We start from the raw sequence: 72089 nt of genomic DNA on the forward strand, positions 1-72089 counted from the left end.
TCAATGTTCTATGAATTGACTCAGATACATAGTGAAAGTGACAAGACTAGCCTAGAGAGATACTGGGCAATCAATGTATTGACCCTCATCAGACTTAACATTAGCCCTGTAGAAACCATTTTTATATCACCTGTAGACATCAGTTTTAAGAACTGATTTCTTGGTTTCTCCCCAGGTGCCTGAAGACTACCTTGGACAACCTCTCAATAACGAACTGCCAGCTTACAGAATCAGACTTGACCCATCTGTCCCGTTGTCCGAACATCTGTCAGCTAAAAAGCCTGGAACTGAATGGTGTCACCCTAATGGACTTTAATCCTGAGCTGCTCCAAGTTCTGCTAGAGAAAGTTGCAGCCACCCTCCAGGAACTGTATTTAGACCAGTGTGGGATCCAGGACTCTCAGTTTGAGGCCATCCTGCCATCCCTGAGCCGCTGCTCCCAGCTCAGGTCCTTCAGCCTGTGTGGGAATATCCTCTCCATGGCCGTCATGGAGAAGCTGCTGTGACAAACCGCTGGGTTTTCCTGTTTAAGTCAGGAGTGGTATCCTGCCCCTCGGGAGAATTACAGCCCTCAAGGTATTCTTCTAGATGGCAGACTTCCCCAGCTTCAGACTGAGCTGTTGGAGATTCTGAGAGACTTAGGGCAGCCCAGGACCATTTGGCTAACATTCAGCCCCTGTCCTCACTGTGGTGATGACATATGCACTCACATGGAGCCCATTATATACAGCTATACTAACCCTGCCTAGGTGGTTGCCTCTATTGGAAGTTTTCTTCTGGGCTCTTGGAAACTGAAATCTAGGACATGGCCACATCATGAAGTGAAAACAGAGCTATGGTTTCAGACATCAGCTCAATGTGAATGGGAAAAGGAAGGGTGATCCAGCAAGGCTGCAGGATTGTAGTGGGAAACGTAGGCTCTGGGAGGTGATGGAACTTTCAGAGTTATGGGTTTATAGCATCAGAAAAATGAATCTCATTTTCTGGAGGGAAATTTGGGGTGTACATATTGTCATTGTCTCTGAGGGGATGATTGTAAAATAATGGTCAGAAATAAAGAAACTTTCAGTGTACATGGACTGGTGCCCTTCATGATATATTATTCTGTTCTCTGTTTCCACCTCAGAAATCTCCAGTGACTGATGGAAGGAAACACACCAAATAGTCTATGATCTGAAACCCTACTATTCCCACTAGTTCTCTATTCCATTGTGGACATCTTTTATCTCTTTACTTACTTCCGTGGCTCTTCAGTGGATTGAAGCACACAATAAGGGAAAACTACTCAGAGGCCAATGAGCCACTGGAGCGAAGAGCTCTTGGCAGGATCATCACTGCTGGCTCACGCTGTGGCCCTGGACATGAGCAGTTCTCATGGTTCTCCTAGTGGGTCCATAGGTCTCAGTTCCTGGCCTTTCCGTGCTGGGAAAGGGCTTCACTATGCAAGTCAAGGCTCTCAGTTCTGGAAAGCATCATCCACACTGCAAATGAGCCAGAATCCCTTGTCCTCATCAACCCATGCCTGCCATGAGTGTGAGTTGTCCTTCTTGAATTAAACTAGTGTGACCAGTAAAGACATACAATGTCCTTTGATCAAATACTAAAATCACACAGGCATATATCATGGTTTTACTATTTCTGAACCACATTAAGGAATTATATCCTGGACTTCCCTGGTGGTCCAGTGGTATGAATCTGCTTGCCAGTGCAGGGGACAGGGATTGAACCTTGGCCCACATGCTCTGGAGCAACTAAGCGCATGGGCCACAGTTACTGAGCCTGTGCGCCAGAGCCTGTGAGCTGCAACGACTGAGCTCACATACCTCAACTACTGAAGCCTGAGAGCTCTAGGGCCCTCAGGCCCCAACTACTGAGAGGGCATGCTGCAAATACTGAGTCTCCACCACTCAGAGCATGTGCTGCTCAACAAGAGAAGCCGCGGGCCCACGCACCCAAATGAACAGTACCCCTTACTCACCACAACCAGAGAAAACCAGGGCACAGCAACAAAAACCCAACTCAACAAGAAGTAAAAAATTAATTAATTAATTAAAGAAAAATAAATTTTATCCTTTTGTGGGGTAGGTCATGTTATTGAGAGATGGACACTGTTCCTATAATACCTACTATCTCTTCCAAATAGGGAAGACTAGTACAGCATGTTTTATTATCAATTTATCAGCCTATATAAAAGAAACACTTCCTAAATACATCTTATCCCTCGTAGGCAACTCTCCCTACCCTCAGTTCCACATCCTCAGATTCAAGAGACTGCAGATGATGTAGTGTTACATTTATGATAGTAAAATTTCCATGAGTAAGTGGATCTGAGCAGTTCAAAGGCATGATGGTCAAGATTCTTCTGTACATTAGGGAAATGGGTTCACACCATTAAGAGATGGAGTCCCACAGTCTGCTCTCTGTAAGCGAGAAAACAAGCAAAGTCAGGTATATTACTCAGGCCAAGGCTTAGGGCTGAAAACTGGGGGAGCTGATGATGTAACTCAAGGCTAAAGGCCTGAGACCCAGGGGACCTGGGTAAGTCCTGGCATCTCAAGTCTCAAGAGCCAGAAGCTGTTATGTTCATGGGCAAAAAGAGAAAGAGGGAGAGAAGATGCTGTCTTGTTCCATTCAGGACCCCAGGAATTGGATAAAGTCCACACACATTAGTGAAGGCAGATGTCTTCACTCAGTTGGTGGATTCAAATGCTCATCTCTTTCAGAAACACCATCTCAGAAACAGCTAGAATCAATGCCACATAAAATTAATCAACACAGAAACCATAAAAAAAAGGGCACTCAAATGAAGGCTTATTGCTGAGGATTCTGGGGCTGTTTTGTTTTTGTTTTTGGCTCTGTTGATGGAGTGGACCTTGGGCTGGGGAGATCTTAGGCAAGAGGCACCACTTGTCCATTAAATGGAGGTAATGATGAAAACACAGCAAATGGAGTTTTTATAGGATCAATGAGATGATGTGTGTTGAGACCTTGGCACTGGAACTGGCACACAGGACGAGCTCAGTAAATGAGTCCTTTCCTTATTTCCCTCTACTAGCCCCAGGATTCTTCATTCCTCATGATTACCCTCTATTCCTTCAACAAGAAGGAAAGAAGAAAGGACTCAGCATTTACATGAGGACACCAATAAATCAGAATTCCCCCAAGCTGCTTTAGCAGCCAGCACAGGGACAAGCAGTGGGAGGTCATAGGAAAGATTCCACTCCTCTCTAATGATGGACATGCTGAGCCTCAAGACTCTTAGGCCACTTGCTGGGAGATCAAACCAGATGACTCCCCTGGTGACTCAATCGTAAACAATCCGCCTGCCAATGCAGCAGACACAGTTTCAGTCCTAGCATCAGGGCAATCCCTTGGAGTAGGGAATTGCAACCCACTCCACTATTCTTGCCTAGGAAATCTCATGGACAGAGGAGTCTGGCAGGCTACAGTCCATGGAGTCACAAAGAGTCAGACACAACTTACCAACTAAACAAGTATAATGAGCTGATCTGTAGTGTCAACCATCTCTAACATCAACTGTAACGTAAGTGGTCATCAAATTAAATTCACCTATTCCTGTGGATTTTAGTTCACTTATTCCTAAAGTGTCAATGTTCACTCTTGCCACCTCCTTCCACTACCACATCCAATTTGCCTTGATTCATGGACCTAACGTTCCAGGTTGATCTTTACAGCATTGAACTTAATTTCACCACCAGACACATCGACAACTGAGTGACTTCCCTGCTTTAGCCTACTCTCTTCATTCTTTATGAAACTGTTTCTCTGCTCTTCCCCAGTAACATGTTGGACACTTACCAACCTAGAAGATTCAGATTTCCAGAGAATACCAAGGCAAGATAAGAAAGATTTCTTAAGTGAACAATGCAAAGGAATAGAGGAAAACAATAGAATGGGAAAGACTAGACATCTCTTCAAGAAAATTAGAGATACCAAGGAATATTTCATGCAAAGATGTGCAAAATAAAAGATGAAATGGCAAGCACCTAATAGAAACAGAAGAGATTAAGAAGAGATGGCAAGAATACACAGAAGAACTATACAAAAAAAAAGTCTTAATTATTGGATAACCACAATGGTGTGTTGATTTGCGTAGAGTCAGACATCCTGGAGTGTGAGGTCAAGTGGGCCTCAGGAATCATTACTATGAACAAAGGTAGTGGAGGTGATGGAACTCCAGCTGAGCTATTTCAAATCGTAAAAGATGATGCAGTTAAAGTGCTGACCTTAATATGCCAATGAAAGGGTTAATAGCTAGGTAGGTCTCCCTAGGGAGGCCAGAGGTCCCCAGGCCTCAGGAGGAGACAAAGGGCAAACATCGGATACTTTTTTTCTACACTCCTTTGCTCCAGCTTTAGGCACATAGGAGGGTCCTTTAATTCTGTGTTGCTATGATGTTAATCAGTTCTGCCTGAAAGTAACTTTTTTCCAACCTTGAGTTGTGAATTTCCCAACCAAGTAATACATCCTACTCACAGGAAATATTTTTCTTAAGCTATGTTAATAAAACTATGTATCTTGTTTGGAAGCCTGTTTTCCTTTGAGACTTACACAACATATCTTGCCCATAGACACCTCCTCCAGAGAGGACTCCCCTTGTGCAGATATGTATGTTATGGGAGAGAGCTGCACCTGGTGCAGCTCTCTCAGCCTTGAGTTGTTTCTTTTATCTATGATCAACAGCTTGCTAAGGAGTATAAGATGCCTTGGTGAAAACTGGCAAGGGGGTGCTTTCCCACCTCCTTCTAATGTCTATGTCAGAAGCTTTCTCTATCTCTTTTATACTTTAATAAACTTTGTTACACAAAAGCTCCGAGTGGTCAAGGCTTGTCTCTGGCCCCAGATTGAAATCCTCTCCTCCTGAGGCCGAAAATCCCTGCATGGTTCACAGCTCACAGCCTCAACCTATCATCTTGGGGGCTTGTCCAGGATCCCAAGAGAAGGTGTGAGCTTTCATCTATTACCATCAAATTTGGATAACTCAGCAGGGGCTATAGGACTGGAAAAGGTCAGTTTACATTCCAATCCCAAAGAAAGACAATGCCAAAAATTGTTCAAATTACTGTACAATTGCACTCATTTCATTTGCTAGCAATATAATGCTCAAAATCCTTCAAGCTAGGCTTAAGCAGTACATGAACCAAGAACTTACAGATGTAAAATCTGGATTTAGAAAAGGCAGAGGAATAAGAGATCAAATTGCCAACATTCATTGGATCATAAAAAGAGCAAGGGAATTTCAGGAGAACGTTTGTTTCATTGACTATGCTAAGGCCTTTGACTGTGTGGATCAAAACAAACTGTGGAGAATTCTTAAAGAGATGGGAATACCAAACCCCCTTACCTGCCTCCTGAGAAACGTGTATGCAGGTCAAGAAGCAACAATTAGAATTTGACATGGAACAACGGACTGGCTCAAAATTGAGAAAGGTGTGTGTCAAGGCTGTATACTGTCACCCGCTTATTTAACTTCTATGCAGAGTACATCATGCGAAATGCCTAAGTTACAAGCAGGAATCAAGATTGCAGGAGAAACATCAACAACCTCAGACATGCAGATGATACTACTTTAATGCAGAAAGTGAAGAGGCACTGAAGAGCCTCTTGATGAGGGTAAAAGAGGAGAGTGAAAAGCTAATTTAAAACTTAACATTCAGAAAACGAAGATCATGGCATCTGATCCCAACACTTCATGGCAAATACATGGGGAAAAAATGGAAACAGTGACAGACTATTTGCCTGTGCTTCAAAATCACTGTGGTTGGCGATTGCAGCCATGAAATTAAAAGATGCTGCTCCTTGGAAGAAAACCAGTGACAAATCTAATTAACATATTAAAAAGCAGAGACATCACTTTGCTGACAAAGGTCCATATAGTCAAAACTACGGTTTTTCCAGTAGTCATGTAAGCATGTGAGAGTTGGACCATAAAAAAGGCTAAACACCAAAGAATCGAAGCCTTCGAACTGTGGTGCTGGAGAAGACTCTTAAGAGTCCCTTGGACAGCAAGGAGATCAAACCAGTCAATCCTAAAGGGAATCAACACTGAATGCTCATTGGAAGGACTAATGCTGAAGCTGAAGCTCCAATACTTTGGCCACCTGATGCAGGGAAAGATTTAGAGCAAGAGGAGAAAGGGGCAACAGAGGATGAGATGATTGGATAGCAACACTGACTCAATGGATATGAGTTTGAGCAAACTCATGGAGATAGTGATTGGCAGGGAAGCATGGCATGCTGCAGTTCGTGGGGTGGCAAAGAGTCAGAATTGCTTCAACAACAAACAAATGCTTGTTTAGTATAAATAGTTGTGCTGTGATCTATATAAATATAAAAGGTATAAACTGTATTTACAAATTATAAAGAAAGTTTAGTAGTTTTAAAGAGTTCATGTGGATATTTTTGAAAAATGTTCAACTTGGTTTGGAATTGCAAAAGAAAAGTATCTTTAAAACTGATTTTAAAGATCATTCAAAAAGAAGAGTTTCTTCTTTAAAAAATATTTAGAATAATACTTTCAGAGCTATATTAAAATTGTCTTTTTTTCTTTTTAAATTTAATTTATGTACTCATTTTAATTGAAGGATAATTACTTTGCAATATTGTGATGGTTATTGCCATGTATCAATAGTAATTGATCATAGGTTTTAAAGTAGACTTTATATTGTAGAGCAGTTTTGTGTTCAAAGTAAAACTCAATATAAGGTAAGGGAGTTTCCCTTTAAATCCTGCCTCCAGCACATGGGTCACCTGCCCAGCTATCAGCATTCCCCGCTGGATTGGCATCCTTGTTATAAATGATGAACCTACACTGACATGTCATTATCACCCAAAGTAGACAGCTTATACTGAGGCTCCATCTTGGTGTTGTGAGATCTAAGAATTTTGTCAAGTCTATTCTACAACAGATTGTTCAGTTCACTTCAGTTCAGTTCAGTCACTCAGTCGTGTCCGACTCTTAGCAACCCCATGAATCGCAGCACGCCAGGCCTCCCTGTCCATCACCAACTCCCGGAGTTCACTCCGACTCACGTCCATCAAGTCAGTGATGCCATCCAGCCATCTCATCCTCTGTCATCCCCTTCTCCTCCTACCCCCAATCCCTCCCAGCATCAGAGTCTTTTCCAATGAGTCAACTCTTTGCATGAGGTGGCCAAAGTACTGGAGCTTCAGCTTCAGCATCATTCCCTCCAAAGAAACCCCAGGGCTGATCTCCTTCAGAATGGACTGGTTGGATCTCCTTGCAGTCCAAGGGACTCTCAAGAGTCATCTCCAACACCACAGTTCAAAAGCATCAATTCTTCGGTGCTCAGCCTTCTTCACAGCCCAACTCTCACATCCATACATGACCACAGGAAAAACCATAGCCTTGACTAGACGGACCTTTGTTGGCAAAGTAATGTCTCTGCTTTTCAATATGCTATCTCCTTTCCTTCCAAGGAGTAAGCATCTTTTAATTTCATGGCTGCAGTCACCATCTGCAGTGATTTTGGAGCCCAAAAAAGTAAAGTCTGACACTGTTTCCACTGTTTCCCCATCTATTTCCCATGAAGTGATGGGACCGGATGCCATGATCTTCGTTTTCTGAATGTTGAGCTTTAAGCCAACGTTTTCACTCTCCACTTTCACTTTCATCAAGAGGCTCTTAATGTTCCTCTTCACTTTCTGCCATAAGGGTGGTGTCATCTGCATATCTGAGGTTATTGATATTTCTCCCGGCAATCTTGATTCCAGCTTGTGTTTCTTCCAGTCCAGCGTTTCTCGTGATGTACTCTGCATATAAGTTAAATAAGCAGGGTGACAATATACAGCCTTGACCTACTCCTTTTTCTATTTGGAACCAGTCTGTTGTTCCATGCCCAGTTCTAACTGTTGCTTCCTGACCTGCATACAGATTTCTCAAGAGGCAGGTCAGGTGGTCTGGTATTCCCATCTCTTTCAGAATTTTCCACAGTTTATTGTGATCCACACAGTCAAAGGCTTTGGCACAGTCAATAAAGCAGAAATAGATGTTTTTCTGGAATTATTTTGCTTTTTCCATGATCCAGTGGATGTTGGCAATTTGATATCTGGTTCCTCTGCCTTTTCTAAAACCAGCTTGAACATCAGAAAGTTCATGGTTCACATATTGCTGAAGCCTGGCTTGGAGAATGTAGGATCACACAAAGTATTTGCTCTGCCTATTTGTCTTTCCTCCACCTCTGTAATAAAATAAAATCTGATTGTTTCACTGTTCTGAGTTTGCCTTTTGCAAAATGTCATGCAGTTGGCCTCACTGCATGTGTGTTTCTCAGATTAGTTATTTCACTTAGTAATAGACACTGATGGTTCTTCATGCCTTTTCATGGTTGATATCATTTCATTGTCTGTATATATCACAATTCATTGGTTCTTTCACCTACTGAGGACGTCTTGATTCCTTTCAAGTTTTGACAATGATAAAGAAAGCTGCTATAAGTTTCCATGTGCATGTTTTTGTGTGGACAGAAAGTTTCAAATCATTTGGATGGATTCCAAGGAGCAAAATTGCTGGATTGTAGGATAACAGTATGTGTTAAAAATATATTTTTTTATTGACAATCTCCCCAGTTAAACAGATACTGTTCCATAAAAGAAAGGGTAGGAATAGTGTCTATCACCCTGTGGTCACAAAACTGACCATAAACCTGATAAGGCAAAAATGATTATAAATGCATAGTCCATGGAAAAATTTATCCTTAGTTTATAGTCAAATATTATTTTTCATTAAAATGCCAATTTGGGGAAAGTCAACATTATGTTATTGTCTGATAATAATGTAAATATGTAGGATATAGAAGAAATAACACTTGTGGTCAATATATATGTGAATGTAAATTACCTATGAAAGAAAACTCCATTTGTTTTCTACCATCTCTCGGACCTGCCCAAGTAGTGAAGAACAACATAAAACATTCTAGTGAAGCAGACAGAGGAGGCATCTCCCCTAAAATTCATCCTCATGTGTGTATAAATATATATTGTTGCTCAGTCTCTCAGTCATGTCCCACTCTTTGTGTCCCCATCGACTACAGCACACCAAGCTTCCCTGTCCATCACCATCTCCCAGAGTTTGCTTAAACTCCTGTTCATTGAGTCAGTGATGCTGTCCAACCATCTCATTGTCCTCTCCTCCTCCTGCCTTCAATCTTTCCCAGCATCAAGGCCTTTTCTAATGAGTTGGTTCTTCACATAAGATGGCCAAAGTGTTGAAGCTTCAGCCTCAGCATCAGTCCTTCCAATGAATATTCAGGGTTGATTTTGTTTTGGATTGACTGGTTTGATCTCCTTGCAGTCCAAGGAATTCTCAAGCGTCTTCTCCAGCACCACAGTTCCAAAGCATCAATTCATTGGCACTCAGCCTTCTTTCTGGTCAAACTCTCACATCCATAAATGACTGCTGGAAAAATAATAGTTTTGACTAGATAGACCTTTGTCAGCAAAGTAATGTCTCTGCTTTTTAATAAGTTGTCTAGGTTTATCATAGCTTTTCTTCCAAGGAGCAAGAATCTTTTAATTTCACAGCTGCATCACCATCTACAGTGATTTTGGAGCCCAAGAAAATAAAGTCTGTCACTGTTTTCATTGTTTCCCTGTCTACTTGCCATGAAGTGATGGGACTGCATGCTGTGATCTTTGTTTTTTGAATGTTGAGTTTTAAGCCAGCTTTTTCACTCTCCTCTTTCACCTTTATCAAGAGGCTCTTTGGTTCCTCTCGCTTTCTGCCATAAGGGTGGTATCATCGTCATATCTGAGGTTATTGATATTTCTCCTGGCAATCTTGATTCCAGCTTCTGATTCATTGAGCCTGGCATCTCGCAAGCAGGGTGACAAAATAAAACCTTGACACACTCCTTGCCCAATTTTGAGCCAGTCCATTTTTCCATATCCAGTTCTAACTGTTGCTTCTTGACCTGCACACATGTTTTTCAGGAAGCAGGTAAGGTGGTCTGGTATTCCCACTTCTTTAAGAATTTTCTACAGTTTGTTGTGATCCACACAGTCAAAGGCTTTAATGTAGTCAATGAAGCAGAAGTAGATGTTTTTCTGGCAATCTCTGGCTTTTTCTATGATCCAGCAGATGTTGGCAATTTGACCTCTGGTTCCTCTGCCTTTTATAAATACAGCTTGTACATCTGGAAGTTTTCAGCTCACTTATTTTTGAAGCCTAGCTTGAAAGATTTTGAACATTGACTTCCTAGCATACGAAATGAATGCAATTGTGTGGTAGTTTGAACATTTTTTGGCACTGCCCTTCTTTGGGACTGGGATGAAAACTGATCTTTTCCAGTCCTATGGCCACTGCTGAGTTCCAAATTTGCTGGCATGAGTCCAGCACTTTAACAGGATCATCTTTTAGGATTTTAAATTGCACAGCTGGAATTTCATCATCTTCACTAGCTTTGATCATAGTGCTGCTTCCTAAGGCCCACTTGACTTTGCACTCCAGGATGTCTGGCTGTAGGTGAGTGGTCACACCATCTTGGATATCTGGGTCATTAAAGATCTTTTTTGTGCAGTTATTCTGTGTATTCTTGCCACCTCTCCTTAATATCTTCTGCTTCTTTTAGGTCCATACATTTCTGTCCTTTATTGTGCCCAATTCTGCATGAAATATTCCCTTGGTATCTTTAATTTTCTTGAAGAGATCTCTAGTCTTTCTTATTTATTGTTTTCCTCTATTTCTTTGCCTTGTTCACTTACAAAGGCTTTCTCATCTTTTCTTGCTATTCTTTCGAACTCTGCATTCAGATGGGTATATCTTTCCTTTTCTCCTTTGCCTTTCACTTCTCTTCTTTTCTCAGCTATTTGTAAGGCCTCCTCAGACAATCATTTTGCATTTTCATTTCTTTACTTGGGGATTGTTTTGATCACTGCCTCCTATAAAATAAATATATATAGTGTATACACTATTATATATAATCCTACATATAGTGTATATATATATATATGTATGATTATGCAATGAAAAGAAGGATATCCTACAGTATTCACAAAAGTGATGGATTTTGAGTGCATTATGCTAAGTGAAATATATCAGAGAAAGATAAATACTGTATGTTCTCACTTATACATGAAATCTGAAAAATGAAACTTTAATTCTTTTTTCAATGGAAGCTTCTTATACTCTGTCTCTTTACTTCTCCAATTCACTGTAGGTTGGCTCTTGATTTTCAGAAATGGTGATACTTTTATTTTCATCACTGGTCATGGATAACAATCAGATAATAGAAAATGTTCAATAAAATACAAGGTTAAGTGGAAATATCATAAAAATTCCCTGAACTTTGTAATCACTGGTGCTTTCATCATAATGACCACCCATGTGCATCTCAGCATGCTGATCTAAGATGCTCACAAGTATGAATTACAATATTCTGTTACTGAACCAGTTTCTTCTGCCTGACTATCAGCAAGCCAAACATCAAAATTCAGAGGTTTGCAGGAGGGAGAAGTTTCATTTACAAGGCAGACAAGAGAGGAGACAGGAGAACAATTTTGAGATCTATCATTTCAAAGACAAGGGAGCAGGGATATTTATGGGAGACGAGTATAGGAAGATTGGAGGATCAGAAAAAGGTGAGTGAAGGCAGGAAAAAGGTGAGACAATCGCTGCTCTTTGCAGGCTACTCTGAGTTACACGCTACTTCATGTTCAGATGAGGTGACTAGCATGATCTGCAGATGGAGGTTTTGGCTCTCTCCTATTGAATGGTCATCCACTGTGTACAGGTACAGGCTTAATTGAATGGTGGATGGTCTTGACTAGTTTGAACTGGACAACACTAGATACATGACCTGAAAAAAATAAATTACCATTACTATAATGACCCATTTCTCAGAGCTGATATCTATAGGGAGTGGTTTAAAGGTTGTTTTTAATATATTGCTTGAGGTATGGGAAGTTTTCAGCATATGCAAATTGCAGGTACAATGAAAGGAAGTTTGAAAGCTGAAGGCAAGATACAAAAGATCTTTATTTTATTATTTATATTTTAAGTAAATATATTTATTATTTTATAGTTTATAAATTATGTATTTATTTTTGGTTGTGCTGGGCCTTCAGTGGTCTCTGGATCTTCACTGCTGTGCATGGGTTTTCTGTAGTTGCGATGAGCAGGGGCTGCCCTTAGTTGTGGTGCCTGGGTTCTCATTGTGGTGGCTTCATGCTCTAGACGCACTGTCTTCAGTAGCAGAGGACCCAGTAGTTGCAGGGTGTAGGCTCTAGGAGGCAGGGGCTTCCGTAGTTAGAGCACACAGGCTCAGTGATTGTGGTGCAGAAGCTTAATTGCCCCATGGCTTGAGGGATCTTCCCAGACCAGGGATTAAAGCTGTGTCCCCTGCATTGGCACGTGGATTCTTATCCACTATTCCACCAGAGAAGTTCAAGAGGAAGGTTTTAAATAAGGTTCCATTCTCTGCTGTTCTGAGGCATACTCAAGAACATCTATTAATAGTTCCTATTAACCCCATGAGGAGGGTTTCATTCACACAAGTGTGAAAGTGAAGTCGCTTCAGTTATTTCTGACTCTGTGTGACTCCATGGGCTGTAGCCCACCTGGCTCCTCCGTCCACGGGATTTTCCAAGCAAGAGTACTGGAGTGGGTTGCCATTTCCTTCTCCAGGGTATCTTCCCAACCCAGGGATCACACCTGGGTCTCCCTCATTGTAGGCAGATGCTTTACCATCTGAGCCATCAGGGAAATCCTATACAAGAATTGGATCCATGCAATTTTCACTTCATAAATTTCTTCTAGGCTTAGTGGATATGGGAATATAATACATATTTATAAGACATGACTTGTAATAATGAATGAAAGAATGACTATTATATTCCTAAGGAATTTTATGTAGTGGATTACATTATAAAGTTTATCATATGACTTGTACTTTAACCTACTATGGACAGCACCAACTTCTTAATGTGTTCTCTGTAATTTTTTTCATGAGAAAATGATCATGAGCCTACAAAGACCTTTCCCCTTCCTGTACACTCTTTCTATTCCACTCTTAGTCAATTTAGGCTATTATAACAGAATAACGTAGACTGAGGGGCTTAAACAAAGAAAATGTGTATCTTCTTATTATGAAGCCTGGATAACTGTGATCAAGAGGCAGTGAGGTCCAGGTGGTGGAGGGAACAAGCTTTCTAGTTTCCTCACTTGGTGGAGGGGCAGGGAGCTCAGGTCTCTTTATCCAGTTCTAAGGGCTCTAACCTGTCATGGAGCTCCAACTCTACCTCCTCATCAAAACTTAGTTACCTCCTGAGCGAGTGAGTGAGTGTTAGTCACTCAGTCATGTCCAACTCTTTGTGACCCCATGGACTGTAGCCCATCAGACTCTGCCCATGGAATTCTCCAGGCAAGAATACTGGAGTGGGTTGCCATTTTCTTCTCCAGGGGATCTCCAGGGGAAAATCCCCAACCAAGAGACTGAATCCTGGTCCCCCACATTGCAGGAAGATTCTTTACTGTCTGAGCCACCAGGGAAGCCCAGTTATTTCCAAAGGTAACTTCAAATCCCATCACACTGGAGCCTAAGGCTTCATGATATGGCTCAAGATGTGGGGTGTGTGTGGGTGTGTATGGGAGGTGGAGTAGGAGATGGAGACTGATGAAACATTGATGATGAAACTGATGAGACATTCAGTTCATAGCAACTCATCATCATATATAGAGAATAAGACTCCGTTGGACCCGTCAACATTCGAATGCCCATCCTCCTCTCTTTGTTTCCGCTACAGCCACATCCAAGTGTCCTGCAAACTGCCACTTCCATGGTGACTCTTGTGACTGTCTACCTCTGTGGGTCTCCAACACAGCTGCTCTGTCCAAGCCAAGATACAGGTTGGGCTCTCTACCTGCTCCTCTTTCCTGCTCCTTTGTCCACTACAACGTCATCTCCAAGCAAACATCATAGAGAACAAGAAAGAATTCATCAGATCATGCAAATCTTTCAAAGGACCAACTCTTCATTCCAAGTCCCACGTGACCTCTGTGTGCTCTCCCTGCCCATCATCAGTGACTTGCCTGTTTTCAACTTGGCCACATACTTCACTACATTAGTGTCAGCACAGTCCCCCCAGTGCCTTAACACAATCCTCTCAACAGAGAACACCCCTCTTTTGACCAAAACATATTCAGGCTCCTGAACCATCCTCTAGGATAGTCTGTGGCTGCTTTTCTAAAATCCCAGTTTGAGCAACAATTTTAAGTCAGTTCAGTAAATATTTCTACCATTGATAATTGATCACCCTTGAAAAATCTGATCAAAATTGCTCACTTCCCACCACTGGTATCTGATCACGCTGGGCTGTCTTCACCAAGAAATCTGTTCTGGTTCAGCCAGAATCCATCCCAAATCTAATGTCTCCTCTCAACAATTTGCCAGCCCAGAAACACACTGCTTCTTGGCTGTGAATCCCTACTTGTATCTGGTGAATTATGGGTGAAACCCAGTTACATGATGGGGTATCTTTTCCTCTATTGCCATATTCCTGAATAAAATTTGTCTTCACCACTAAAACCTATATCTGTCTCTGATTTTCTTAGACACAATTCCCTCAACAGATTGCTGCTCATTCAGTAAGGTCCTTCAGAATTCCCCTAGATTCCCCCAAGTCCTATATTATAACCAACTTGGAAACTGGCCACTATTGTAGACTTCAGATTAGCCCATGAGTTTTCTTCAGAGAATTAGCTTTTTTTTTTAATTAAGTAAGTAATATATTTTTATTGCTTCATTGCTACATTGGCTTTCTGTAGTTGGGGTGAATGGGAGCTACTCTTCATTGTGGTGCTCAAGTGTCTCATTGTGGTGGCTTCTCCTGTCTTGGAGCACAGGCTCTAGGGTGCACAGGCTTCAGTAGTTGCTTCCCATGGGCTCAGTAGTTGCAGTTCAAGGGCTCTAGAGCACAAGCTCAGCAGTTGTGGCTCTTGGGCTTAGTTGCCCTGTGAGTTCCATGTGAGATCTTCCTGGACCAGGAATCAAATCGGTGATCCTGTATTGCAAGGTGGATTCTTAACCACTGGACCACCAGTGAAGCCCTAGATTCTTTTTTTTTTTTTAATTTTCTTGAAGTATATTCGAATTACAATGTTGCGTTTAATTCCTACTGTACAGCAAAGTGACTCAGTTGTACAACTGTTTCATATTCTTCTGATTCATATTGTTTCATATCTTCTGTTTCATATTCTTCTCCATTATGTTTATCATAGGACAATACAGTAAGACCCTGATGTTTACACATCCTATATATAATAGTTTGCATCTACCAATCCCAAACTCCCAATCCTTCCCTCCATCACACTCCTTGCCTTCGGCAACTATAAGTCTGCTGGTTCTCTAAATTCGTGACTGTTTCTGTTTTGTGAAAAATTGAAATTGAGTTGCTCAGTCCTGTCCAGTTCTTTGCAAGACCATGGACTATACAGTGCGTGGAATTCTCCAGGCCAGAATACTGGAGTGGGTAGCCTTTACCTTCTCCAAGCCAGGGATCGAACCCAGGTCTCCCACATTGCATGCAGATTCTTTACCAGCTGAGCCACCAGGGAAGCCCAAGAATGCTGGAGTGGGTAACCTATACCTTCTCCAGTGGATCTTCCTGACCCAGGAACCGAACTGGGGTCTCCTGCATTGCAGGCAGATTCTTTACCAACTGAGCTATTATTTGTGTCATATTTTACACTCCACATATAAGTGATATTGTACAGTATTTGTCTTTCTTGTTCTGATTTACTTCACTTGGTATGGTAATCTCTAGGTCCATCCACATTGCTCCAAATAACACTGTTTCATTCTTTTTAGTAGCTGGATAATATTCCATTGTATGTGTGTGTGTGTGTGTATATATATATATATATATATACACACATATTCTTTATCCATTCTTCTGTCGGTGGACATTTAGGTTCTTTCCATGTCTTGGTTATTGTATACAATGATGCTGTGACTATAGGGGTGCACATAACTTTTTTACTGTTAGTTTGTCTGAGTATTTGCCTGGGAGTGGGGATTGCTGGACCAGATAGCATGTTTTCCAAAGTGGCTGCACCAACTTACATTCCCATCAATAGTGTAAGAGGCTTCCCTTTTCTTCACACACTCACTAGCATATATTAAGTAGATTAAAAGTCCCTTTTGTTTATCTCTGGACTGGAGGTGCTTGCTGACTGCAAGGGAATGAAAGGTGAGCCTCTTGCTTCTTTTGGATCTTGCTCCTTTTGGATCCCATGGAAGCTGTAATCCTATAGGAACATCCCAAGCTTAGACTTCTCAAATTCCAAATTTTTGCTAACATCAAGTGAAGTCTCTCAAACAGTCCTTTCCAATGTTTAGGTTTCCTGGCAACTTGGGAAAGTCCTTCTGATCCCATCAGCTAATTATTCTCTGCACAGAAATAGGTAGATTACTCAGCAGTGACCTTCTTTCGCTAGCCTAGAATGGGGAAAATCTGAGTAAGGTTTAGGTTTTCCCTGAAGGTTATCTGAAGTAGTGCATTAAAAAGTGCCCACATGGTGGCTCACTCAATTTGTATTCCATAACAGAGATATTTATGCTTATCATTGTTACTAATAAAAGGGATTGGTGGCCCGGGATTTAAAACATCTATTGAGTAGAATGCAGTTAAACCCTTTCTTACTCAAAGGCTATGTTTGCCATGGCAGAAATGTGGTGAAAGGGATCATCCCCAAAGTGACCAAGAGAGCGAACACCCTTCAAAGAGTCTTCACTTTAGTGGCCAGTAGTATATAAGAATTGTTTGGGCATCAAGTAAATTGAGTGGGAGAGAGGCATGGAAAATTCTTGGAGATAGGAGAAAGGGTCTCCCTTTATGTGTGATCTTAAACTTCAAAGGAGTTTTTGTCCGATGCAGCCCAAGGTGGGAGTCATCCCTGAATGTGGTAGAACATTAAACATCAATCAGAGCTTCTATATTGAGTGTAGGAAAGGTGCTGGTATTTATGACAAGAAAAATAGAATTTTATTTCTGTACCTAATGGCATTAGCTTGATTAGAATTTGTGTTGAACTTAGCAAAGTTTGAAGTTTGAGGAAACAGTAATTATGTAAATTCACTTGGAAAGGGACCAATGAAATTATGTTTGGCTTATAAGAGCCCTGAAAAATAGTTGGGGAAATTTACCCTGTGGAAAATGTCCTCAGTGAGAAAAATTAAGAAACAAACAAGCAAACCTCTCCTGATAGCAGCTGCCTCTGGATGGCAAGGGTATTTGGGAATGACCTGGGTTTATTTCTTCTCTGACTCCAAGTTCCCAAAGATCCCACAGTGCCCACCTTCAGTGCCTCTCAGTCTTGGAAAATAAGCCTTGATCACAGGGTTCACCCTTCAACTTCATCTCACATCTTAGTTTTAATCTTTTTCTGCAGTTTGTGGTGCTGATCCCAGCTTTCTGAGGAAAACAAACAAACAGTAAGGTGACACTGTCTCCTCTGATCCACTCTCTTTTACTATCTTTTTTAAATTTTATGTTTTATTTTTCATTGCGCTAGGTTTGTTGCTGAGTGAGCACTTCTCTAGTTGAGGCGAGTTGGGGCTACTCTCTAGTTGAAGTGCGTGGGCTTCTCACTGCTGTGCCCTTTCGTGTCGTAGAGCGTGGGCTCCAGAGAGCATCACTTTCAGCAGTTTCAGTTCCCAGTTCAATTCAGTTCAGTTCAGTTGCTCAGACTTTTTGCGACCCCATGGACTGCAGCATGCCAGGCTTCCCTGTCCATCATCAACTCCCACAGCTTGCTCAAACTCATGTCCATTGAGTTGGTGATGCCATCCAACCATCTTATCCTCTGTCGTCCCAGGCTTTAGAGCAAAGCCTCAGTAGTTGTGGTGCATGGGCTTAGTTGTTACTTGACTTGTGGTGTCTTCCCCGACCATGGGTCAAACCCATGTCCCTGCATTGCCATGAGATTCTTTACCACTGAGCCACAGAGAAGCCCTCTTTTACTACCTTAATATCACCTAGAATAATGTCTTTGTGAATCAGTGAATGGGTCCTTGATTCATCATCCTCTGTCTCCTGAATGTGTATCCGATTAAATCAACTAACCTACAGAAATATGATGATCCAATCGGCACTCAGTAATCTAATCAGGTGTCCTTTCCTGATTGGGTTAGTAGTGGGACAGAGGAATGATGGGACTAAAAAGGTGTATAAAAGTCTGAAGCACTGGAAAAGAGGTGCAGAATCTTCCTGCTCTAGAGATACCAACTGGGTTCTCCACAGCATCTGAGATCTGAGCGCCCCACCAGCCCCACCAGAGCAGTAAGTTACCATCCTTATAAGGACACCCTTTTTACCCATGATTAAATCTTAAAGGGTGGTATGTATCTCTGGATGCAGTGAGAGCTTTCAAATAATTATTTCTCTCACATGAACACATTTCATGTTTTAGTTTTGCTTAGCAGTGTAGTTTTGCCTCAATCTCAAATATTTTGATTTGTGCTTTAGTTGATATCAATTTAAAATGACTTTACAAAGAAGGTATTTTTAATGAACAACATCCCTTTTGGAATTTTATTTCTTCATGAAATAAGAAATTTATTTTATTTTGGAAATAATATTCCAAATATAATTTTGGAATATATTATATTTGGAATATAATATAATTCATGAAATAAGAAATTTATTTTATTTTGGAAATAAAATTCCAAAAGGGATGTTTTTCCATTAAAAATAAATATTTTCATTTAAAATAAATATTTTGAACACAATGGTATTCATGTTGGAGGTAACTCAGGTTGGAGGCTGTGCTGGTCCACATGACTCTCACTAATGTAGGGCTCAAAGAGATTGTTTGAAACTCTTCCCCAGATAAAGTTTGGAGTGAACTCTCAGGCTTCTTGGTATCCACTTTCTAGTGGGACCTGAATCATGCAAAGCAATGGATGTTACTAAACAGGCTAGTGACTCTTTTTTCCTCACTGGTACTTATGAGAGGTTTGTTCTGAAACCAGCAGGTAAAGAGTTATAGCTTTGTGCCCATTGAGACCAGAGTGTCACATGGGCTGACTGAGGCATTTACATCCCTGCCAGACCAGTGACCTTGGCCCTGCGTAGGTTCTTCCGAAAGGGTGGGAAAATGTCTTAGGTGTGCTTCTGCTTGGCCTGAGATGGATGCCCTGTGCCTTGGCAGTTTCTACAGGATTCCTTTTCTTGTAGAGTCAAGATGAGTGTCCAGAACCCATCCAGACTCCTGGACCTGGCAGGAAAGCATCTGCTGAGGGATGATGCTTTGGCCTTTTCTGCTCTGGAGGATCTGCCCACAGAGCTTTTTCCACACCTCTTCATGGAGGCATTCCACGGGAGACACATCGAGACCCTGAAGGCCATGGTCCAAGCCTGGCCCTTTGTCCGCCTGCCTCTGGGAGGCTTGATTGACATGCCTCATATGGGGCCTTTACAAGCAGTGCTGGAAGCACTTGATGGTTTGCTGGCCCAGAAGGTTCGTTCCAGGTGAGTGTGTTTAAAGCACCTTGATAAAATCTTGGATGTCCCAGAGGAGATAGGTGGGTTGAAAACGGGTGGGTGGAAAGGGTTCTGAAAATGGTAATGCAGAAGCCTTGTTGCTAAAGGAAGTACCTTCTGGAAGTTGAAGAGTGCCTGTAGTGAATGGGAGCCTAGAAGAACATTCCCCACTTCCTCAAAGAGCCTTGAGATACTAAAGTCGAGGACCAGAAAGATTAAGAGGGGAAGGGACATGGAGGATAGTGAGGCAGAGAGGGTAGTGAATAAGGTAGCAGATGATGTCAGAAATGTTAAGTTACAGCACAGGTGGGCAGGATGTTGTCAAATTGTTAGGCTGTTTTTTTTATTCTGTGTGTACTTTGATACATCCTCATCAATTTCCTTGTTCCTCTAGGAGGTGCAAACTGCGGGTGCTAGATTTACGGGATACTGGCCAGAACTTCTGGAGCATGTGGTCTGGAGCCAGCAGTTATGAGCGCTCAAGCTCAAGAATGGCACCAGTGGCTGAGCAGAGCTCAACAGCAAAGCGGCACTTGGCGCCACTGAAGATTTTTATGGACCTTTGCCTGAAGAAAAGGACCCTGGATAACTTTCTCACCTACCTTCTTAGGTGGGTGGAGCAGAGAAAAGCCTCTGTACATCTCTGCTGTAAAAAGCTGAAGATCTCTGCAATGCCAATGGACAACGTTGTGAAGATCCTGAGCATGGTGCAGCTGGACTGTATCCAGGAGGTGCAAGTGAATTGGATTTGGCATCTGTCCACCCTGGCCACATTTGCTTCTTTCCTAGGAAAGATGAGTAATTTGCAGAGACTCTGTCTCTCCCCCATCCACCTGTCTGCCTTCACGAAGCAGGAGCAGGATCACCTTGTCCAAATTACCTCTCAGTTCCTGAGGCTTGGCCACCTCCAGGATCTCCATCTGGACTATCCCTCCTTCCTTGAAGGCTTCCTGGACCAGATGCTCAGGTAGGAGTGGACCACTAGCTGGGTAACATTGAACACAACCCTAAAACGTCAAAAGCATTGTCTCCTTTGTTGCACTCTCCTTAAATGTGATATCCCATAACCACACTAATCTAGGTAGAGGGTTAAACTGGTCTAGTGGCTCTTGTGAGACACCCTGCTGGGGAGATACAGAGTACTGACTGGGATGTTTGCATCCCAGGGTTTATAATTTCCTCCTTTTTTGGAGGCGTCTATGTTGAAATGATAAAAATGGGTAAGTAAAAAGGATGTTGAAGTGGGGAAACTACATCAGATCAGAGCATTCCTGAAGAGAAGCTCCATGTTTACAAGGTTTGTGCCCTCAGTGAACCTCTTCTAAACTCAGTTGCTCAGTCATGTCCCACTCTTTGGGACTACGTGAACTGCAGCACGCCAGGCTTCCGTGTCCATCACCAACTCCCGGAGTTTACTCACTCATGTTCATTGAGTCAGTGATACCATCCAACCATCTCATTCTCTGTTGTCAGCTTCTCCTCCCGCCTTCAATCTTTCCCAGCATCAGGGTCTTTTCAAATGAGTCAACCCTTCGCATGAGGTGGTCAAAGTACTGGAGTTTCAGCTTTAGCACCATTCCTTCCAATGAAATCCCAGGGCTGATCTCCTTCAAAATGGACTGCTTGGATCTCCTTGCAGTCCAAGGGACTCTCAAGAGTCTTCTCCAACACCACAGTTCAAAAGCATACATTCTTCAGCACTTTCTTCATAGTCCAACTCTCATATCCGTACATGACTACTGGAAAAACCATAGCTTTGACTAGATGGAATTTTTTTGGCAAAGTAATGTCTCTGCTTTTTAATATGCTGTCTAGGTTGGTCATAGCTCTTCTTCCAAGGAGCAAGCATCTTTTAATTTCATGGCTACAGTCACCATCTGCAGTGATTTTGGAGCCCAAAAAAATAGTCTGTCACTGTTTCCACTGTTTCCCCATCTATTTGCCATGAAGTGATGGGACCGGATGCCATGATCTTAGTTTCCTGAATGTTGAGTTTTTAAGCCAATTTTTTCACTCTCCTCCTTCACTTTTATCAAGAGGTCTTTAGTTCTTCTTCACTTTCTGCCATAAAGGTGGTGTCATCTGCATATCTGAGGTTACTGATATTTCTCCCAGCAATCTTGATTCTAGTTGTGCTTCATCCAGCCCAGCAATTCTCATGATGTACTCTATACATCATGTATAAGTTAAATAAGTTATAATATTATTATATAACATATCATAATACAAGTTATATAAGCAGGGTGACAATATACAGCCTTGATGTACTCCTTTTCCTATTTGGAACCAGTCTGTTGTTCCATGTCCAGTTCTAACTGTTCCTTCCTGACCTGATACAGATTTCTCAAGAAGCAGGTCAGGTGGTCTGGTATTCCCATCTGTTTAAGAATTTTCCACAATTTATTATGATCCACACAGTCAAAGGCTTTGGCATAGTCAATAAAGCAGTTGTTTTTCTGGAACTCTCTTACTTTTTCAATGATCCAATGGATGCTGGCAATTTGATCTCTGGTTCCTCTGCCTTTTCTAAAACCAGCTTGAACATCTGGAAGTTCAGGGTTCACATACTGTTGACGCCTGGCTTGGACAATTTTGAGCATTACTTTACTAGCGTGTGAGATGAGTGCAATTGTGTGGTAGTTTGAGCATTCTTTGGCATTGCCTTTCTTTGGGACTGGAATGAAAACAGACATTTTCCAGTCCTGTGGCCACTGCTGTGTTTTCCAAATTTGCTGGCATATCACATGCAGCATTTTCACAGTGTCATCTTTTAGGATTTGAAATAGCTCAACTGGAATTCCATCACCTCCACTAGTGTTTGTAGTGATGTTTCCTAAGACCCACCTGACTTCGCATTCCAGGATGTCTGGCTCTAGGTAAGTGATCACACCATCGTGATTATCTGTGTCATGAAGATCTTTTTTGTGTAGTTCTTCTGTGTATTCTTGCTACGTCTTCTTAATATCTTCTGCCTCTTTTAGGTCCATACCATTTCTGTCCTTTATTGTGCCCATCTTTTCATGAAATATTCCCTTGGTATCCCTGTCTATAATATGGTGTTTTGTGCTCCAGATACGTTAACTGATATATGGGAGAAGCATGGTTCTGGAGGTGATGTTTGTTAACTGAACTGAGAGAAAAGGATAATAAAAAGTGATAGAAAGTCCGTAGATGATGCAAGGATGTAAGTGAGCCCCTCTAGAAGGCAACACATTTCATGTTGTGGGATCTTATATAAGTTGATTCCTTATGTATATCTTTCTAGGACCTCACTTGATCAAAGATAGAGGCATCTGGAGCCCACACTTGGACTGAAGGAAGCCTCATCTGAAGTCATTTTTAGATCTCATCACCCAACACTAATATTTAGTGATGTCCACACTTAAAAGAGACTCTCTCTGGCTCTCCTCATAGCATGTTCTTATGCATTCCAGTATCTTCATTCATCCCCATAAAGAAGTAGAATATGTTGTACTCTGCTTGATAGATGAGGAGAGAGTGCTCTCTAGATTCTGTGAGGTAACTCAGTCTCACAGTGAAGGTGAAAGGACTTAGCCTACAATAAGATGGACAATCAGTGTATTGGCCCTCAAGAGATGGCCTGACTAATGTTAGTTCCGTAGAAGCCATTTGTCTATCACCAGTATGCAACCTGGCACTTCAGTTTCCAAGAACTAATTGTTTGGTTTCTCCCCAGGTGCCTGAAGTCCCCCTTGAACAACCTGTCAATAACCAACTGCTGGCTTACAGAATCAGACTTGACCTACCTGTCCCAGAGCCCAAACATCAGTCAGCTAAAGGGCCTAGATCTGAGTGGTGTCACCATGACTGACTTTAATCCTGAGATCCTCCACGTTCTGCTGGAGAAAGTTGAAGCCACCCTCCAGGAACTGGACTTAGATCTGTGTGGGATCACGGACTCCCAGCTGGAGGCCATCTTGCCTGCCCTAAGCCGATGCTCCCAGCTCAGGTACTTCAGCCTGTGTGAGAACTTCCTGTCCATGGCCGTTATGGAGAAGCTGCTGCGACACACCGCTGGGCTGCCCTGCTTAACGCAAGAGCGTTATCCTGCCCCTCAGGAGAGTTACAGATCTCAGGGTGTTCTCTTGGAAGGGAGACTTGCCCAGCTTCGGGCTCAGCTGTTGGAGGTTCTGAGAGACTTAGGACGTCCCAGGATCATCTGGATTAGCCCCAGCCCCTGTCTTCACTGTGGTGAGAACATATGCTATCATTTGGATCCCATTGTATACAGATGTACTGCCCCTGCCTAGAGAGTTGCCTCTATTAAAGGCTTTCTTCTGGGCACTTGGTAACTGAAATCTAGAACATGAGGACATCATGAAGGGACAAGAGAGCTGTGGTTTCAGACATCTTCTCAATGTGAATGGGAAAAGGAAAGGCGATATGGAGGGGGGACTCAGTATTGTAGGGGGAAATGTAGACTCTGGAAGGGATGGAACTTTCAGAGACATGGGCTTCTAGAATCTGAAATATGAACCTAGGTGAATACATGCTTGAGCCCCACATGTTTCAGTTATCCCGGGGGGAGATGGATGTACAGAAACGGTCAAGAATAAAGATACTTTCCTGGTGACCTAAATAGGAAGGAAATTTAAAACAAGAGTAGATACATGTATAGATATGATTCACTTTGTTGTATAGCAAGAAACTAAAGGGACATTGTAAAGAAGTCCTACTCCAATAAAAATTAATTATAAATAAATAAAGAGATGCTTGTTGAAAACCAGCTGCTGTTCTCCATGATATATTATTACGTGTCCTAATTATTTCCAGTTTGTGATTAAAAAAAAAGCACTGTGTTGTCCATGATTCAAAACCTTACATTCCTGAAATTTCTTTATTCTGTCTTGGGCATCTCTTACCTCCTTGCTTATTTCTTTGGCTGTTCACTGGGTTAATACACACAAAGGGGAACATACTCAGTGTCTGGCAAACAACTGCAGTGAAGAGCTCTTTGCAGGGCTTTCACTGCTGACTCAGGCCATGACCTTGACATGGGTATTCTTCATACTCGTATCAGTCGGTGTATAAGTTGCAGTTTCTTGCCTTTTTGTGTGCTTCACTGCCACAAGCACAGGTCCCCACTTCTGCAAGATGTTTTCCATACTACCAATAAATGATACTGGTTCTCACCAGTCCATGCCTATCATGGGTGGGTAGTGGTCCTTATGGATATAATCAAGTTGTGGCCAGACAAGCAACTTCTTTTTAGAAAAATATTAAATTAGCAAAAACATTTAACATGGATCTATTATTTGAATACCACATTCAAGAATTATACATTTTTAGTAATTGGTCATATCAAAATAGATAATTCCCATCACAAATCCAGTCCCTCTCTATCAGAAAAATTAAGGATAGCTTGTCTGGACATCAGAACATCCAAATGTATAACAAATGTATGTTATATATTACATATAACTCATAGTCAGCTCTCCCTATCCTCAGTTCATCCTCCTCAGATTCAACCCAACTCCATATTGTATAAAACTAAATTTACTGTTTTAAAAAATCCTTATCTAAGTGACCCTGAGCAGTTGTTGTTCAGGATTCACCTGATACATAGACACATACATAGTTTGAGAAGAGGCTGACATGATTACAGAGGCTGAGCAGTCCCACTGTCTGCTGTCGGTTGCCTAAAGAACTGGGAAAGACTGATATAATTCGGACCTAGTCTTAAGGTTTAAAAGCAGGGGAAGTGATGGTGTAGCTCTGAGTCAAGGCTAAAAGACTGGGAACTAGGGAACCACTTGTGTATGTCTTGCAGTTTCAAGGTTCATGAGCCAGAAGCTCTGGTATTCATGACCTAGAAGACAAGGAGAGCAGTAGCCCTCATTCCATTCAGACCCCAGAGGATAGGACGATGCCCACCCACACTGGTGAGGGCTGATCTCTTGACTCTATACACTGATTTCAAAGCTAATCTCTTCCAGGAATAACCTTACAGATTCTCCCAGAATTAATGTTTGACCTGAGATCTGGGCATCTCATCTCACAGTGACGTTGACACATAAATTTAACCTTCACAGTATGTCTAAACAAAATGCAGCCAAATAAAATGTAGCCAATCTCTGCTAAGGATTCAGTGGTTTCAATTGTTTGTTCTGAGAAGGAGGAGGATATAGGGCTGGGAGGACCTTAGGCAGAGTTTGGTTCCCCCTACAATGAATATAATGATGCACACAGAGTTCATGGGATTTTTAATAGGATCCAGCGAAATACTGCTTGTTGACGGCTTGGCTCTGGAGTTGTTGAGCAAGAACTCCATAATGCTTTTTTTTTTTGGTTTGTTTGCAGTCTTCTCCCTCCTGGTGAATAGCGTAAGTCTTCAACCTTTGTACTTACCTCTATTACTCACAATAGGGAGGAAAGCAAAATCCAGAGACAGAAATTGGACTCAAATATTGCATGTGATCACCAATGAATCAGGATGCACCCAAGCTGTTCCAGTAGCCAGTGCGGAGGGGCTGGGGGTGGGAGGGCATAGGAGAGACTGGACTCATCTCCAGTGATAGACATTCTGAGCCTCAGGTTTTCTAGGCCACCTGCTGGTAGATCAGACCAGAGAATAGAAATCAATTTTGTAATCAGGACTGTATACTCTAGAATTTTTAATAAATCTTGCTATCCTGGAACTTCTCTGTTCCCAACTGAGTTCCCAATTGAACTTTTTGTTCCATGGTCCCAAAGCAGGGAGCCCAGATTCAATCACTGTCGGGGAACTAGATCTCACATACTGCAGCTAAGTGTTCTCATGCCACAACTAAAATCCCTCAGGCTTCCCAGGTGACTCAGTGGCAAAGAATCTGCCTGCCAGTGCAGGAGACAGAGGAGACATGGGTTCAATCACTGGGTTGGGAAGAATCCCTGGAGAAAGAAGTGGCAATCCACTCCAATATTCTTGCCTGGAAAATTTCAAGGATAGAAAAGCATGGTAGGCTACAGTCCATAGGGTCCCAAGTTTTGGACACAACTCAGTACCCACACACACACACACACACAAGGACACAAGGAAGATCAAAGATGTTGTAGGCTGGACTAAGACCCAGCACAGCCAAATAATTGAATGAATAAATAAAATTTTTTAATGTACTCTCCTGTAAATGGCACTTGAGTATAAATAAATACTTCCACAGTGATTTATATATAACATTTCTCTAAAAGTTATTGAGGTAATACAGTATTTTGAAGAAATCATGTGGGAAATTTAAAAACATTTTAAAGCTGAAAGAAATAAATTAGACTTTAAAATTGATTTTAACCATAAATAAGCAAGAATTTATTCTTTTAAAAGATATGTTCAGTTCAGTCACTCAGTTGTGTCTGATTCTTTGTGACCCTGGGGACCACAGCACATGAGGTCTCCCTGTCCATCACCAACTCCTGGAGTTTACTCTAACTCATGTCTGTTGAGTCGGTGATGCCATCCAACCATCTTATACTCTGTCCTCCCCTTCTCCTCCTGCTGTCAATCTTTCCCAGCATCTGGGTCTTTTCAAATGAGTCAGCTCTTGGCATCAGGTGGCCAAAGTATTGGAGTTTCAGCTTTAGCATCAGTCCTTCCAATGAACACCCAGGAATGATTTCCTTTAGGATGGACGGGTTGGATCTCCTTGCAGTCCAAGGGACTCTCAAAAGTCTTCTCCAACACCACAGTTCAAAAGCATACATTCTTCAGCACTCAGCTTGCTTTTTAGTCCAACTCTCACATCCATACGTGACCACTGGAAAAACCATAGCCTTGACTAGACGGACCTTTGTTGGCAAAGTAATGTCTCTGCTTTTCAATATGCTATCTAGGTTGGTCATAACTTCCCTTCCAAGGAGTAAGCATCTTTTAATTTCATGGCTGCAGTCACCATCTGCAGTGATTTTGGAGCCCAAAAGAATAAAGTCTGTCACTGTTTCCACTGTTTCCCCATCTATTTGTCATGAAGCAATGGGACCGAAAGCCATGATCTTAGTTTCCTGAATGTTGAGCTTTAAGCCAACTTTTTCACTCTCCTCTTTCACTTTCATAAAGAGGCTCTTTAGGTCTTCTTCACTTTCTGCCATAAGGGTGGTGTCATCTGCATATCTGAGGTTATTGATATTTCTCCTGGCAATCTTGATTCCAGCCTGTGCTTCTTCCAGCCCAGCGTTTCTCATGATGTACTCTGCATATAAGCTAAATAAGCAGGGTGACAATATACAGCCTTGATGTACTCCTTTCCCTATTTGGAACCAGTCTGTTGTTCCATGTACAGTTCTAACTGTTGCTTCTTGATCTGCACACAGATTTCTCAAGAGGCAGGTCAGGTGGTCTGGTATTCCCATCTCTTTCAGAATTTTCCACAGTTTATTGTGATTCACACAGTCAAAGTCTTTGGCATAGTCAGTAAAGCATAAATAGATATTTTTCTGGAACTCTCTTGCTTTTTTGATGATCCAGAGGACGTTGGCAATTTGATCTCTGGTTCCTCTGCCTTTTTTAAAACCAGCTTGAACATCTGGAAGTTCATGGTTCACGTATTGCTGAAGCCTGGCTTGGAGAATTTTGAGCATTACTTTACTAGCGTGTGACATGAGTGCAATTGTGCGGTAGTTTGAACATTCTTTGGCATTGCCTTTCTTTGAGATTGGAATGAAAACAGACATTTTCCAGTCCTGTGGCCATTGCTGAGTTTTCCAAATTTGCTGGCAAATTATTGAGTGAAGCACTTTCACAGCACCATATTTTAGGATTTGAAATAGCTCAACTGGAATTCCATCACCTCCACTAGCTTTGTTCATAGTGATGCTTCCTAAGGCCCTCTTAACTTCACATTCCAGAATGTCTGGTTCTAGGTGAGTGATCACACCATCATGATTATCTCAGTCATGAAGATCTTTCTTGTACAGTTCTTCTGTGTATTCTTGCCACCTCTTCTTAATACCTTCTACTTCTGTTAGATCCATACCATTTCTGTCCTTTGTTGAACCCATCTGTGCATGAAATGTTCCCTTGGTGTCTCTAACTTTCTTGAAGAGATCTCGTCTTTCCCATTCTATTCTTTTCCCTCTATTTCTTTGCATTGATCACTGAGGAAGGCTTTCTTATCTCTCCTTGCTATTCTTTGGAACTCTGCATTCAAATGGGTATATCTTTCCTTTTCTCCTTTGCTGTTTGCTTCTCTTCTTTTCACAGATATTTGTAAGGCCTCCTCGGACAGCTATTTTGCTTCTTTGTATTTCTTTTTCTTGGGGATGGTCTTGATTCCTGTCTCCTGTACAATGTCATGAACCTCCATCCATAGTTCATCAGACACTCTGTCTATCAAATCTAGTCCCTTAAATCTATTTCTCACTTCCACTGTATAATCATAAGGAATTTTATTTAGGTCATACCTGAATGGTCTAGTGGTTTTCCCTACTTTCTTCAATTTAAGTCTGAATTTTAAGTCAAGGCTAAAGGCCTGAGAACCAGGGCACCAATTGTGTATGGCCTGGAGTTTTCCAAGTTCAGGAGCCAGAAACACCAGTATTCATGGCCAAGGAGAGAGGGAGAGCAGTAGCCCTTGTTCCATTCAGGCACCCAGAGGGTAAGGCGATGCCCACCCATACTGGTGAGGGCTGATCTCTTACTCAGTCTACTGATTCCATGCTAATCTCCAGGAATTCCTTTGAAGATTCTCTCAGAATTAGTGTTTGACCTGAGATGAGACCTGGGCATCTCATCTCAGTGAAGTTGACACATAAATGTAACTTACACAGTGCCTCTAAACAAAATGCAGCCAAATAAAGTTTCCCTGCTAAGGATTCAGAGGCTGCAGTTGTTTATTCTGGGGAGGAAGTGGATATAGGGCTGGGATTATAGTCTTAGGCAGAACTTTGTTTCCCCCACAATGAAGATAAGGATGCACACACAGTTTATGGGACTTTTAGTGGGATTCAGTGAGATATTGCTTATTGAGGGCTTGGCTCTGGAGTTGTTGAGCAAGAGCTCCTCATTATTTAAGACCTCCACAGTGCTTTTTTTTTCCCCTCAGTCTTCTCCCTCTTAGTGAATAGCCTAAATCTTTATCCTGCTATTCTCACAACAGGGAAGAAAGCAAAATCCAGGGACTGAAATTGGACTCACATACTACTTGTGGTCACCAGTGAATCAGGGTTCACCTAAGCTGTTCCAGTAGCCAGTGTAGGGGACCTAAGGGTGGGAGGAAATAAAAGATAGTGGATTCATCTTCAGTGATAGACATTCTGAGCTGTAGGTCTCCTAGGCCACCTGCTGGTTGATCAGACCAGAGGATAGAAATGAATTTTCTAATCAAGACTGTATACATTAGAATTTTTAATGAATCTTGCTATCCTGGAACTTCCCTGGTGGTCCAGTGGGTACGACTCCATGCTCCCAATGCAGGGGGCCTGGGTTGAATCTCTGGTCAGGGAACTAGATCCCATATCCTGTAACTAAGTGTTCATATGCCACAAATAAAAGATCCCTCAGGGGCACAAGGGAGATCAAAGTTCCCACACGCATGATTAAGACCCAGCACAGCCAAATCATCAAAAAAAAAATTATTTTGAAAAAATTGGGCTGTCCTGTAAATGCTACTTGAGTACAAATATTTGCACAGTGACATAAACCTCCAATGCAGCAGATTTCGCCATTCCCCAGGATGATTGCTGAGAAGCTGGGGGAATGCAAGAAGCAGCCATCTGCCACCCGCTAAGGTGAACAAGGAAAGAGGAATTGGTTCTAGAGAGCTGAGGTGCATATGAAAGGAATGAATTCAGTGAGCCAAGAGGCTTGTGTCTTCCTGTACATAGAAAGCTGAATTCCCTAACTTTGTATCTGTTTATTTTTTTTAACCTCACAGTAATCTTTGATGTTCAGACTGCCTGTTCCCTTTGTTACAAACTTGTATATATCCTGACTCCCTGTGCCACCTCCTTGGAGCAGTTTTCTCAAAGTTTCTGAGATACTGTCTCCTGGGCTTGGGTTCTAAACACTCCCACCAAATAAAATAACTCTCTCCTTTCATGTGGTGACTAACATTTTAGTCGATAGTTTTCATCTAACGCCTGGAACTCAGATGAGTGGGGACAGGACACTGTGGGTTGGAAAAATGTCTTGGAAGAGCATGTCAAATGACAAGAAATTCACAACCTAAAACATAACATTTTATTTGTTGGCTTTACAGACGATTATAACCAGAAAGGTGGCTTCTCAGTTTGCTCTGAGGAACTGTTCAAAAGTTATAAGAGTGGAAAAAGAGTTATACGGTGGAGCCAGAGTCCATAATGTCATTTCCTGGGGGGAAAAAAAAAATTTTTTTCAAAAAATTTCAAAAGATTACTGCATATGATAAAAATGATTCATCTCAAATTAATGATTTTCATGCTTTTTAAAAATTGTTATTTATCTCTATAATTATATTCATTTATTTACTTTTTTTTTGGGCTGTGCTGATTTTTCCTTGCTGAGGGCAGCCTTTCTCTTGTTGTGGTGAGCAGGGTCTACTCTCTAGTTGAAATGCATTGGCTTTTCAGTTTGCTGGCTTCTCTCATTGCAGAGCATGGGCTCCAGGGCCTGTGGCCTTCAGTAGTCACGGGTCCCACGCTCTAGCTGAGTGCTCAGTAGTTGTGGGGCATGGGTTTAGTTGCTCCATAGCATGTGGAATCTTCCCAGACCAGGTATCCGACCTGTATCCCTTGCACTGACAGGTAAATTCTTAACCACTGGACCACCAGTTAAGTTCCTTTTCATGCTTTTTTTATGTATGGAAAGAGGCAAAAGTCTGGTCTTATTGAGCTTATCCATATGATATGCATCTTGACTACTTTAGAACACCATCCTGTTTTCTCCTCCTTGAATTCCCCTTGGAGCATACTGTCTTAGGAGGGTGGGGGACTGCAGGGTTAATGGCTTTTTGGCCACAGCATCCTTTATTTACTGAAATAGCTAGTAAAATATTTGTTCTCAAGGAAAAACTTAAGAGAAGACTGGAAGTGGGGTGAGTGCAGTCACTCAGTCATTTCTGAGCTCTAATTTCTGAAGTCTGATTGAGGTCTGAGCAGTCCCTCAACCCCATCTGAGCTGGTAAATTATCAGCATTAGCTAACATGTTCTGCCAATGCCAAGCATGTACTGAGTGGTGAAACGCAGTCTGACATGACAGGAAGAGTTTTCCTGTTTGTTTTCTTTTGTTAAAAAAATTTCAGGCTTTCTTTTTGCCTCAAAGTGTAGCTTTGCCTTCAACCTAAATATTTTGATTTTTACTTTAGCTTATATCATTTAAATGTCTCATCAAGCAGTTTTTTGTTGTTGTTGTTGTTAATAAAAGACATATAACTGTTTGAAATTCTATATCTTGACATTTGAAGTTTTTACTTTATGCACAAATGGCATTCCTTTTAAAGGTACCTCTTACATTCTTCCCAGCAAAGTTAAGTTTGGGAACTGAGGATGGAAGCTGTATTCCACATGAACTTCTGTCCCCATAATTTGGGCTGAACATGACACTTTAATGTTTTCACCCAAGAGAAAGGGAGTCAGCCTGTTCAGTCTCCTGATACAAATGTGCAAGAGGGACATGCAGTAAGCAAACAATGGAAGGAAATGGAGGAGCTACTCGATGCCTTTCTGTCTTCTTGGTACTTGTGAGATTCTTGCTCTAGTGCGAGAAGAGGCAGAGCTATGGTTTAGTGCCACCAAATCTAGCCTGGAAGCCTGACAAACTGAGTTTCTTCCTTTCTGGTTCATCGTTTCCAAGGTGATGACTTTGGCTCTGATTTGATTTCCCTGAAGGATGGGGAGAGAGACCACTCTTATAGGAATGACTGACCTGAGAAGGATGCTTTGTTCCCTTGCATTTTCACAGGATTCCATTAAAAGAAGAGTCAGGATGAGTGCTCACAACCCACCCAGACTTGTGAACTTGGCAGCAATGAGCCTGTTGAGAGATGAGGCCTTGGCCATCTGGTCTTTGGAGTATCTGCCCATGGAGCTCTACCCAACACTATTCATGGCCGCCTTCTCTCTCAGACGCAGTGAGACCATGATGGCCATGGTGCAAGCCTGGCCCTTTGCCCACCTGCCTCTAGGAGGGCTGATGAAGAAGCCTCACCAAGAAACCTTAGAAGCAGTGCTGGATGGACTTGATGTCCTGCTGGCCCAGAAGGTTCAGCCCAGGTGAGTCTGATCCAGGTAGCCTGGCAGGGTCTTGGGTGTCCTGGAAGGGACTGCCGGTGTCAGGGAGAGTGAATGACCAAAGGGCAGACCAGAGACTTCTGAAAAAGCTCAGAAGCCTTGAGCACTGCTGAGATCACATTGGGAAATACCTTGCAAAAGTGTACTAGGAAGGATGGAAGACGAAAAGGACTGGAGGAAAGTGAGCAAGAGAGGAAAGAGAAAAGACAGAAGGTGATATCAGGAATGTGAAGTCAAAGCAAAGATGGGAAGTTAGAATGTTGCCTAAATTCTGAGGCTGTAGTTTCATTCAGTGTACATTTTAAAGACTCTCACCCGATCTTCTGTTTCCCCATAGGAAGTGCAAACTGCGGGTGCTGGACTTGAGAAATACTGGCCAGGACTCCTGGAACATTTGACCTGGAGATATGTACCATGTGTTCTCAAGCTCGCTGATGGCATCAGTGGCTAAGGACATGCCAAGGACAAAGCATCCCTTGGCTCCCTTGGAGGTGTACATAAATCTTTGGCTCAAGAAAAAGACTTTGTGCAAATTTCTCAGCTACCCTTTCAGGCGGGAGGAACAGCAAAAAGGCTCCATACACCTATGCTGTAAGAAGATAAAGATTGTTTCAAGGTCCAAGGAAAATATTAAGAAAGTTCTCAGTATGCTGAAGCTGGACTGTATCCAGGAGATGGAATTGAATTTCACCCAGAAGCTGTCCACTCTGGCCAAGTTTGCTACTCTCCTGAGCAAGATGAGCAATGTTCAGAGACTCCTTCTCTCCCCTATTCATGGGTCTGCTGTTGAGGAACAGGACCATCAGGCTCTTCTGCAATTTATGTTTCAGATCCTCAGGCTGCAGTACCTCTGGGATGTCTGTATGAAAGCTCCATCTTTCCTCGAAGGCCTCCTGAACCAGATGCTAAAGTGAGGGGAGCACCACAGGCGAGAAACAGTGAGCACAATAGTAACATATCAAATGCATTGTCTCATTTGCGGCTCTACTGTGACCTGTGGTAACACATAAGCGGAGCAATCAAGGTGTGAGAAAGCTGGTATAGAAGCTCTGGTAAAAGACATCAGGTTAGGAAGCTATAAATTAGGGGGCATAGATGTAGTGCAGGCATGTATGTGATTTCTTTCAGAAGAGATATCTCTGTTATGGTGACAGGTGAGTGAAGGTGGTATTGACAAGGAAAAACCACATCAGACCTAAGCATTTCTAAAAAGAAACTCTGATCACTAATCTGTGAACACAATTATCCTATCTTAAAGTCCCAGTCCCAAGTAAAAACCCAAGTAAGACAGTAGGTGTTGCGAGAGCGCATCAGAGGGCAGACACACTGAAACCATAATCACAAAAAACTAGTCAATCTAACCACATGGACCACAGCCTTCTCTCACTCAGTGTAACTAAACCATGCCCGTGGGGCCACCCAAGATGGGCAGGTCATGGTGGAGAGGTCTGACAGAATGTGGTCCACTGGAGAAGGGAATGGCAAACCACTTCAGAATTCTTGCCTTGAGAACCCCATGAACAGTATGAAAAGGCAAAATGATAGGATACTGAAAGAGGAACTCCCCATGTCAGTAGGTGCCAAATATGCTACTGGAGATCAGTGGAGAAAGAACTCCAGAAAGAATGAAGAGATGGAGCCAAAGCAAAAACAATACCTCGCTGTGGATGTGACTGGTGATAGAAGCAAGGTCTGATGCTGTAAAAAGCAATATTGCATAGGAACCTGGAATGTCAGGTCCACGAATCAAGGCAAATTGTAAGTGGTCAAACAGGAGATGGCAAGAGTGAGCATCGACATTCTAGGAATCAGTGAACTAAAATGGACTGGAATGGGTGAATTTAACTCAGATGACCATTATATCTACTACTGGGGACAGGAATCCCTTAGAAGAAATGGAGTAGCCACCACAGTCAACAAGAGTCCAAAATGCAGTACTTGGATGCAATCTCAAAAATGACAAATGATCTCTGTTCGTTTCCAAGGCAAACCATTCAATATCACAGTAATCCAAGTCTATGTCCCAACCAGTAACGCTGAAGAAGCTGAAATTGAACTGTTCTATGAAGACCTACAAGATCTTTTAGAACTAACACCCAAAAAAGATGTCTTTTTCACTATAGGGGACTGGAATGCAAAAGCAGAAAGTCAAGAAACACCTGGATTAACAGGCAAATTTGGCCTTAGAATACGGAATGAAGCAGGGCAAAGACTAATAGAGTTTTGCCAAGAGAACACACTGGTGATAGCAAACACACTCTTCCAACAACACAAGAGAAGACTCTACACATGGGCATCACCAGATGGTCAACACCAAAACCAGATTGATTATATTCTTTGCAGCCAAAGATGGAGAAGCTCTATACAGTCAGAAAAAACAAGACTGGGAACTGAATGTGGCTCAGATCATGAGCTCCTTATTGCCAAATTCAGACTTAAATTGAAGAAAGTGGAGAAAATCACTAGACAATTCAGGTATGACCTAAATCAAATTCTTTATGATTATACAGTGGAAGTGAGAAATAGATTTAAGGGCCTAGATCTGATAGACAGAGTGCCTGATGAACTATGGACAGAGGTTCGTGACATGGTACAGGAGACAGGGATCAAGACCATCCCCATGGAAAAGAAATGCAAAAAAGCAAAATGGCTGTCTGGGGAGCCCTGACAAATAGCTGTGAAAAGAAGAGAAGCAAAAAGCAAAGGAGAAAAGGTAAGATATAAGCATCTGAATGCAGAGTTCCAAAGAATAGCAAGAAGAGATAAGAAAGCCTTCCTCAGCGATCAATGCAAAGAAATAGAGGAAAACAACAGAATGGGAAAGACTAGAGATCTCTTCAAGAAAATTAGAGATACCAAGGGAATATTTCATGCAAAGATGGGCTCTATAAAGGACAGAAATGGTATGGACCTAACAGAAGCAGAAGATATTAAGAAGAGGTGGCAAGAATACATGGAAGAACTGTACAAAAAAGATCTTCATGACCAAGGTAATCACAATGGTGTGATCACTCACCGAGAGCCAGACATCCTGGAATGTGAAGTCAAGTGGGCCTTAGAAAGCATCACTACGAACAAAGCTAGTGGAGGTGATAGAATTCCAGTTGAGCTTTTCCAAATCCTGAAAGATGATGCTGTGAAAGTGCTGCACTTAATATGCCAGCAAATTGGGAAAACTCAGCAGTGGCCACAGGACTGGAAAAGGTCAGTTTTCATTCCAATTCCAAAGAAAGGCAATTCCAAAGAATGCTCAAACTACCACACAATTGCACTCATCTCACACACTAGTAAAGTAATGCTCAAAATTCTCCAAGCCAGGCTTCAGCAATATGTGAACCGTGAACTTCCTGATGTTCAAGCTGGTTTTCGAAAAGGCAGAGGAACCAGAGATCAAATTGCCAACATCTGCTGGATCATTGAAAAAGCAAGAGAGTTCTAGAAAAACATCTATTTCTGCTTTGTTGACTATGCCAAAGCCTTTGACTGTGTGGATCACAATAAATTGTGAAAAATTCTGAAAGAGATGGGAATACCAGACCACCTGACCTGCCTCTTGAGAAACCTATATGCAGGTCAGGAAGCAACAGTTAGAACTGGACATGGAACAACAGACTGGTTCCAAATAGGAAAAGGAGGACGTCAAGGCTATATATTGTCACCCTGTTTATTTAACTTATATGCAGAGTACATCATTAGAAACGCTGGGCTGGAAGAAGCACAGGCTGGAATCAAGATTCCTGGGAGAAATATCAATAACCTGAGATACGCAGATGACACCACCCTTATGGCAGAAAGCGAAGAGGAACTCAAAAGCCTATTTATGAAAGTGAAAGTGGAGAGTGAAAAAGTTGGCTTAAAGCTCAACATTCAGAAAACAAAGATCATGGCATCTGGTCCCATCACTTCATGGGAAATAGATGGGGAAACAGTGGAAACAGTGTCAGACTTTATTTTTTGGGGCTCCAAAATCACTGCAGATGGTGACTGCAGCCATGAAATTAAAAGACGCTTACTCCTTGGAAGGAATGTTATGACCAACCTAGATAGCATATTGAAAAGCAGAGACATTACTTTGCCAACGAAGGTCAATCCAGTCAAGGCTATGGTTTTTCAAGTGGTCATGTATGGATGTGACAGTTGGACTGTGAAGAAAGCTGAGGGCTGAAGAATGTATGCTTTTGAACTGTGGTGTTGGAGAAGACTCTTGAGAGTCCCTTGGACAGCAAGGAGATCCAACCAGTCCATTCTAAAGGAAATCAGTCCTGGGTGTTCTTTGGAAGAAATGATGCTAAAGCTGAAACTCCAGTACTTTGGCCACCTCATGCGAAGAGTTAACTCATTGGAAAAGACTCTGATGCTGGGAGGGGTTGGAGGCAGGAGGAGAAGGAGATGACAGAGGATGAGATGGATGGATGGCATCACCAACTTTATGTATGTGAGTTTGAGAGAATTCCGGGAGTTGGTGATGGACAGGGAGGCCTTGCATGCTGCGATTCATGGGGTCGCAAAGAATCAGACACAACTAAGCGACTGAACTGAATTGAAAGTCCCAGTCTGTAAAGGTGGTCTCACATTTCGTAAAATGTAAGTTAGTATCATACAGGAAATGCATGATTCTGGAGATGATGGTAATGAAGCAGAAACAAAAGGAGAGTGAACAATGGTAGAAAGTTTGTAGATGATGCCGGATAGGAGTTGCTGAAGTCTGGCAGCCCCAAGGCATGGTGTGGGGTCTTATTGTTTATACACATCCTCCAAGTGCCTCACCTGGCCAGAGATACAGGCATCTGGAGCCCAAGCATGGACTGAAGGGATCTGACTTAAAAGCATGTTTATCTCATCTCCCAGTACTAAAATTAAGTAGTGTCCATACTTGATGGAGACTCTGGCTCAGGCTCTCCCTTGGGCATATTCTAGTGCATTCCATTATCTTCATTCATGCTCCTAAGGAAGTGGAGCATGTTGTACTCTGCTTGATATATGAGTAAAAAGAGCTTTCAAGGTTCTTTTAGCTTGATCTAGTCACACATGAAAACGGTAGAAAGAGACTGGACATTCTGGATATTGAGTACTATCAGATGGTAATAGCGACCTTGGCTGTGTGCCAATCATTTACCTCTCATGTGGAGGTCACTTATAACTCTGGTTTCCCAGATCTATTTATTTGTTGTTGTTTTTTCCTCCAGATGCCTGAAGACCCCCTTGGACAACATCTCTATGACCAGATGCCTGCTTACAGAACCAAAATTGCCCCATCTGTCCCAGTGTCCAGCCATCTATCAGCTGAAGGGCCTGAATCTGAGTGGTGTTACCCTGACCAACTTTAGTCCCAAGCTCCGCCAAGTTCTGTTGGAGAAAGTTGCAGGCACTCTTGAAGAACTGGACTTAAATGTGTGTGGGATCATGGACTCCCACCTCACAGCCATTCTGCCTACCCTGAACCACTGCTGTCAGCTCAGAGTCCTCAGCATGTGTGGAAACCTTGTCTCCATGGCGGTCCTGGAGAGTCTCCTGTGTCATAACTCATGGGTTGCCTGCTTTAAGTCTAGAGATTTATCCTGCCCCTCTGGAGAATTACAGTTCTTGGATATTCTTCACCAGGAGAGGCTTGTCCAGCTAAAAGCTGAGCTTTGGGAGATTCTTACAGATTTAGGACATCCCAGAAACATCTGGGTTAGCCCCAGCCCCTGTCCTCACTGTGGTGAGGACGTGTGTGATCATCTGAGTCCCAATACATAATGCTGTAATACCCTGCCTAGGTAGTTGCTTCTATCAGAAGGATTCAGTTTGAGACATACATGTAACAACATACATGAGTTGTTTTGGTGTGCGCAGTTGTAGAAATGATCACAATTAAAGAGACCTTCCGTGTAAATGAATAAATGCTGTCCATATTATTCTGATTTCTGTGTTTACATCTCACAGATCTCTAGTTACTGATGGGGGTCAGGGGAGCACTCTCTTGCCTATGATCTGAAACTCCATCATTTCCTAGTTGTTTTTTCCCTCTCGATTTCCTTGGTTCTGTGGGTTAATACACGGAGAAGGCGATGGCACCCCACTCCAGTACTCTTGCCTGGAAAATCCCATGGACAGAGGAGCCTGGTAGGCTGCAGTCCATGGGGTCGCGAAGAGTCAGACACGACTGAGGGACTTCACTTTCACTTTTCACTTTCATGCATTGAAGAGGGAAATGGCAAGCCACTCCAGTGTTCTTGCCTGGAGAATCCCCGGGACGGGGGAGCCTGGTGGGCTGCCGTCTATGGGGTTGCACAGAGTCGGACACGACTGAAGTGACTTAGCAGCAGCAGTGGGTTAATACAAACAACAAAGGAAACATACTCAGTGGTCCTCAACAACACAGCCTTGTCATGGGTGGGTAGTGACATGTAAATTCCTATGCGAAGAATACTAAAATCATACAGGTAAGAAGCATGGTTTTATTATATTTATAACACATTTCAAAAGTATATCTTTTGAAGGCTGTGTGTGTGTGTGTTAATCCTTCAGTTGTGTCTGACTCTTTGTGACCCCATGGACTGTTGGTTGCCAGCCTCCTCTGTCCATGGGATTCTCCAGGCAAGAATACTAGAATGCGTTGCCATTTCCTTCTCCAGCGAATCTTCCCAACCCAGGGATTGAACCCGGGTCTCCTGCATTGCAGGCAGATTCCTTATCATCTGAGCTACCAGGGAAGTCCCTTTGAAGGCTAGGTCACGTCAATAAGAATTTCACTTTATTCCCAGAACACGTAGTGGTCTTCCTTATTGAGGAAGATTAGTATAGTAGGTTTTGACTTCAGTATATCAGGATGTATAATAAAATGACCGTAATATACAACATATAACTTATACTTGGCCATCTGCTTCCTCTGCTCCCCACTATCCCATTCAACCAGATATTGATATCTGTATGTTACAGATCTGTTATAACATATTTATTAAAATTCTCTGGATCTCCTCTCTCACTAGTCTATTATGATGCAGAAAATACTTTCCCTTGTTCTTCTTCTCACATCTAGATTTGCACTATTACAAATATTCTCTATATGGTTGTAGATGTGATTGATGGTCTCAAGGTGTTTAGCTATGTCTGAAGTCTGAATTCATATTGGTTAGTGCAGGAGATGCTAATTTTATGAAGTAGAAGGACTATAGGACATATAACTAATTACATTTATAAATTCATAATACAGTAAAGAGAGGCACAAGACATAAACAATTTGAAAAAAAGAGTTAGAACGAATTGAACAATGATTCGTAAAATGAGTTGTCATCCAGTGCGGTAATACATCAAGCCCGCAGGGGAGTCAGCTGGAGAAGCCAGATACTAGAGAATCAGGTAGAAAAAGATAAATGCTTCCATTGTTTACAGAGACATACTTTATGTACTTGTTGCAGGTCATAGTAAGAGTAAAAAGAAAAGCTTTGTGGAAAAAGTTTATTATTAGCATGCATGAGCACCATTGAGCTGAAGTTGGGAGCATAAATAAGGCTTTAGAAACCAGTTTTTATTTGCTTGTTTGATTCATTTGTTTAAAATAAGGTACATCTTAGGTTAGTCATTACATGGATGTCTTTTTTATCCACTTTCTAGTTTTTTCTTTTTCTTATAGATGCCAAAAAGTGGCTTTTTATAAAAGTTCTCTAAGGGTGGCAGAAAGGTTCATGAGGGAGGGAATAAACATATGCCATGGCTGGTTCATGTTGCTGGACAGCAGAAACCAACACAGCATTGTAAAAATATTATTCCCCAAACTAAAAACACATTTTTAAAAAGTGAGATCATGTTCTTTGCAACTAATGGAATCGTGAAATAGTAGCATTTGTGCCAAAATAAAATTTATGTTTTCAAAAGTGAATCAAAAATTTTTTAACAGTTCTCTAAAATTTTCCAGTTTAGAAGTTTCTTCAATTTAAGGATTTATTGATGAGTAGTATTTTAATAACAATTTACACTGATAAAGATGCAACAGGCATTCCCATAGGACAATGCAAATAATGTACCCTTCATAAGCTCTAGAAATATTGCTCCCCAAAAATAATCTAAGAAAGTGAAGAAGTCTTTTTTATACAAGTTGATGAAACAAAGGTTAAGATGACAAAGGTCTCTGAAAGTTGGCACAGCCAAAAAGCTGCTCAGAACATCTGACTGATTGTCAGATGTGCAACATATGTATACCTTCCTAATGGCAGTGACCAAGATATCAATACTCAGGGGGAGAAAAAGCAAACCAAAAAACTCCTAAGATCAGGTACAACAATTACATCTCAAAGAAACAGGGAGATAAATGCAAGCTACTCCTAAAAGGACTTTTGTTTCCTAAAGTTTAGAATTCTGAAAAAATATTTTATCAAGCTGGCTTTTCCTAACTCTGTGTGCAAAACTATCAAATTTAGAATGTCAAAAGAGCCCCATTTGGCCCTCTGGTGTCATAGTCCTGAATAAAATTTATTTTGAACACATAAACCTGTGTCTGTCTCGGATTTTCTTTGGCACAACTCCCACAGCTGATGACTGCTCAGGCAGGAAAGGTCCTTCTGAATATTCCCAGACTCCCACATACCAGAGAATGACCAACTTGGAATCTGGCCACTGTTGTAGATTTCCATATCTGTCCAGGAGCTTTCTTCAGAGAATTATTTTTTATTTTTAATTGATTGATGATTGTTTTACAATATTGGTGATATTGATAATTATTGTGTATTATATATTATTATATATATTATATATAATAATTAATATACATATTCTATATATATAGAATATATATTTATAGATATAAATATATCTATATGTTCTATAAATATAGAATTATATATCTATATAATTATATTTATTTATTTATTATATATTTTATTATATTATATATTATTATATTAATTTCCCCCCCTCACTGAGGACACTTTCCAGATGTCAAATTTCCCCAGCCATTTTTCAGGGGTCTTAGAAGTCAAAATACCATAATTTCACTGGCCCCTTTTCAAGTGTATTTAGATCACTATTGTTTCCTCAGACCTAGCTAAGTTCTGCACAGATTCTGATCAAGCTGACAGGATTAGGCACAAAAATAAAATTCTGTTTTTTTTCTTCATAAATACCAACACCTTTCCTGCACTAAACACAGAAGCTCATTGATGTTTAATGTTCTACCACATTCAGGGGTGACTCCCACTTTGTGATACATCATACAAAGATTTCTTTGATGTTTAAGGTCACACATAAATGGATACCCTTTCTTCTGTAAGAATTTTTCATGCCTCTCACCCACCGTTATCATTGTTACTAATCTCACCCTATTGCAGATTATTAATAAAAGTTTTTGGTGGCCTGGGAGTTAAAACATCTATTGAGTGGAATTCAGTTTAACCCAAGTTTATGCAAAGGCCTTATCAGGGGTAGCTGCTGCTCCTGCTGCAGCTGCTAAGTCGCTTCAGTCGTGTCCGACTCTGTGCGACCCCATAGATGGCAGCCCACCAGGCTTCCCCGTCCCTGGGATTCTCCAGGCAAGAATACTGGAGTGGGTTGCCATTTCCTTCTCCAATGCATGGAAGTGAAAAGTGAAAGTGAAGTTGCTCAGTCATGTCTGACTCTTCGTGACCCCATGGACTGCAGCCTTCCAGGCTCCTCCGTCCATGGGATTTTCCAGGCAAGAGTACTGGAGTGGGTTGTCATTGCTTTCTCTGACTAGGGGTAGAAATGCAGTCAAAGGCCAGAAAGGTAACAAGATGGAGAACACTCTTCAAAGAAACCTAGTCTTGGTGACCAGTGGTATATCAGAATTGTTTGGGCAACACATTGAATGAGGGTGGGGAGAGAGATGCATGGGAAATCCTATGGATAGAGGGAGGTTCTCATTTTCTCTGTGCCTTGAATTTCAAAAATCTCCACCTGATCCAGCCCAGAGTGGGAGACATAGAAGAACATATTGAAATCATTAAATATCAAATACAGCTTCTGAATTTTGTATAGGAAAAGTGTTGGCATTTGTGAACAGTGCTTAATATGAAGGGAAAATCAAATTCTATCTCTGTGACTAACGGTGTCATCTTGATCAGAAACTGTGTTGAACTTACCTAAGTTTGAGAACATGGTAATTATCAAAATACACTTGTAAAGGGGCCAAGGGGATTGTGGTTCCACATCCCAGGCCCCTGGAAAGTGCCTGGGGCTATTTGCCCTCTGGGAAGCATCCTCCATGGAAAGAACCTGGAATACAACTTCTAGTAGTGGCTGTCATGATGATGACAGGGTTACGTGTGAGTGAAAGTGAAAGTGAAAGCTGCTCAGTTGTGTCCAGTTCTTTGCAACCCCATGGACTATACAGTCCTTGGAAATCTGCAGGCCAGAATACTGGAGTGGGTAGCCTTTCCCTTCTCCAGTGGATCTTCCCAGCCCAGGACTTGAACTGGGGTCTCTTGCACTGCAGGCAGATTCTTTACCAACTGAGCTATCAGGGAAGCCCTATGTGTGACTGACCTATGTTTAGTTCTCTGCCTGGGTCCAAGTTCCTAAAGAGCCCACCTCCCCTCCATCAGTGACTCTCAGACTTGGGAATGTCTCATTTCCCAGGGTTGGTCTCCTCTCCCTCTGTTCACATTCTCAGATTTAGTCTTTCAAATGATCCCAGCTTTCTGGGAAGAAACACCCTCAAAAGTGACACTGTCTCCTGTTGCCACACCCTTTAGTTCTAAACTCCACTCAGAGAAAAATCTTTGACTCTCCCTCCTACTCAATGGGGGGAAATATACCCATATTTTACACTGTCTTCAGTCATTCATAGGGTTGCTGTGAATGACTCGCAGCTCCAGGCTGCTCCATCCCACAGATAGCTTATGGTGAATGGTGCCACCAGATTCAAGGTCTCCAAAGGAGAAGATTTAACTCCTGGACAAAAGAGAGTCTCAGTCACTCAGAGCTCTGTGTAGATTTTATTTAAAAGGGGCTGGTGCACTGGGATGACCCAGAGGGATGGGATGGGGAGGGAGGTGGGAGGGGGGTTCAGGGTGGGGAACACATGTACACGCATGACGGATTCATGTCAATGGATGGCAAAACCAATACAATATTGTAAAGTTAAAAAATAAATATAAAACTGAAAAAAAAAAGTGAAAGAGACGAAAAAAAGCTTTGACATAGACAACAGAAGGGGGCAGCAAAGTACCTGCCTTACTAGTGTAAGCGGGGCCTTATATACTTTTTCAACTAGCTGCTGAGAACAGATACAAACCTCAAGGTTGTAAGAGTTCCAACAGACCCTTTCCCAAGGCATACATCCTGAGATAAGTTCCGCACAAGATGAGCCAGGGAGAATTTGCTGGGCAAGGTCTCTCGGCAAGATATACTGTTGCTCTGTATTCACAGGTGCAAGTCTTGAGAAACAGGTTCCCAGGCAAGATTTGTTACAATTATAAATCATTAACATAGAGCCTAAGAAAAGCATTTCCATGACTAAAACATTGTGCCCTGTGATTATAAGTTCTGGGCCTAAAGAAATGCCAGTTCTCGGATAAGATACATTGTTGCACAAGGTTTCAGGAAAGCAAGAGCAAAATATGTTCACCTCCTACTTTAAACTTTAAGCTTTAACTCTTTCATGACCCTCACTTCTCACTGTGAGTTTGACCTAATCTCCATCAGAGAAGCCATGACTTAAGTCTGGAGGACCAGCCACATCCCCAAAAGCACTGCCTTTGCTCCCTGAATAGACTCCTGATCTGCTGTTATTCCAACATTACACAGGAGCGACAACTTGATACATGAAGAAATTTATTTTTTCTTTGGGATAGCACCACTGCCCTTGCAAAGCTTTCTTATTTCTAGGACACTTTGGTAGTTTTGATGTGACCAAAGATCCCCCAGGAATGATGCTTTCAGGTTTTTCTTTTTCTGTCCAATGTCAGGACCAAATTCATCTCTCCTTGATCGCACCCTACTACAATGTCTGTATTAATAAATTCAATCAATGTTTGAAGCGGTAAATCTAGGAATGTGTTTTGACTTCCCCTTCAACATAATTATTTACTAAAATGAAAATCTGATTCAATCAATCTGGAGATAGGCAAATACAAGAATTAACCTGCTGGATATTTTGGAATCAACCAGGTATCACCTTCCAATTGGAAGTTACTCACTGAAAAGGGGAAGAAATGATTAGAAAGTCCTAAAAAAGCCTCAGGCACCAAAGCACAGATGTAGAGTCATTGCCTGGGTTCTATAGGGGGTTTTAAGTTGGAGCGCTTTGCCAATCACAACGGAGCTGGTGAGTTTCTGATCTCAGCTAAAAACATCCTCATCTTACTCATGGCCAGTGCATCTTGAATGGTGGCAAACAGTTAAGGATAGTTTTAAGGCTTTGATTTTGGGTCTAAGTGTAGTTTTGCCTTATTTCCAAGCCTTTCGTGTGTGCTTGGTTTATATCATTTTTAATTGGCTTAAGCAGGAAGACATTCTTTTTAATAAAAAAAAAAAAAAAAGAACACCTGTTTGGAATTTTATTTCTTGACATTTGAAGTATTTAGTTTCTGCACTTTTATCATAGTTCATACACTTTGTGATTTCACTAGCTAGACTTTCTAAATAAAAGCTTAAAATAACATTCTATATGCTATTTTTAAAGAATGGAGTCTTTGTTCTGAATATGAACTATTCCTTTCACTAAATCCCTTTCCAAAGTAGTAATTCTAATATTTGTAAAGAAAGAATGCATAGAAATGTATATCTCAAAGTTCTCCAGCTCAGATAATACTCTTTGATACATAGCTTTTACAATTTCTCATGTAAAATTTTTAAAGTGAAAACAAATCTTTTCATGCCAATTTATGATCCTGATCCCTTCTGGGAGGAAACACTCAAAGATGACTTTTTAGTCACTCCCCATAATTTCTAAACACAACCCAAACAAAGGTTTTTAAATCTTCCTCTCCCCAAAGAGGAAAAAAAAACTACATTTTACATTATTTGGGTTATTCACTTTGTCCCTCCAGAAATGCCCAGCTCCAGCTACCCCTGAGGATGGTGACTGCAGCCATGAAATTCCTTATTCCTTGAAAAGAAAGCGATGCAAAACTAGACAACATATCAAAAAGCAGAGATACCACTTTGCTGACAAAGGTCCATCTAGTGTCTAGTCAGAGCTGTGGTTTTTCCAGTAGTCATGTACAGATGTAAGCGTTGGACCATGAAAAAGACTGAGTGCTGAAGAACTGATGCTTTCAAACTGTGGTGCTGGGGAAGACTCTTAAGAGTCCCTTAAACAGCAAGGAGATCAAAGCAGTTAATCCTAAAGGAAATCAACCCTGAATATTCATTGGAAAGACTGATGCTGAAGCTGAATTTCTAATACTTTGGCCACCAGATGCAAAGAACTGACTCATTGGAAAAGACCCTGAAGGTGGGAAAGACTGAAGGCAAAAGAAGTGAGCAGCGGAGGATGAGATGGTTAGGTAGGATCTCTGACTCAATCAATGGACATGAATTTGAGCAAACCCTGGGAGAGAGTGAAGGGCAGAGGAACCTGGCATGCTGAGTCCATGGAGGTACAAAGAGTCAGACAGGACTTAGCAATTGAATAACAACAACAAAACTACCCAGCCCTCACCCTTTTTTCTCAATGTGATTTTCACTTGATCTTCTTCAGAGAAGTCTTGACTTAAGATTGGTAAACCAATCACATCTCCCCAAAGCACTTCCTTTTGCTTCCTGAATAGGCTCCTGATCTCCCCATGTGTCATACACAACACCTAAGCAACCTTGGATAGATAAATGGGTGTATTTTGTTTCCTTTCAGCACAACACTACTGTCTTCACAAAGCGGTTTTAATTCTGGGACATTTGGGTAATTTCTTCCTGGCCACAGATCCCCAAACAATGATGCTTTAAAGTGTTGTTTTTCCTATTCACTGTCACAAATCAATAACTCCTTCCTTGTCTCCTACCCACACTGTTACTGTCAGTATTGGTAAAACCCAGTCAGTATTTGTGGAATGAATCAAGGAACCAGCCTTTGACTCCAGTGAGATATATAAACCTATTTTATATTAATACAAGTGAAAGCAAAAGTGGCTCAGACCCCATGGAGTCCATGGAATTCTCCAGGCCAGAATATTGGGGTGGGTAGCTGTTCCCTTCTCTAGGGGATCTTCCCAAGCCAGGGATTGAACCCAGGTCTCCCACATTGCAGACAGATTCTTTACCAGCTGAGCCACAAGGGAAGCCCAAGAATACTGGAGTGGGTAGCCCATCCCTTCAGATCTTTCCAACTCAGGAATCAAACCAGACTCTTTACCAACTGAGCCATCAGGGAAACCCTTGACTCCAATGAAAGTGAAGTCACTAAGTTGAGTCTGACTCTTTGCGACCCCGTGGACTGTAGCCTACCAAGCTCCTCCGTCCGTGGGATTCTCCAGGTAAGAATACTGAAGTGGGTTGCCATTTCCTTCTCCAGGGGATCTTCCCAACCCAGGGGTTGAACCCAGGGATCAAACCTGGGTCTCCCGCATTGGAGGCAGATGCTTTAACCTCTGAGCCACCAGGGAAGCCAATACTCTTCCTCATTTTTTATCTTTCCTGAATGAAATCTGATCCAACCCATTCCTCTGAAGATTGAAAAAGATCCAATCTGGATTAACCCAAAGGATAGTCTAAAGTCTAATCAGGTATCACTTTCTGATTAGCAGTTAGTAGATGGAAAGAAGGAAGATGTGATTTAAAAGCTCTATAAAAGAATCAGTTACCAAAGGAGAGATGCACAATCTTCAGGCTCCAGAGTCACCATCTTTGTACTCAATCAGGTCTGAGGTCTGAGTAGCCTGCCAACCACATCAGAGTTGGTAAGTTACAGACATAACTAAGGATACCCTCATTGTACCCAAGGTCAACTCGTCTTGAATGGTGGCATGCACCTCAGGATGGAAGGAGAGTTTTTAAAAAACATTTCTTGAGACTTCCCTGGGAGACCAGCCATTAAGACTCCGCATTTCCACTGCAAGGGGTGTGGTTTCAATCCCTGGTCCAGAAACTAAGATCCTGCATGCCACATGGCCCCCCAAAAATAGATAAATAAATAAAAATTAATAATTATTTCTTTTCTGATGTGCTGATTTAAGGTTTTTATTTTGCTTCTTCTGTGGCTTTGACTTAATCCCAAATGCTTTAATTGGTGCCTTGGTTCATACCATTTGTAAATATTTTGTTAAAGAGAAGATGCTCTTTTTAGTGAAAATCATCTGTTTGGAATTTTATTTCTTGAAATTTAAAATATTCAATTTGTACACAAGTAGCATACATTTTAGGGGTATCTCTTACCCTTTCCCAGTGCAGTGAATTGTGGGAACTGAGGATGAAAGCTGTGTTGGGGCCACATGAAGCTCTTATTCCCATAGTTTTAAGGCTCTAAGTGAAGGATTACAAATATTCCCCCCAAAAAGATGAAGCTTAGCCTTCAGCTCATGGTCCCCACCTCCCAGTGGAACATGATTAAACAAAGCAGTGGATGGGATGGATGGAATCGTGGCTGGGCTTCTTCCTCCTTGCTTCTTATGAGGTGCTTGCTCTAATGCCCATAGTGGTAGAGCTATGGCTTTGTGCCCACTGAGCCCAGAGTGTAATTGGGACTAACAGGCACTTGTACCACTGCCAGGGCAGTGACCTTGGCCCTGAGAAGTTTCCTTTGAAGCGAGCAGAGATAGACTGAAGTATGCTTCTACTGGACCTGAGAAGGATGCCTTGTTCCCTCAAAGTTTCCACTGGATTCCTTTTGGAGCAGAGTCAGGATGACTGTCTGGACACCATCTAGACTCCTGGACCTGGTGGCAATGAGCCCGCTGAGGCATGTGGCCTCAGTCATCAGTGTTCTGGAGTATTTGTTCATTGAGCTCTTCCCTGCACTGTTCATAGGGGCCTTCTGTGGAAGACACAGTCAGACTTTGAAGGCCATGATGCACACTTGGCCCTTTGCCCTCCTGCCTCTGGGAGGCATGATGCAAAAACCTCATATGGGGATCTTACAAGCTGTGCTGGACGGGCCGGATGTCCTGCTTGCCCAGAAAGATTGCCCCAGGTGAGTCTGATCCAGGTAGCCTAGTAGGTTACTCGACATCCTGAGGAGAGACCTGGGATCTGGGATCAGAGAGCAGATGTCCAGAAGATGGGCCGGAGGCTTCTGATGATGTCAATGAAAAAGTTCAGAAACCTTGGCCATTGCTGAACTGTCTTTGGGAAAAGCCCTCCAGCAGTGTAAGAGTGCCTAAAATGCAAGAGAACCTAAAGGTACATGCTACACATCCTTCTAGTGATTTTTAATTGTGCTAGAAGTAGAACACCAGAAAGGATAGAGGGGAAAAGGAGAGGGAGGAATTTGAGGCAGACAGGGAAGAAGAGGGCAAGGCTGCAGGTGATATCAGGAATATGAGGTAAAAGCTCAGGTAGGAAGTCAGACTGTGGCCTAAATTCTAAGATTGTGGTTTCACTCAGTGTGGATCTCAAAACATCACTGCCCATCTGCTGTTGCCCCACAGGAGGTGCAAACTGCAAGTCCCGGATTTAAGGAATACTGGCCAAGACTTCTGGAGAATGTGGTCTGGATCCAGTGTCCATGTGTCCTCAAGAACATCAATGGCACCAGTGACTGAGGACAAGTCAAGGACAGAGCAGCCCTCGACTACGTTGGAGGTGCTCACAGAACTTCACCTCATTGAAAGTACCATGAACGGATGACTCACCTACCTCATTAGGTGGGTGGAACAGAGAAAAGCTTCCATACACCTGTGCTGTAAGAAGGTGAAGATCGCTTCAATGTCCATGGAAAACATTGTGAAATCCTAAGTATAGTGCAGCTGGACTGTATCCAGGAAGTGGAAGTGAATTGCGTTTGGCATCAGCCCAATCTGGCCATGTTAGCTCTTTTCTTGGGCCAAATAGTAATATACAGAGACTCCATCTCTCCCACGTCAACCTGTCTGCACTTTAAGAGCAGGAGGAACGTCATCACATTGTCCAAATTACTTTGCAGTTCCTCAAGCTGTACCACCTCTGGCATCTCCATCTAGAATTCTTATTACTTAAAGGCTGCCTAGACCAGAGAGGGCATCAGAGGGCAGACAGACTGAAACCACAATCTAGACAGAAAACTAGCCAATCTGATCACATGGACCACAGCCTTGTCTAACTCAATGAAACTAGCTGTGCCATGTAGGGCTATCCAAGAGAGATGGGTCATAGTGGAGAGTTCTGATAAAATGTGGTCCACTGGAGAAGGGAATTGCAAACCACTTCAGTATTCTTATCTTGAGAACCTCATGAACAGTATGAAAAGGCAAAAAGATAGGACACTGAAAGATGAACTCCCCAGGTCAGTAGGTGCCAAATATGCTACTGGATATCAGTAGAGAAATAACTCCAGAAAGAATGAAGGGACGGACCCAAAGCAAACACAACACCGAATTGTGGATGTGACTGGTGACAGAAGCAAATGCTGTAAAGATGCTGTAAAGAGCAATATTGCATAGGAACCTGGAATGTTACGTCCAGGAATCAAGGCAAATTGGAAGTGGTCAAACAGGAGATGGCAAGAGTAAACGTCAACATTCTAAGAATCAGTGAACTAAAATGGACTGGAATGGGTGAATTTAACTCAGATGACCATTGTATCTACTACTGTGGGCAGGAATCCCTTGGAAGAAATGGAGTAGCCATCATAGTCAACAAAAGGGTCCGAAATGCAGTAGTTGGATGCAATCTGAAAAAACACAGAATGATCTCTGTTTCCAAGGCAAAGGATTCAATATCATGGTAATCCAAGTCCATGCCCCAACCAGTAATGCTGAAGAAGCTGAAGTTGAATGCTTCTATGAAGACCTACAGGACCTTTTAGAAGTATCTATGAAGACCTACAAGATCTTTTAGAACTAACACCCAAAAAAGATGTCCTTTTCATTTTAGGGGACTGTATTGCAAAAGTAGGAAATCAAAAAACACCTGGAGTAACAGGCAAATTTGGCCTTGGACTACAGAATGAAGCAGGTCAAAGGCTAATAGAGTTTTGCCAAGAGAACACACTGGTCATAGCAAACACACTCTTCCAACAACACAAGAGAAGACTCTACACCTGGACATTACCAGATGGCCAACACCGGAATCAGACTGATTATATTCTTTGCAGCCAAAGATGGAGAAGTTCTAAATAGTCAGCAAAAACAAGACCTGGAGCTGACTGTGCCTCAGATCATGAACACCTTAGTGCCAGATTTAGACTTAAATTGAAGAAAGTAGCGAAAACCACTAGACCATTCAGGTATTACCTAAATCAAATCCCTTACGATTATACAGTGTAAGTGAGAAATAGATTTAAGGGACTAGATCTGATAGACAGACTGCCTGATGAACTATGGACAGAGGTTCATGACATTGTACAGGAAACAGGGATCAAGACCATCCCCAAGAATAAGAAATACAAAAAAGCAAAATGGCTGTCTGTGGAGGCCTTACAAATAGCTGTGAAAAGAAGAGAAGCAAAAAGCAGAGGAGAAAAGGAAAGGTATAAGCATCTGAATGCAGAGTTCCAAAGAATAGCAAGGAGAGATAAGAAAGCCTTCCTCAGTGATCAGTGCAAAGAAATAAAGGAAAATAATAGAATAGGAAAGGCCAGAGATCTCTTCAAGAAAATTAGAGATACCAAGGGAACATTTCATGCAAAGATGGGCTCGATAAAGGACAGAAATGGTATGAACCTAACAGAAGCAGAAGATATTAAGAAGAGGTGGCAAGAATACACAGAAAAACTGTACAAAAAGATCTTCATGACCCAGATAATCACAATGGTGTGATCACTCACCTAGAGTCAGACATCCTGGAATGCGAAGTCAAGTGGGCCTTAGGAAGTATCACTACGAACAAAGCTAACGGAGGTGATGGAATTCCAGTTGAGCTATTTCAAATTCTAAGAGGATGCTGCACTCAATATGTGAGCAAATTTGGAAAGCTCAGCAGTGGCCACAGGGCTGGAAAAGGTCAGTTTTTATTCCAATCCCAAAGAAAGGCAATGCCAAAGAATGCTCAAACGACCGCACAATTGCACTCATCTCACACGCTAGTAAAGTAATGCTCAAAATTCTCCAAGCCAGGCTTCAGCAATACGTGAACCATGAACTTCCAGATGTTCAAGCTGGTTTCAAAAAAGGCAGAGGAACCAGAAATAAAATTGCCAACATCCTCTGGATCATTGAAAAACCAAGAGAGTTCCAGAAAAATATCTATTTCTGCTTTATTGACTATGCCAAAGCCTTTGACTGTGTGAATCACAAAATCTATGAAAAATTCTGAAAGAGATGGGAATACCAGACCACCTGACCTGCCTCTTGAGAAATATGTATGCAGGTCAGGAAACAACAGTTAGAAGTGGACATAGAACAGACTGGTTCCAAATAGGAAAAGGAGTACATCAAGGCTGTATATTGTCACCCTGCTTATTTAACTTTTATGCAGAGTACATCATGAGAAACTTTGGGCTGGATGAAGTACAAGCTGGAATCAAGATTGCCGGGAGAAATATCAATAACCTCAGATATACAGATGATACCACTTTCATGGCAGAAAGTGAAGAAGAACTAAAGAGCCTCTTGAAGAAAGTGAAAGAGGAGAGTGAAAAAGTTGGCTTAAAGCTCAATAGTCAGAAAACTAAGATCATGGCATCTGGTCCCATCACTTCATGGGCAATAGATGGGGAAACAGTGGAAACAGTGTCAGACTTTATTTCGGGGGGCTCCAAAATCACTGCAGATGGTGACTGCAGCCATGAAATTAAAAGATGCTTACTCCTTGGAAGGAAAGTTATGATCAACCTAGATAGCATATTGAAAAGCAGAGACATTACTTTGCCAACAAAGGTCTGTCTAGTCAAGGCTATGGTTTTTCCTGTGGTCATGTATGGATGTGAGAGTTGGACTGTGAAGAAAGCTGAGTGCCGAAGAATTGATGCTTTTGAACTGTGGTGTTGGAGAAGACTCTTGAGAGTCCTTGAACTGCAAGGAGATCTAACGAGTCCATCCTAAAGGAGATCAGTCGTTGGTGTTCATTGGAAGGACTGATGCTGAAGCTGAAACTCCAATACTTTGGCCACCTCATGCAAAGAGTTGACTCATTGGAAAAGACCCTGATGCTTGGAGGGATTGGGGGCAGGAGAAGAAGGGGACGACGGAGGATAATATGGCTGGATGGCATCATCAACTCGATGGACATGAGTTTGGGTGAAATCTGGGAGTTGGTGATGGGCAGGGAAACCTGGCATCTGCGATTCATGGGGTCGCAAAGAGTCGGTCATGACTGAGCGACTGAACTGAACTGAACTGAACTGACAGTCCAATTATAGTAGTGGATCAAAAGGAAAGTGGACCAGGGGTTTCAGTGAGCACAGAGCAAGTTTGCCCCAGTGCCCCAAAGAAAACCGACTGATCGGCCTCCCACAGTTATTAATACCCAGGGGGCTCCTCAGGTGTTATTAGGATGGGACGTTGTGTGGGGATTCCCGGGTGCCTTCAGCCCTGATCATATTGAGAGCCTGACACCTCTGGGGATAGTCTCTCCTCCACTGTGGTCCTTTACAGACAGGACAGGGAGCTGGGGGCATCTTAGACACCTGAGAGCAACTTCACCTGAGATGCCCCTCCTTTCCACAGTAATAGCAAGCCTGTCCCTTTTCACCTGGGTTCCTCTGGGCATTTTTCTCTTCAGGCTGATTCATAGCAGTTTTCACAGCCGTCACAGAGGCCCAGGCTCTAGTGGTTCTTTTCTGTTGTCATTTTTCCTCCTCATATTCTCTACTGTAATATACTGTCTGAGCCAGCTGCAACAGTTTTTCTAAAGACTGATTTGACCCAAACACCTGTTTTTGTAACTTACAGCTGATATCTGGAGCTTAATGAGTGAGAAATTTATCTTTTAAGACTGTCTCTCTCTCTGCACTCTCAGGAGAATTATTAGTGAACTTTTGAAGGCCTTCCGGAAGTCCCTCTAGGAATCTGCCTGGAACTTCCCTCTCTCTTTGTTCTATGTCAGCCAACTTAGCATAATTTAGAGGCTTAGTTCCAGCTCTCTTAAGCCCTTCAATTATGCAATTGAAGAAGTGGGTCTGCTCCCATATCCCTTTCTCTTTGTGATAATCCCAATCTGACTCTGCTATGGGAACCGCTTGACTCCCAGTAGGAACAAGGGTTATTTCATGTTCCCTCTGTCCCCTTGCCTCACGCTGAAGCCATTCATCTCCAAAAGTGGTAGCTTCTCCCAAAACTCAAGCTTTTGTGTCAGGAGTCAGTATCTGTCCCAAGACATATATTACATCTCTCCAAGTAAGCTCATAAAGTAAAGTTAGTCCCATAACGGCTTCTATGTACTTTTCTGGATCCTCTAGATAGTCTCCCAGATCTCTCTTTATCTATTGTACCTCTGGGTAAGAAAAGGGCTTATGGATTTTTAAGGATTGGTTATTTTCCCCAGTGGGGGCCTCCTGAAGAGGCAGTAAGTTGTGTGGCTATTCCTCAGCCCCTCTAGCTACCCTTCACATATGTTCCCAGGGATAGATTAGAGAAACCTGCTTTTTCTCATCCTCATCCTCTTTCTCATCCTCTGTCTCATCGTTATTTTGGTTGTCTGTGTCTCCTCTACTTTGACTGTCTGAGTTCCTACTGAAACCAAAGTAGTCTGAGGCTGCATTGGAACTGGGGTTGTTTGAACTTCTATCGAGACTGAGGCAACCCTTCCTGGAGGGATTCCTTGACCCTCAGCCTGCTCAGTTGTGAGCCCCGGATACAGAGGCAGAGGCAGAGGCAGAGTAAGAGAACAGGAGGGAGCTGAAGGCTTTACACTCAAATCATAGCCTTAAGACATAAGTCTGGCATATCTCACAAAAAGAAAAAGAGTAACACATATGGCACTTCTATCCATTTCCCTTATCTTCTAAAAAACCAACAGTCTTGTAATTAAGAGACCCTTCAACCGACCATTGCCTGCTGCCCTCCAACAGATACTGTAGCCATGCAGTTTTGCAAAAGAAAGTCAGGTGCGTCGTCTTTAAACTCTGAGGGTTAGACTTAACCCAGTTTTTCAGGACACAATCCAAGGGTATGAGTCTGGAACTTTAAGTAGCTCCCGTCTGTAAGAGATAAAAAATGATGACCAGTACCTTTGTTTCCTTCCATCGGAGGTGTCCCTCCCTGCTCTAGATGGGAGTGTAGACAGACTTTCCACCCAAGCTCCCCTTCCCTGGCCAGACTTAGTTTGTCCCTTACCAATGCAGGCGCCTTACTTGTCCCTCCTGGTTCTACCACCAAGGCGGGGTGGAGATGCACCAGGGATAGACCTGATGGCATCCCAAATTGATTTCTAGTTCCATACCACCACCGCCTTTCTATGACTTGACATAGTAGTTTCCCGGAATGTTTCCCAAGATAGTACTACTAGGGGAAGCATCTGTCTTATGTGTGCCCGTTCACATTCCTGAGTACAATCCTCATTGCAGTAGAAGTGATGAATCAATGCCACATCAGTAAGCCACTGGAGAGCTTTATCTAGTCTGCTAAGATCTAGTACTACCAAAGGAAGAAGCCCACTGTACTCCCAAACTGGGATTCCTGACCTATGTTCTTACAAACCTCATGCTCACTAGCAGCACTTCCATCCATATAGTTTGGAGGCACAGCTACAACAAGGACTCACTATTTCCACTTAGTTCCTAAACATGCTCCTAGCAAGTCTGGGTTCCTGTGACTACCACGCTTGGAGTCTAAGTAAAAGTACATAGTAACAGCATGAATCACAAGTCCATTGAAAGTCTATGATCCAACAGATTAGGTTAGTAGTTCTAATTTCCCAAGCAATCATGAAATGGTCAGAGACCAGGAAAAACCGACCAAGAAAGGAGTTTGGCCCACACGATTTGCCCATTTCTGGTTGCTCCCCTCACAGGACCTTGGGTGTCTCTTGGCATTGGCAGGTTGGTATAAACCCCTGATAAGGCTCCCTTTTGGGGGGCTGCCTTCAGTCATTATGAGGCACCACAAAACCACAGAGCAGGACTCATCACTTGCTTCATGCAGGGCGTGTCATTCATTCACACAACTACACTGAAGAGTTAGTAAAGTAAAGCAGAAAACATGTATACTGAGAAAGCAGAGAGGCTAGTGCTCTGAGTGTTCTTACTTGTCTTGAAGATTCCAGATGAGCCCCCAAGATGAGCCCCCAAGATAACTTACAATTAACGATGGATTCGTGATCTCCGAAGAAGATTTAGCTTCAGGACCAGGGACCAGGCTTGATCACTCAGGGCTCTAGTGTGACAGAAGTTTTTTTACAGAGAAAAGGGACAGAGAAGGTTTCTGACATAGACATCAGAAGTGGGCGGAGAGTGCCCCCTGGCTAGTGTTAGCAAGGGAGTTATATACTTTTTAAATCATTTATTAGAATAAATCAAAAGAATGTCTCAAGATTGTAAAAACTTTACTAGACCCACTCCCACAACATACATTTTAGGATAACAGGATTAGACCTTAACAATAGAAAGGTCCTACCAGACCCACTCCCATAATATACATTTTAAGATATCAGGATTCCTCAGAAGGTTTTCAGGAAGAAGAAACTGTCCTCAAGCAGGATACATTGTTGTTATATAATTCCTAGTTCAGAGTTTAAACTGAGTTGTTTGTTGTCTAATCATCAGTTCTGGGCTTAAAGAAAAACAATATTTTATGTGACTAAGACTAAGGAATGTAGAGAGAGAGAAAAGAAAAAAAAAAAAAAAACCATTTGTCCTTTCCTCCTCCTTGAGAACCCCAGACCCCTTTTTCCTCCTTAGGGACCCCTGTCTTCTTATCAACCTGCCTAGAAATTGACTCTTTCACAGGTTTAGGGAAGAATGGATCATGTATATATATGGCTGAGTCCCTTCCCTGGTCACCTGAAACTATCACATTTGTTAATTGGCTATACTCCAACACAAAATAAAAGGTTCAAAAATAAGAGAATGCATTACAATTTTTTCTTTTATGTCAAATTTTCCTGTTAGAGATGGTCCCACAAAAGGCAGGGATTCTGTCTCTATCGTTCTGTGATTTCCACAACTGAACAAAAAGCCTGGTGTGAAACTAAATGCATCTAACTTGGGTGCATAAAAATAATTAACATCAGTTTACAAAAGAGTTGTGTCCCACTCTTTGTGACCCCGTGGACTGTAGCCCCTGAGGCTCCTCTGTCCATGGAATTCTCCAGGCCAGAATACTGGAGTGGTAGCCATTCCCTTCTCCAGGGGATCTTCACAACCCAGGGATTCAACCCAGGTCTCCCACATTACAGGTGGTTCTTTAACGTCTGAGTCACCTATACCCAAATGTTATTTCCTACTGCAATGCTAATTTGAGGAAATTCAACATTAGTTGTCTACCAATAACATAAAGTGAATAGGGAAGAAATAGCACTGTGCTCAATACATTTGAACAGTAAATTATACATCAAAGTGTAACTATGCAGGAACCTATAGGTCCTTCCCTGGGCAGATACCCCCATGTTCTCCTTTTGCCTCTTATTTGTAGAAAACATTTAGCCTCCTAGGCGTTCCCTGAGTCTCAATGATGAATTTAATCAGAAAATAAGAGGAGGGGAAAGGTGGCCTGCAGAAGTTGTTCCGCTCCAGCTGGTCTGCCATGGAGTTGGCAAGGAGGCGACGGGCACTGAGAGGCTGGCTCAGGTGGCAGTGGAGGCCGCTGTGGATGGACCGGCTCTGCTTGGCGCCAGGGTAGGGCCGCCGCCACCTCCACTTGGTCGCCGGGGAGTCGGTGTCCGGTGGCCCCGATGGGCGGCTCAGGGCGAGCAGCGCTTCAGCTCCTGTCGTCGGGGCCTCGGCCTGGGCCTCCCCTTCAAGTAGGACGTAAGTGGGGACCGGACCGGCTCTCAGAGGGGGGCTGCCTTGGCCTCACTTCAGCGCGTCAACTCAGGAAGAAGCGGCTGCTTTTTTCTTGGTTTGGCTTGGATATTGATGTGACCCAGCTTGACCAGGGTTTCTTTATTTAGAACCCAAAGACATCATTGCTGAAGAAGAAGAGTAAGAAGTGGAAATTCCTAAAAGCATTGGGACGTACCTGACCTCCAGTGTGGCTTATGGGTCCACGGGGATTTGGGATGGCACCTGAAGTTGAAGGACCTGACTCCATGTGGACACAAAGGCAATCTGACTTCATATGCTTTCCCACTCATAACATGCCTGCTTTTATTCAAATGGACAGAGATAAAAATGTCTCCAGTCTCCACACTGTCTTTTGTGACCCGGGAGGTGGAGAGTACAAATTTGAGCAGGATTTTCTCACAGTATGCATTTTTTAGCTTGTATACAATTTATGATAGTTTGTTAAAAATAATACTAATAGCAAGTGGTGGAATCATTTCCATTTCTAATGGAATTTGAATTTCCTTGAGTCAAATTAAGATTAAACACTGATAAGAATTGCCATTTAGATTGTTGTGTAGTTTACTTTTTGCCCAATGAAGATGAGTTAATGAGAATCAGAACCACTAAAAGCATAGCATTTTGTTGTTATTGTGCTGTTGCTGCTGCTGCTAAGTCGCTTCAGTCGTGTCCGACTCTGTGCGACCCCACAGACCGAAGCCCACTAGGCTCCTCTGTCCCTGGGATTCTCCAGGCAAGAACACTGGAGTGGCTTGCCATTTCCTTCTCCAATTCGTGAAAGTGAAAAGTGAAAGTGAAGTCTCTCAATCGTGCTCGACTCTTAGCGACCCCATGGACTGCAGCCTACCAGGCTCCTCTGTCCATGGGATTTTCCAGGCAAAAGTACTGGAGTGGCTTGCCATTGCCTTCTCTGGTTGTTATTGCAGTATGAAATAAATTGTAAAACTATAATAAGCAAAATAAGGAACTACCAGGGAGGAGCAATATCATTGTTTTAAACAATTAAAATTGAAAAAAAAATTTTTAATTAATGTTGTTTTATGTTATGAAATTGTTTCCAATCTTATCTACCACATAATTTTCTTATCCGCCTTGTTTCTTGGCAGTTTTGCTATTTGGAAATATGAGGAAATCTTGTCCAAAGCAATTTTTTTAGGCCTAAGGGCTAGTCAGAGATGGTTGATAGTCAACTCTTCTTTCCCCAAATGCTCTTTGAACTACTGAACATGTTTCCTACCGAAGGGTTGTTTTCCTATTGAACCCAGAGTTTAATCCCTGGGTTGGGAAGATCCCCTGGAGAAGGGAATGGCAACTCACTCCATTATTCTTGCCTGGAGAATTCCATGGATAGAGAAGTTTGGTGGGCTATAGTTCATGGGTCGCAAAGAGTTAGACATGATTGAGTGACTAACACACACACACACACACACACACACACATACACAAGCTTAGTTTGGCAGGAGTCTGAACACTAGAAGAAGTGCCAGAGGGCACTTGATTTTGTTTTCATTCAGTAAGGCTTTGAAGCTAGGTCCTTTGAGGGTGGATGCAGGGGCAGATAAGAGAATTGACAAGAGAATTTGATCTGTAGATCAAAGAGAATTGATCCAGACTCTGATCTTCAGGGTGAAATGTAAATTTCAAATATATTCAGTGACCATGCTTTTAATGCTACCAGCTATTGCAAAGATTCTGCCATTACCTATGTCATTTTTATGCTCCTCTTACTTGAGTGTCATTGTATGGTTGGTGGCTTTGTCTTTTTTCTTTGTCCTCTATCTCCTTTCTCTCATAACTGACTACAACTATTATATAAAATGACATGAGTTTTAAAAGGAAGTTTTTCTTGATTTTTTCTTTATTTTTGGTTTTCAATGGTTTATTTTCTACCAGTGAGTAAATGGGAAGATAGCAGGAGGAGAGGAGGTCCCTGTCTTTTGAGGTCATAGTAGACTCTGGATGATAACTGATAGGTAAAGGAACTAACTATTTCTGGGAGCCTGTAAAGATGCTTTTGGAACATATTTGAAAACCATTCAGGCTGTTACCAGAGGTTGTGTAGTAATCCAAGGAGAAGTGCAGAGTAGATTTTAGATCTCAGGAACTGCCTCCTAGGCTGTTGGGGTTTCACCAGCACTGTCCTTGAAAACTGTATGAAAATTAAATGCCTAATAAATCCTGTTTGTTCATTGGGAGTGACTATTATTTAATAAACCACAGTGAAGTAATTCTAATAAAAAAAGAAAAAGAAAATAAGAGAAAGTGGGGAAACAGTCAAGTGAGACAAATAATAATAGGCTAGCCATTAACCACGGAGAAGGCAATGGCACCCCACTCCAGTACTCTTGCCTGGAAAATCCCATGGACGGAGGAGCCTGGTAGGCTGCGGTCCATGGGGTCGCTAAGAGTTGGACACAACTGAGTGACTTCACTTTCACTTTTCACTTTCATGCATTGGAGAAGGAAATGGCAACCCACTCCAGTGTTCTTGCTTGGAGAATCCCAGGGACAGGGGAGCCTGGTGGGCTGCCGTCTATGGGGTCACACAGAGTCGGACACGACTGAAGTGACTTAGCAGAAGTAGCAGCCATTAACCAAATTAAAAGGCCTCTAAAACCTTTCGATGTGGAATCAAAGTGGCAGAATAAGGGGATATGGAGCACACCTCTCCCCACAAGTACATCAAGAATACATCTGCAAATAAAACAGTTCTCACAGAGCACCTGTTGAACACTAGTAGAATACCTTGAGAACTTAAAAGAACTAGAAAGATACCCTGGCAAGCAGGTAGGATGAAAGAAAGATAAAAGAAAAGAGAAAACAGAATGGGACCTACATCCATGGGATGAAGGAGTGGAAGGAGAGGAGAGGGTCCCACACCTGGGAAAGACCCCTCGATGGTTGGGAGACCAGCTAGGACAGGAGGGGAGCCTCGGAGGCTCAGAGGATAGTGCAGAAGCACATCTGTGGCAGGCAGGACAGAGTGAGATGTACACTGACGGTCCACGCCGCAGTGCTTCCTGCCCCAGCCTGAGGGCATGTCTGCTGTAGGTGTGCCCCTGCCCACCTGGGAAGTACACGTGGACAACTGCTCCATCAGCCTCTGCAGCAGACACCGGTGGGAGGACGACACAGAGAGGTGGGGCTGAAGCCACAGCTGAGCCCCAGGAGTTGTGCAACAAAGGAAGAAGAGCTGAAACCTCTCCTTGTGATGTTATTCATGGATTTACACCCCAGTTGCCAGCTTTGTAAACTCAGTGCCTGTGGAACATCAGAATGAATGAGCACTCCTGTAGCTGAGACAGGTCTAGCTTTAGCAGCTGTAGGCTTTCGGCACATACCCATTGGGATTGGCCCAGGACAGAATCACAGCTGCCACCTTAGCTCCCACAGTAGGGGGATGATTCAGGTGAATGATTCCTGAAGTTCTGGGACCTGACTTTAAGCAGGTGGCTTGGTGAAAACAACACCTGAGATACACCAGGACCAGTTGCCAGCATTCCCCTAATTAAGGTGGGGCTGAAAGCTGTTCCAATAGCAGTGTAATTTCTGAGTTAGCCAATGGATGAAAAGTGATGCAGCAGAGTACACTCACAGGTAAACAGCTCCAGAGGAGGAAGACGTGGTGGCTTCCCTCTCAGTGGGAGTGCTCCAGTCACACCTAACTCACACAGCAGATCACAAACACAGCTCAGAAGAAGATCTGAGGGTCTCTACTCAAACATCACTTCATGGGAAATAGATGGGGAAACAGTGGAAACAGTGTCAGACTTTATTTTGGGGGGCTCCAAAATCACAGCAGATGGTGATTACAGCCATGAAATTAAAAGACGCTTACTCCTTGGAAGAAAAGTTATGACCAAACTAGATAGCATATTGAAAAGCAGAGACATTGCTTTGTCAACAAAGGTCCATCTAGTCAAGGCTATGGTTTTTCCAGTAGTCATGTATGGATGCGAGAGTTGGACTTTGAAGAAAGCTGAGCACCGAAGAATTGATGCTTTTGAACTGTGGTGTTGGAGAAGACTCTTGAGAGTCCCTTGGACTGCAAGGAGATCCAACCAGTCAATTCTAAAGGAGATCAGCCCTGGGCTTTCTTTGGAAGGAATGATGCTAAAGCTGAAACTCCAGTACTTTGGCCACCTCATGCGAAGAGTTAACTCATTGGAAAAGACTCTGATGCTGGGAGGGATTGGGGGCAGGAGGAGAAGGGGACGACAGGATGAGATGGCTGGATGGCATCACTGACTTGATGGACGTGAGTTTGAGTGAACTCCGGGAGATGGTGATGGACAGGGAGGCCTGGTGTGCTGCGATTCATGGGGTTGCAAAGAGTCAGACCCGACTGAGTGACTGAACTGAACTGAACTGAAGTGAACTCAAACAACTAGAGAGCAAACTCTGCCCCTGACAGGGCAGTGACAACCCCAGAGCAAGGGGGCAGTTCTGCTTAATATCCAGTGCAGGCTCAGGTCACCATGACCTCAGTCACACTTCTTTTCAATAGGATAATGGCCTTCATACACAGAGGAAAGAGGAGGCAGATATACATACTAAAAACAGCTTTTGCACGAAAAAATATTAAACCCACACAGTCTACACAGTGACATTGCCACATTAAAAAAAAAAAAAAAAAAAAAGCCCTCCAAGACAATATGAGGGACAAGAATCAAGAGTTCTTACTGGCAGAACATTTGGCTTTGAGTGCCAGTGGCACCTGAGTGCAGGAGCACAACAGGGCTTGGAGAAACTGATTCTCCTCTCTTGGGGGATGCACATAAGAACTCACAAGAACTGTGACACAGCACATAGTAATACCTCCATAAGAATCAGGGTAGACCTAACTAGGGCACTTGGAGATCTGCTGGGTGAGTACAGGTTGTCAGTAGCTCACTGTGGGGACAAGAACACAGGCAGCGGAGGACCCAGAGAGTATCAGTTGGCATGAGCTCTCCCAGAGGTCCCCATTTTGGCCCCAAGCCTTGGCCCCACCCAATAGACTGTAACAATGGACTGGCTCAAAATTTGGAAAGGAGTATGTCAAGACTGTATAAGAGGGCCCTGCTTATTTAACTTATATGCAGAGTACATCATGCAAAATGCCAGGCTGGATGAATCACAAGCTGGAGTCATGATTGCCAGGAGAAATATCAACAACTTCAGATATGCAAATAATACCACCCTAATGGCAGAATGTGAAGAACAACTAAAGAGCCTCTTGATGAAGGTAAAAGAAGAGAGTGAAAAAGCTGGCTTAAAATTCAGCATTCAAAAAACTAACATCATGGCATCTGATTCCATTACTTCATGGCAAATAGATGGTGAAAAAGTAAAAACAGTGACAAATTTTCTTTTCTTGGGCTCCAAAATCACTGAAGTCGATGACTGCAGCCATGAAATTAAAACACACTTGCTCCTTGGAAGAAAAGCTATAACAGATTGAGACAGCATATTAAAAAGCAGAGACATCACTTTGTCAACAAAGGTCTGTCTAGTGTCTATTCAAAGCCATGGTTTTTTCAGTAGTCATGTACAGATGTGAGAGTTGAACCATAAGGAAGGCTGAGCACCAAAGAATTGATGCTTTCAAACTGTGGTGCTGGAGAAGACTAGAGAGTCCCTTGGACAGCAAGGAGATCAAACCAGTCAATCCTAAAGGAAATCAACTCTTAATATTCATTGGAGGGACTGATGTGGAAGCTCAAGATTCAATACTTTGGCCACCTCATGTGAAGAGCCAGCTCATTGGAAAAGACACCTATGCTGGGAAAGATTGAGGACAGGAGAAGCGGGTAACAGAGGATGAGATGGTTGGATGGCATCCCAGATTCAATGGACATGTGTTTGAGCAAACTCTGGGATATAGTGAAGGACAGAGAAACCTGGCATACTGCAGTCCATGTGATCTCAAAGAGTCAGACAGGACTTAGTGACTGAACAACAAGGAGAGCTGGAATACCTCAAGCCAAACAACCAGAAAGATGGGAACACAGCCCCACCCATCAGCAAACAAGCAGCCTAAAGACATGAGCTCACAGCTACCTCAAAACATGGTCCTTCACATGGTCCTTCACATCAGAGGAAAGAGATCCAACTTCACCTACCAGAGGGCAAGAATCAGTCCTCCCCCACCTCCCTGCAGAAGTCCCTGGACCAACCTCACCCTTGAAGAGGCAGACACCATAAGCAAGAGGAACTACAATCCCACAGTTTTCAGAAAGGAGACCATGAACACAGAAAGTTAAACAAAATGAAACAACAGAGAAATATACTGCAAATGAAGTTACAAAATAAAACTCACAAGAGGAACTAAATGAAGAGGAGATCAGATCAGTCACTCAGTCGTGTCCGACTCTTTTCAACCTCATGAATCACAGCACGCCAGGCCTCCCTGTCCATCACCAACTCCCGGAGTTCACTCAGACTCACGTCCAACAAGTCAGTGATGCCATCCAGCCATCTCATCCTCTGTCATCCCCTTCTCCTCTTGCCCCCAATCCCTCCCAGCATCAGAGTCTTTTCCAATGAGTCAACTCTTCGAATGAGGTGGCCAAAGTACTGGAGTTTCAGCTTCAGCATCATTCCTTCCAAAGAAATCCCAGGGCTGATCTCCTTCAGAATGGACTGGTTGGATCTCCTTGCAGTCCAAGGGACTCTCAAGAGTCTTCTCCAATACCACAGTTCAAAAGCATCAATTCTTCGGTGCTCAGCCTTCTTCACAGTCCAATTCTCACATCCATACATGACCACAGGAAAAACCATAGCCTTGACTAGACGAACCTTTGTTGGCAATAGTCAACTTGAAAAAGAATGTACAGTAATGATTGTAAAGATGACCCAAAATCTCAGAAAAAGAATGGAGGCATAGATCAAGAAGAAACAAGAAATGTTTAACAAGGAGCTAAAAGATTTAAAGCACACACTGAGATAACAATGTAATAAGTGAAATGAAAAAATACACTAGAAGAAGTCTGTTACCTAAGAGTAACTTAGGCAGAAGTATGAATAAGTAAGCTAGAAGACAGAAAGGTGGAAATCACTGCCACAGAAGAGAATAAAGAAAAAAGAATAAAAGGAAAAGAGGACAAAGACAATGTTGACCTCTGGGACTTAATTAAATGGACCAACATTCGCATTATTGGGGTCCCAGTAGAGGAAGGAAAAGAGAAAGTTCCTGAGAAAGTATTTGAAGAGATTATAACTGAAAACTTCACTAACATGAGAAGTGAAATACTCACTAAAGTCCAGGAATCACAGAGTCCCATACAGTAGGAAACCAAGGAAGAATGTGGCAACATATATTAGTAAAACTGAAAAAAAAATTAAAGACAAAGAAAAGATATTAAAAGCAACAAACAGCACACAAAGGAATCACCATAAGGTTATCAGCTGATTTTTAGCAGAAACTCTGCAGGTCAGAAGGGAGTGGCATATGTTTCAAGTGATGAAAGGGAAAAACCTGCAACCAAGAATGCTCTAATCAAGACTTTCATACAGATTTCATGGAGAAACCAAAAGCTTTACATTGAAGCAAAAGCTGAAAGAATTCAGCAGCACCAAACCAGCTGTTCAAAACAAATGCTAAAGGAACTCCTCTAGGTGAGAAAGGGACCAGTAACTTACACTTGATCTTAGCCAAAAGGCCGAGAAGCAATGGACCAATAACTTAAAACAAACTTGTATATATAGACTTCAGAATCTCATGAGACCTGCAAACTAAAAAGCTACAAAAGATACACAAACAAAAAAAGAAAAAGCAATCCAAACACAACACTAAAGATAGGCAGCAAATCAAATCACAAGAGCAGAAAACAGAAGAGGAAGGGAAGAAAAAAATCCAACAAAAACAAATCAAAAACAATTAAAAAATTGTTAATAGGAACACACATACCAATAATTACTTTACATATAAATGGATTCAATTCTCCAATCAAAAGACATAGATTGGCTGAATGAATACAAAAACAGGGCCCATATATATGCTGTCTACAAGAGATCCACTTCAGACCTAGGGACAAATACAGACTAGAAAGTAAGGGGATAGAATTAGACTATGCAACAGGCTTTTTTTAAGCCACAGTAATGATACTCACATCAGAGAATAAAGACTGTTACAAGAACAAGGAAGGACACTACATAATGATAAGCGATCAACCTAAGAAGAAGGTATAACAATTGCAAATATATATGCACCAAAAATGGGAGTACCTCAATATATAAGGCAAAGACTAAGAGCCATAAAAGAGGATATAAACAGCAATACAATAATAGTGGGAACTTTAACAGCGGACAGATAACAATGGACAGATCATCCAGGGAGAAAATCAATAAGGAAACACATGCCTTAAATGGCACATTAGACAAGACGAACTTGAAATTTGTGGAACATTCCCTCCAAAAGCAACAGAATACAGTTTCTTCTCAAGTTCATATGGAACATTCTTCAGGATAGATAACATCTTTGGGCACAAATCAAGCCTTGGTTAACTGAAGAAAATTGAAATCATATTAAGCATCTTTTAAGATCATATTGCAATGATATTAGAAATCAAATACAGGGGAAAACGGAAAAAAAAAAAAAAAAGAAGCACAAACACGTAGAGACTAAACAATACATTACAAAACAACCAATTGATCACCAAAAAAATCAGAGAGGATACTTAAAAAAAACCTAGAGACAATGACCTTTAAATCACAATGATCTAAAGCAATGCAATGTAGCAAGAGCAGTTCTAAGAGACACATTTATAGCAACACAACCTAACCTGAGGAAACAAGACAAATGTCAAATAAACAACCTTACCTTAAACTTGAAGCAACTAGAAAGAGAAGAACAAGCAAACCCCAAAGTTAGTAGAAGTAAAAATCAGATAAAGATCATATCAGATCACAAATAAACGAAACGGAGATGAAGAAAACAATAAAAGAGATCAATGAAACTAAAAGCTGATTTTTTGAAAAACTGATAAACCTTTATTTAGCCAGATTCATCAAGAAAAAAGCCAATAGGACTCAAATCTATGAAATTAGAAATGATAAAGTAGAAGTTACAACTGACACCACAGAAATGGACAGAATTAAGAGACTCCTGAAAGCAACTATAAGCCAATAAAATGGACAACCTAGAAGAAATGGACAAATTCTTAGAAAGGTACAACCATCCAAGACTACACAAAGATAGAAATGGAAAATATAAACAGCCAAATCATAAGTACTATAATTGAAACTGTGGCTTTAAAGCGTCCAAAAAACAGAAGTCCAGGACCAGATGGCTTTATAGGCAAATGCTACCATGACTTAACCCCGCATATCACCACTTAACCAAGCACATCACCAGTTGCATTACTCTTGCTCCCTGAATAGCCTCATGATCTGCTGTGTTTCTGATACCACACCTAAGTGACAACTTGATATAGATAAGTTTATGATGCTTTCTTTGGGAATGATTCAGTTCAGTTCAGTCGCTCAGTCATGTCCATCTCTTTGCGACCCCATGGACTGCAGCACGCTGGGCTTCCCTATCCATCACCAACTCCTGGAACCTATTCAAACTCATGTCCATTGAGTCGGTGATGCCATCCAATCATGTCATCCTCTGTTGTCCCCTTCCTCTCCTGTCTTCAATCTTTCCCAGCATCAGGGTATTTTCCAATGAGTCAGTTCTTCGAATCAGGTAGCTAAAATTCTGAAGTTTCAGCTTCAGCATCAGTCCTTCCAATGAATATTCAGGGATGATTTCCTTTAAGATTGACTGATTGGATCTCCTTGCAGTCCAAGGGACTCTCAAGAGTCTTCTCCAACACCACAGTTAAAAAGCATTAATTCTTCAGTGCTCAGTTTTATTCATAGTCCAACTCTCACATCCGTACATGACTAGGAAAAACCATAGCTTTGACTAGACAGACCTTTGTTGGCAAAGCAATGTCTCTCCTTTTTGATATGCTGTCTAGGCTGGTCATGGCCTTTCTTCCAAGAAGCAATCATCTTTTAATTTCATGATGCAGTCACCATCTGCAGTGATTTTGAAGCCCCCAAAAATAGTCTCTCAATGTTTCCATTATTTCCCCATCTATTTGCCATGAAGTGATGGGACTGGATGCCATGATCTTAGTTTTCTGAATGTTGAGTTTTAAGCCAGCTTTTTCACTCTCCTCTTTCACTTTCATCAAGAGGCTTTTTAGTGTTTCTTCGCTTTCTGCCATAAGAATGGTGTCATCTGCATATCTGAGGTTATTGATATTTCTCCCGGCAATCTTGATTCCAGCTTGTGCTTCATCCAGCTCTGCATTTCACGTGATGTACTCTGCATGTAAGTTAAATAAGCAGGGTGATAATATACAGCCTTGATGTACTCCTTTCCCAATTTGGAACTAGTCTGTTGTTCCATGTCCAGTTCTAACTGTTGCTTCTTGACTGCCATACAAATTTCTCAGGAGGCAGGACAGGTGGTCTGGTATTCCCATCTCTTTAAGAATTTTCCAGTTTGTTGTGATCCACACAGTCAAAGGCTTTGGCATAGTCGATAAAGCAGAAGCAGATGTTTTTTGGAACTCTTGTTTTTTTGATGATCCAGTGGATGTTGGCAATCTGATCTGTGCTTCCTCTGCCTTTTCTAAATCCAGCTTGAACATCTGGAAGTTCACAGTTCACATACTGTTGAAACCTGGCTTGGAGAATTTTGAGGATTACTTTGCTAGCATGTGAGATGAGTGCAATTGTGCAGTAGTTTGAACATTCTTTGGCATTGCCTTTCTTTGGGATTGGAATGGAAACTGACCTTTTCCCATCCTGTGGCCACTGCTGAGTTTTCCAAATTTGCTGGCATGTTGAGTGCAGCACTTTCACAGCATCATCTTTTATGATTTGAAATAGTTCAACTGGAATTCCATCACCTCCTCTAGCTTTGTTCATAGTGATGCTTCCTAAGGCCTACTTGACTTCGCATTCCAGGATGTCTGGCCCTAGGTGAGTGATCGCACCATTGTAGTTATCTGGGTCATGAAGATCTTTTTTGTATAGTTCTTCTCTGTATTCTTGCCACCTCTTCTTAATATCTATTTGAAGCTGTTTTAATTCTGGAACATTTTTATTATTTTGACCAAATACCCTCCCAAACTGATGTTTTCTAATTTCCCATCCAATATCTGGAAACAATTTCTTCCTTGTCTCACACCCTTGGCTATAACACACCCTAATAGTAAAACTCAATCAATGTTCCTGGAGTGAATCAATGGTTGAGTCTGTGGCTCTCCTCCCCTCATTTAAACTCTCCTGAATGATATTGGATTCAATCAATTCAACTGGTTATAGGCAAAAACCCAATCAGGATTAATCTGATGGACAGTCTGGAATCTAATCAGGCACCACTTTCTGGTTGGCTGTTTGTAGTTGGGCAAGGGGGAAGATGTTATTAAAAAGGCCTTTAAAAGTCTCAGGCACCAAAGAAAAGATGCAGAAACTTTGCCTTCTGGAATTACTATCTGGGATCTCATCCAGTCTTAGGACTGAGCCCATCCTGACAACCACATCAGAGTTGGTAAGTTACTGACCTTAGTTAAGGACTCTCTTACCTTATCTATGGTCAGTGGTCTTGAATTGTGTCATATAGCTCAGGATGGCAGGGAGAGATTTTTTTAGTTAGTCTTTATCCATGTTTTTGTTTTTGTTTTTGTTTTTTGGCGTTGCTATGTCTCCATTAGCTTCATTTGCTCGGGTTTTCTCTGGTTGCACCTAGCAAGGGTTACTCTTGATTGCAGCGCACAAGCTTTTCAGTGCATTGGCTTCTCTTATTTCAGAGCATAGGCTGTAGATGCATGGGCTTCAGTAACTGCAGCATGTGGGCTTGGTAGTTATGGCACACTGACTCAGTTGCTCTGCAGCATGTGGAATTTTCTTGGACTAGGGATCGAACCCATGTCTCTGTATTGGCAGATGGATCCCCATCTGCTGCACCTTGTTAGTGGTAAAGAACCTGCCTGCCAATGCAGGAGACATAATGAGATGAGGGTTCAATCCCTGTGTTGGGAAGACCGTCTGTGTTGCCGTCTATGCTGCTGCTAAGTCGCTTCAGTCATGTCTGACTCTCTGCAACCCCATAGATAGCAGCCCACCAGGCTCCCCCATCCCTGGGATTCTCCAGGCAAGAACACTGGAGTGGGTTGCCATTTCCTTCTCCGATGCGTGAAAGTGAAGTCACTCAGTCGTGTCCGACTCTTCGCAACCCCATGGACTGCAGCCCACCAGGCTCCTCCGTCCATGGGATTTTCCAGGCAAGAGTGCTGGCGTGGGGTGCCATTGCCCTCTCCAGGGCTGCCGTCTATGGGGTCGCCCAAAGTCAGACATGACTGAAGCGACTTAGCAGCAGCAGCAGCAGCAGCAGGACCCTAAGAAAGTGTTAAAGTTTTCACCAAAATAATTAGGGTCAGCCTTCAGGCTTGGGGTATCCACTTCCCAGTTCATCATAATAAAGCAAAGCAGTGAATGGAAATTGATGGGCAAGTGTTTGGGCTTCTTCCTCCTTAGTACTTATGAAATTCTTGCTCTGGTCCCTGTAGAAGCAGCATTATGGATTTTCACCCATGAAAACTAGAGTAAAATTCTGGTAAACTGGGGGTCTTCTGGGCTTCCTTCGTGGCTCAGATGGTAAAGAATCTGCCTGTAATGCTGGACACCAATGTTTGATCCCTGAGTTTTCCAGCCCCATGGGAGCAGTGGATATGGCTATGAGTTGGTTCCTCTGAAGAATGGGAATACCAGTGAAAGGGTGCTCATGCTTGCCTTCTTTCCTGCAAGTTTCCACAGGATTCTTTTTGAGCAGAGTCAGAATGAGTATCTGGAATCCACCCAGACTCCTGGACCAAGCGGTGTTGAGCCTGCTGAGGGATGAGGCCTTGGCCATTTCTGCTCTGGAGTATCTGCCCATCGAGCTCTTCCCCCCACTCTTCATGGAAGCCTTCTATGGGAGTTGCAGAGAGACACTGAAGGCCATGGTGCAAGCTTGGCCCTTTGTCCGCCTGCCTCTGGGGGGACTGATGGAGATGCCTCACCTGGGAACCTTACAAGCAATGCTGGATGGACTTGATGTCCTGCTTTCCCAGAAGGATCAACCCAGGTGAGTCTGATTGAAGTAGACTGGTAGAGTCAGGGGAGTCTTTGAAGAGACAGCTGAGGTCAGAGTGTGAATGGCCAAGGGATAGACCAGAGGCTTCTGATGATGCCAATGAGGAAGTACAGAGACTTAGCCATTGCTGAACACACTCTGGGAAATGTTTTCAGGAAGTGTAGGAGTGCCTAAGATGCAAGGGAACCTGAAAGTACACTTTCTGCCTCCTTCTGCTGCTGCTGCTACTAAGTTGCTTCAGTCGTGTCTGACTCTGTGCGACCCCATAGACAGAAGCCCACCAGGCTCCTCCATCCATGGGATTTTCCAAGCAAGAGTACTGGAGTGGGGTGCCATTGCCTTCTCTGCTGCCTCCTTCTGGTGATGCTTAAGGAAGGTGTAGAAGTGGATAAAAGGAAAGATGGAAGGGGAAGAGGAGATGCAGGAAACTGAGGCAGAGAGGGAAGAAGAGGGAAATGTCGAGAATGTGAAGTAAAAGCTCAGGTGGGATGTCTGAGTATCGCCTAAATTCTGAGGCTGTGGTTTTATTTTGGTGGATCTTGAAACCATCTCTACCAATCTACTCTTCCCCCCACAGGAGGTGCAAACTGCAAGTGCTGGATTTAAGAAATACTGGCCAGGACTTCTGGAGAATGTGGTCTGGATCCAGTGTCCAGGTGTCCTCAAGCTCATTAGAAGAACCAGTGGCTAAGAAGAGGCCAAGGACACATCAGACTTTGGGTCCCTTGGAGGTGTTCATAGAACTTCACATCAATGGAAGGACCATGGATGGATTCCTCACCTACCTCATGAGATGGGTGGAGGAGAGGAAAGCTTCCATACACCTGTGCTGTAAGAAACTAAAGATAGAGTCAATGCCCAGAGACAATATTATGAAGATCCTGAGTATGGTGCAGCTGGACTGTGTTGAGGAGGTGCGAGTACATTGTACCTGGCGGCTGTCCAGCCTGGCTGTGTTTGCTCCTCTCCTGGGCCAGATGAGCAATATGCAGAGACTCCTTCTCTCTCACACAGACATATCCACACTTGAAGATCAGGAGGAGCAGCATGTTGTCCAAATTACTTCTCAGTTCCTCAGGCTGCACTACCTCCAGGATCTCTTTCTGGAATCTGCCTTCTTCCTGGAAGGATGCCTGGACCAGATGCTCAGGTGAGTGTGCACCACTGGCCAGGTAACAGTGAACACAACTCACCACCCCCCTCCCCTCCAGGCACAGAACTCGGTTTCCCTGGTATCTGAGTTGGGGAAGCTTGCACTCTTAGAGCCCAGGGGCCAGGGCAGGGAAAACAGGATAGGGTATCAAAGG

At 42.5% G+C, this 72089-nt stretch overlaps 3 protein-coding genes across 3 annotated transcripts in view; all 3 read left to right on the top strand.

Annotated features, from left to right (window-relative positions):
* Positions 1–506, top strand: part of LOC113906234 (PRAME family member 27-like) — a 2613-nt gene extending 2107 nt beyond the window's left edge. The window contains exon 3 of the mRNA XM_027564123.1: positions 176–506. Coding sequence (XP_027419924.1) covers positions 176–506 — 331 coding nt within the window. The remainder of the gene's footprint in view (positions 1–175) is intronic.
* An 18716-nt stretch (positions 507–19222) lies between these two features.
* On the top strand, positions 19223–33114 carry LOC113906235 (PRAME family member 8-like). Its single transcript, XM_027564124.1, has 5 exons — positions 19223–19509; positions 19916–20488; positions 23219–23733; positions 32452–32698; positions 33054–33114. Exons 1-5 carry the CDS (start codon positions 19223–19225, stop codon positions 33112–33114), a joined length of 1683 nt encoding a protein of 560 aa, XP_027419925.1.
* A 37372-nt stretch (positions 33115–70486) lies between these two features.
* The window catches only part of LOC113906236 (PRAME family member 27-like), a 3686-nt gene continuing 2083 nt past the window's right edge, over positions 70487–72089 (top strand). Inside the window, exons 1-2 of the mRNA XM_027564125.1 lie at positions 70487–70773; positions 71360–71932. Coding sequence (XP_027419926.1) covers positions 70487–70773; positions 71360–71932 — 860 coding nt within the window. The remainder of the gene's footprint in view (positions 70774–71359; positions 71933–72089) is intronic.

This window comes from Bos indicus x Bos taurus, chromosome 16, assembly GCF_003369695.1.
Source record: "Bos indicus x Bos taurus breed Angus x Brahman F1 hybrid chromosome 16, Bos_hybrid_MaternalHap_v2.0, whole genome shotgun sequence".
Taxonomy (NCBI): Eukaryota; Metazoa; Chordata; class Mammalia; order Artiodactyla; family Bovidae; genus Bos; species Bos indicus x Bos taurus.

Coding starts and splice junctions, on each gene's coding strand:
- LOC113906235 (XM_027564124.1), top strand. CDS start 19,223: ATGAGTGTCCAGAACCCATCCAGACTCCTGGACCTGGCAGGAAAGCAT. Junction 19,510..19,915: donor GCCCAGAAGGTTCGTTCCAG/GTGAGTGTGTTT, acceptor TTGTTCCTCTAG/GAGGTGCAAACTGCGGGTGC. Junction 20,489..23,218: donor TTCCTGGACCAGATGCTCAG/GTAGGAGTGGAC, acceptor GTTTCTCCCCAG/GTGCCTGAAGTCCCCCTTGA.